Source organism: Sceloporus occidentalis, unplaced genomic scaffold (genome assembly GCF_023333645.1).
Source record: "Sceloporus occidentalis isolate IW3139 unplaced genomic scaffold, rSceOcc1.0.p SCAF_4, whole genome shotgun sequence".
In the NCBI taxonomy this organism is placed as follows: domain Eukaryota; kingdom Metazoa; phylum Chordata; class Lepidosauria; order Squamata; family Phrynosomatidae; genus Sceloporus; species Sceloporus occidentalis.
The window spans coordinates 90,496,967-90,569,055 of NW_028316984.1; the positions used below are offsets into that span (position 1 = coordinate 90,496,967).

At 40.3% G+C, this 72,089-nt stretch overlaps 1 protein-coding gene and 1 long non-coding RNA gene across 3 annotated transcripts; one reads left to right on the plus strand and one right to left on the minus strand.

Moving 5' to 3' along the window:
* Positions 1-14,124: 14,124 nt before the first annotated feature.
* On the minus strand, positions 14,125-22,411 carry LOC149314319 (uncharacterized). Of its 2 annotated transcripts, none has more exons than XR_016281115.1 (3): positions 22,032-22,411; positions 15,456-15,568; positions 14,125-14,444 (listed from the first exon to the last, which is right to left on the minus strand). It is a non-coding gene; the product is annotated as an uncharacterized LOC149314319 (long non-coding RNA). The 2 variants fall into 2 exon arrangements; XR_016281114.1 differs by having other exon boundaries at positions 15,456-15,572.
* Positions 22,412-22,725: 314 nt separating this feature from the next.
* Positions 22,726-53,612, plus strand: LOC149314320 (choline kinase alpha-like). Its single transcript, XM_089520851.1, has 12 exons — positions 22,726-23,233; positions 31,042-31,153; positions 39,042-39,095; positions 42,891-43,004; positions 43,939-44,072; positions 44,189-44,293; positions 45,875-45,933; positions 46,711-46,798; positions 48,209-48,317; positions 50,829-50,935; positions 51,366-51,447; positions 52,458-53,612. The coding sequence occupies exons 1-12, from the start codon at positions 22,878-22,880 to the stop codon at positions 52,515-52,517; spliced, it is 1,380 nt and encodes a 459-aa protein (XP_089376977.1). The 5' UTR covers positions 22,726-22,877; the 3' UTR covers positions 52,518-53,612.
* The last annotated feature ends 18,477 nt before the right edge of the window (positions 53,613-72,089 follow it).

A 72,089-nucleotide genomic window follows, 5' to 3' on the forward strand; every position in this document is an offset into this window, starting at 1 on the left:
TTTACAGTGATGCATGACAGAGCCTGCTTCTCTCACACACATTCACCTTTCTTGAAAAGGCGGGGTCTTGATGGGACTTGGTTGGGCAGTATGGGGAGACCTGGCAGTTACCACCAACCTACAAACCTATTGCTTTGCCAGACAATACTGAGTGGATCCAGTATTTGACACATAAACAGATATTTTTCCTTCCTGCAAGAAGCACAACTGCTCCAACTCTTCAAACACAGCCAAACTTTTTGTCCAAACTGGAAGCAAAACTGACATGCCATTCTGGGTCCTACTGGTACAGCAACCTGCTGTGGGGTAGGGAGGCTTCAGGGATGAAAACTGCCCCATGACACTGTCATAGTTGTCCACCCCTGCACTCAGGGTACAGTGATTATATATTTTTTCCTAGCAGGTGCATTTCCCTGGTTCATATCCCTTCCCCATATCTACTTACTCTTCTTCCACCCCTTGTCTGACTGGATTTTCCTGAGGAAAAACAAATTTGCACACAAACTGAGGATTTCTATAAATAGGGCCAGTACTATTTTATTGCATAGCCTGCCCTATTTCAGATTTGTATGGAGTACTTTGCACTCTTCCTAACTGGTGATTTAAGTCATTGTGTCCTGTTATGTAACATGGGTCTCTGTTTAGGTTCAGTGGAAACAAGTTATTGACAGAGAACTGTGAACAATAATGATCATTTCAGCTCCTGTTTCTCCACTCCATGCCAATGTGGTGAGTTATTAAAGGCTGCTCCTGTCTTTGTCTGTCTGTGGCTTCTCTTTTTGCAGGGTTTCCTCACCCTTCCCTTTGGCTGCTTGTCAAAACATTCTTTATTCTTGTTGGACAGGTCTTGAACATCTCACCCAGGGCAACTGTGTGTACTCCATGTGGGCCTTCTCTCCTATAGAGCCCTGTGGGTTCCTTTCTGCCTTCTCATTTGGATTTATTTATTGTGATCAGCAAAATAGGATCTGAGCCTGCACCTGGAGGGATGCCTCAGGAATGATGTGGTGGGGCAATTGTTTGCCTGTGTTGCTAGGGCACATAGAGGAGGAGGTATGCCGCACTGCCATTTGACTTGGTGTTATGCTATGAAATGGAGAGGTATGCTGGGGGCATTTCTTTGTTATCGTGTATTCACTGGCTGCATCTCTGTGTGGCATATGGGCATCATTGCCTTTTTTTTCATTTCCTGACTCATACACTTAAGTGGTGTTTCTGCTGATACTGTGGACACAATGTGGCACTTTTGCACCATTTAAAGAATTTCCAGGTGATGTGTTTTCTCTTCCACTCTTGGGCTGTGCACATATAGACTACAGCAACTGTTCTGCTGGTGTGCCTGAGGCATTTTCATCATCTTTCATGTAGAAATATAGTATAGGATTAGTCTCCACAAGGGAAGAGAAAATCTGCAAGGCAGTGCATATCCACTCTTTAACCTCTTAAACAGCACTTCTGTCTCTGGCTTAAACTAAACAAATATTTGCCTAAAGCTTAATGGTGATTTATACAAGAGTCATGATCTTGCAACAACTCCTATGTTACTCATTTGGATTCTCAGATAACAGGTTAATAAACAACTGGCCAGATATGTAAGTTCATCAGGTTCAAAATATTCTCAGAGTACAATGGTGAGAATGTCTTGGTCCACGTACACTTGATCGTTATAGCATTATCTTTATAATTCTTCACATTTGATGTCATTGCTTCACATGATGATATTAGGTATCATTAGATTTACTTCATGCTGGGAGGAGCTAAGTGTGGTTATCCCCACGCAGAGTTTAGTAAGACAATGTAATAATAATGATGATGATAATTTTATTTCTTTCCTGCCTCTCCTCAAGGCTTGTTAAATCACGTTAAAATACAAAACACAATTAAAAACACATAAAGCCAACAGTTAAAATAAAATACTATAAAGCCATTAAAATCCACTCATAAGTGTACATTCTTTAGAATATACAAATTAAAAAGTCATAATTTAAAATTGACTGGGTAGGCCTGTTTGAAGAGATACGACTTTAATGCTGTTTTAAATATATAGTCAGCATCTTCAGCAGTTGTATCTTATTCTGGCAAGTCCTTGCACAGTCTAGGGGCAGCAGACCTCTAGAAAACCATTGCTAGTCTAATCCTGGATGGTTGGAGCAAACATTTCCCAGAGGGCCTGAGTGTACAGGGCTGATTATACCAAAAGAGGCAATCTGGACCCAAAAGGTAATAGGGCATTAAAGGGTAATAACCAGCACTTTGTACCTTGCCCAGAAACTAATTGGCAGCCAGTGGACTGATTTTCAGATAGGTGTAATGTGATCATTCTTGGAGGTACCCATAATCCGTCTGGCTGACATATTCTGAATCAGCTGGAATTTCAGGAGTTTCCGTGTAAAGCACATTGAAGAAGTCCAGCCTTGAAGTTAGTTGGTGTGTCATCCAAACCTGATAACAGGCACTCATGGCTGTTGCATCTGTCTGAGCTGACATTTGGAAAGACAGGTCCCAGAGTATTCCCAAACTACGAACACAGTCTTTTAGGGGGAGTGTGAACCCATCCAGAACTGGTTGACCCTTGATTATCAGCCCCTTTATCTTGTCTGGATTCAGTTTCAATTTGTTTTTCTTCTTCCAACGTATTACCTTTTCCAAGCATTCATTCAGAGGAGACACACTGTCTGAAGTTGTAACATGCCATCCCATGCCTCCTGATGATCTCTCCCAGCAGTTTCATGTGAATGTTGAAGCACTGGGGATAGAACGGCTCCTCACAGTATGCTTTATAACAGCTCCTTTTTTAAAGGAGCAGTTATCCCCAAGCACCACCATCTGAAAGCTGCCTGAGAGGTAGGACCAGAACCACTGCAACACGGTGCCTTTGATTGCAGAAAGATACCATGGACAATGGTATTCAATACCGCTGATTGGTCCAAGAGCACCAACAAGGATACACGCCCCCTGTCAGTGTTAAGAAAAAGATCATCTGCTAAGGCAACCATGAAAGTCTCAACTCTGTAGCCTGCTCTGCAGCCAGTTTGAAATGGGTTGGGGAAGTGTGTGTCATCCAACCTCAACCTCCTCAACCTTGAGGAGATCAAAAATGATGTGTGCTTTGTTTTTAACTGACCTGGCCTTACATAAGAGCAAGGTGAGTTTTTGTGGATGGACTGGCTTATTCTCCAAATTCCCTGGGCTAGCAGGGTGACTGAAAGGGGAGATAGATGTTAAACCTCTCTCTCGATCCTTCCTCCAAAGAGCACATAGCCCTGCCATCACCTTGTGTCCTGTACAGCTCATATTGCTATCCCAATTTCCATTTTCAAAATCAGGGAAAAACACTCTAAAACAACCCTTAAAACAAGGCTATCATTCAGTGGAAATGGTATCCAATCAATGGGACTGTTTAGCTGGCTAGTCTGGCAGAACCCTACTCACACTAGGGCCTGTTACAGACAGCCAAAATAAAGCTGCTTCGAGTCACTTTGGAGGTATGGTGTTTCGATGATGCATGCGTCCTAAGAGTCCGGAAGCTGCACCAAAGCTGCACTCCAGTCCTTAGGGCTGGAGCGTGGCTTTGGTACGACTTCTGGACTCTTAGGACGCATGCATCATTGAAACACCATACCTCCACTGTGACTCGAAGCAGCTTTATTTTGGCTGTCTGTAACAGGCCAAGGTGATGCTTTATAGCCAGCTAGATAGTTATGGGCTGCCCAGTCACTGCTTCCCAGTCTTTCACCTGGCACTCTCACTCCCAGCTGGCTCATAAGTTCCATAAAAATTTTTCTATCAACATAAACTGATAATAGTTTTTAAAAACATTTTTAAAACAATTGTTTTGGCCCTCAATATCCACTGATTCCTTATCCATGGTTTCAACTATCCACAGCTTTAAAATATTCCAAAATTATGTAAAATCCCAAAAACAAACCTTGATTTTGCTATCTTTGATAAGGAACACCATTTTGCTATGCCATTGTCTATAATGGGATTTAAGCATCCACGGATTTTACAATCCATGGTGGGGTGGTCCTGGAACCAAATCTAAGGCCCACTTTATGTTTATAAACAAACAGACCACGCAAAGAGGTTAAGACCCATTGCAGCTAACCAGCATGTGTTTCCCCATTAGCTTTAAATAATGCTTCTTCCCATACACTATCAAACACTATTCTCTGTAGTGAATATGTCCTTGCCCCATCAAATGTGAACCAGACATTAGAAAGAAAATTGGAAACCAAATGTACCTTTTTAAGGGCTGTGGCTTATTAAAATATCACACCAGTCTTGTTTCTCTTGTCTTGTCTTCCTGGATCATGCTGAACACATACACTCTGCTGTGTGTCAAAATGCAAGCTGCCTTGAACTGAACTAATAAATTGCAAATTAGAGCAAATAAACCCAGAGAGATGCAGCCTTTTCATGAAAGGAGACATCAAAAGCACAAGGTCCCAGCAGTGAGATTGGATAATAATTTTAATACAAGTTTGCTGTTGTCATTTTTAAATGTTTGCTAGGCAAGATAACCAAAGATGCAGTATCATTGTATCCATTTTAATTTAGGTGTTATGATGATGTTATGATTTTTATGTTTAATTATTTAAAGTCCAGTTTCTACTGCTCTATTCAACCTAAGACTGACAGGATTGGTCATAAAGCCTAAAGCATTTTCTCAGTGCTAAAAACATAATGTCTCTTCCACCATGGAAAAACTATGAAGTGTCATAATGATGTCACCAATGATAGTTAGCCACATCTAGTACAAGAATGTTGTATGTCTGGTGTGCATTACATATTGTTCTATTCCCTTTCTCACATCTGTAATTGACTCCCTGTCGCCAAAGGCTGGACAGCACATAGTGAAATGATGACATGTCTAAAGCAGATACAGGCGAAGTGAGTTCCAAAGAACCCCACAGAGAACTTTTAAAAGTCCAAAATAGTCTTCTTTAGGGAGAAAAAGACCCTAAAACAGACCAGTGGGAACATGAAATAGTTTTTAAATGTCTGACCAAAGACTTTCGAGGGCACGACTAGCTACTTTTTTCACCAACATTTTCAGAGGAAAGAGCTTTCAGGGTGTGGTCTGCTTAGGCCTGGGGAGGGCAAACTGGTCCCTGGATACCTCAAACTCGCTCACTCAAGTGAGAAACAGGCAATTCCCCAAGATATCTTGATAAAGAGCCCAGACTTAGGAAGCTTATTTAGAGAGCCTGAGGAGATGTCCAGAAAACCTTATCCCCTAGGGTTTGATCATCCTTCTGAGAATTTGGGGAAAGCAGGTTAGGACGAAGCTACATCCTAATATTGCCAAGCATAACAAAGGATACAGCTTTGGCCTTTGCAACACTGTACTGTTTGCCTTCCATCTACATCAAGTATTTATTTATTCCTTTTTTTTTTAAAGCCTTATCTTCCTTCACAGAACTTGAGCATACATCCCACACCCGCTCTGTGAGGTGGTTCAGAAGAACAATGCTTATTTCAAAGTGACTCAATGAGTTTCATGGCTGAATCTGGATTTGAATTTTGATGTCACTGTTTCTAGTCAGAGCAAGATCCCATCACCTCTGTAGGCAATTGGTTCCATTGTCAAACTGTTCTCACTGTCACGTTCATTGTAATGCGCAATTGAAATCTACCTTCCTGTAACTTAAAACCATTAGACTTTGTCCTACCCTCTGAGTCGTCAGAGAAAAAGTCTGCATCCTATACTCTTTGTGACAGTTCTTGAGGTATCTACAGAGTGCAGTCATGTCATCCCTCAGTCTTCTCTTCACAAGCTGAACTTGCCCAGCTCCTCCAACCTCTCCTATGTTTTGTTCTCTATACCTCTTATCATCCTCAGTGCCTCTCTCTGAACTTGCTCCAACTCATCTGTGTCTATGTGCCTTTAAGTCACCTGCTGACTTACGTCAACCCCATTAATTTCATAGGGCTTCCTTAGGCAAGGAATACTCAGAGGTGGTTTTGTCAATCCCTTTCTCTGAAGTATAGTCTTCCTAAAATTAGGTGCCCAGAACTGAACATAGTGTTCCAGATGAGGCTTGACCAAAGCAGAATATAGGGGGACTATTAAATTCCATTGACTTGGAAACTTAATCCAGGCCAAAATAGCACTTGCCTTCTTTGCTGAACCATCACACTGCTGTCTCATGTTCAATTTATGATCAATAATAATCCCAAAATCCTTTTCACATATAGTACTGCTGAACCAAGTATCCCTTATCCTATACCTGTGCATTTGGGTTCTGTGACTAAATATTTGGCAATTTTTTAAACAGAGGCTGGATGGCCATTTGTCAAGAGTGGTTTGGTTGTATATTCCTGCATGGCAGAGGGTTGGACTGAATGGCCCTTATGGTCTCTTCCATCTCTAGGATTCTATCAAATGTAAAATTTTGCATTTGTCTCTGTTGAATTTTATTTTATTAATTTCAGCCCAGTTTTCTAGTTTATCAAAGTCCTTTTGAATTCTGTTCCTATCTTTCAGTGTGTTAGCAACCCCTCCCAGTTTCATATCATTAGAAAATTTGATAAGGATTCCCTCCACCACACCATCTAAATTGATAAAAATACTGAAGAGCATCAGCCCCAGGAGAGAACCCTGCAGCACTCCACTTGAAGCCTAAGTCCAATTTGAAGCACAGCCACTGATGACAACTCTTTAAGCATGGTTTTCCAATCAATTATGGATCCCTCTGATGATGTTTCCATCTATTCCATATATAGTCAGTTTGCTAATCAAAATATCATTGGAGACCTTATCAAAAGCTTTGCTGAAATCCAGATAAATGACATCCACAGCATTCCCACCATCTACTAAATTAGTGATCTGTTTTTTAAAAAAAGATATAAGGTTGGTTTGGAAGGATTTATTCTTGACTAATGTGAAAACCATTAGCACAATTGAGTGATAATAACGGGTTATTCACAAGATAATATCATTTTGAGCATGACATTGTGTGAAAACCATTAGCACAACTGCAGGATTATCACGGGTTAATCACCATTTATACTTCCAATTGTCCCCCGTGTGATAAACTCCATAGCATCTTTGACTACTTCTTGTTCCATGGTTAAATTAAGGAGTAATTTATTTAATTTAGCTACTTTATGATCAGTTTTTTTCAAATATGATAGTTTCTAATTCTTGTTTTTTAACCTCAATCCCTTCAAATCTCTGATCCATTTTGAATCTTTCTTTTATTTGATGGTAAAGAAACCACTGGCATTCTATCCCTTGTGTATTTAGTTCATCTCTTGTTTTTATTACATACTTTTCTCTAAAGGAAAATAAGCATTGAGCAGTTCTGCGTTTTCATTTCAATCTGTTAGCATTTAACCATCCTTGTTCAGCAGTGGTCCCACCTTTTTGCTCATCTTTCTCTTGCTTCAAACATATCTGAAAGCTCCCTGTTTGTTGCTCTTAGCTCGCATAGCCAGTCTCACCTCATTTTGAGCTTTAGCTTTCTTAGACCATTCCTATAAGCTTGGATACATATCTGTATTTTCTCTTGGTGATTCATCCTTTCTTCTATTCTTTATACATGCTCTTTTTTTCCTCTTCACTCCCTACTTGAGTTTTCTGTGCAGCCATATTGGCTTTTTCAAATGTTTTCCATTTTTCTTCTTCCATGGAATTTTTTTTGTAATACTTGTAAATACATTGGACACTCATCCCTCCACATTTGCTAGGGTTAGGGGCACAGAACCCCTGTGAATGAGGGGAAACCGCAAATAACAAAAACACTGTTTTTAGCTGAGAGAACACCTCTCTAGGAATCTCTAGGTCCTCCAGCACAACTCTGTGGTCGACATCTGCCAGACATCAACCATAGAATTGCGCTGGAGGAGCTGCAAATGCCTAGTGGAGTGCTCTCTCTAGGAATTTCTAGGTCCTTCAGTGCAGCCTTTGGTTAAAGTTGACCATAGAGTTGTGCTGGAGGACCTAGATATTCCTAGACAGAACATATTAATAAAATCCATGAATAATCAAATCCGAAAAAGTCAAAGCTGCAAATGTGGAGGGATGAGTGTATCTAATTGGCTTAATTGTTTCCATATCTCTCACAAGGAAATAATGTGTATGCAGTCAAGGTAAGTGCAATGGCCTGCCTTGCTCTGAGAGGTTTGGCTAGAGGGGATATTTGGGGCTGCACAGCCTCTATGGGACTTCCTGTAACTACTGGGATGGTTTTTCAAAAATCAGAAATGTGAGCAAGCAGGGTGCTTTGTAAAAAAAAGTTTAGTGTTAGACTAGTGTTCCTATGAAAGATGTCGACGTGTCCTGTGTCTTTCCTTATGTACACTTTCTAGGGCAATTTTATCCCAAACTGCCGTGACCACCTTAAGCATTTTGAAATTCAGTGACCTCCACATTTAGCAACTTGTTTTCAGGATAAACACACTCCCCATCGAAGATGTTACCTAATGTTTATCTTCAGTTGGTTTGGTTTTTTCCCCCCCTGTCTGTTATTAGAAACAAATGAAATGGACCAGTTAATACAGAAGCTGTTCCAAATATTTACCTGTAATAATTCTTATGACTGTAGTTGCACAACAAGCTTAGTCCTCAGAAAACTAAACAAATATAAATAGTTGTGAGTCAAAATTCTTGCATCCACCCTTTTATTACACAAGCTATACAAGCATGCTTGTCAGTACAGTAATAGTACAAAATCTCTTCCTCTAGCAAATAATACAATCATTTACTCCTATCATTGTATAGATTGCCATACTATTACATAATGAGAAGTGTGGGAAACAGTTCTGCCAGTATTAAATGTCTCCTAATACTTGTGCCAGGAATGTTTGATGTGGTTTGCACCTATTAAATCTACAGAGAGATCTGTTGTATGGATTGGAGTAGCATTTTGACCCAAAGGACTGGATTAAGCACTTGGCACACAAGAAGAATTTCAGCTCAAAGGCTCTCTTACCCAGCACCATAGCTTTGCTGAGACTCTACATTTCTACACCTTGCTAGAAGCAAATTTAAAATGACAGTTCCACATGAAACAATGAGATGCAGTGCAAGATTTATGCACAAGATAGGAACACTACAGCTTGGAGTCTTGATTTCTGAGAGTTCTCCATATACAGAATGTCACATTGAGATGATTATTATGGACCTATATTTATATATGAGACTGGTACAGAGAAACCTCTTAAAGTTCTTGACCTGTTCTAATCTGGTTTTGATGAAACTGGCAGCAATTTAATATTGATTCTATCTGGAACGTGAGTGAAGTCAACTCCAGAAAAATGTGGAGAGAAAGCAACTAGGCAGCTTCTACAACAGTTCAGAAAACAGTTCCCACACATTCTCTTGATTTTTCACTCTAGTCTTCCTCTCTGAGTTTATTACTGGCTGCCTTTAACATGATCACCCAGTTATCTGTTGCGTGCAGAGGATATGCAACCTATGATTGTCAAACCACAGGCTGACTGACCACTTCTGCCCCAAGAAATGCAGAGATGTTATGGAAGAGTAAAAATGTAAGAAAAATCCCATTTGCATCAGACCAAAGTCCTATCTAGTCCAGAAATCTACTTCTCAAAATGGCTAACAAAATGCCTATGGGAAGCGCACAAATACATTTTGGGAGCAGTAGCCCTCTGCTATTTCCCTTGGAGGCCCAGATGGTCTCTTCTAGGCACCATGTTAAAATATAGGTTTTTGTTGAAGCCCTCAGGGCCTAATCTATATACACACACACACACACAAATTTATACATGGTTTTTATTTAGCCTTTTCGAATGTTTTAACTTGGTGATTTAATATGTTTATAACTTATTTAAATTATTTTATTGTTTTATTTAGAATTGTTTATTTTGTTTTAATTGCATGCTGCCCTGAGATCTCATGAGAGAAGTCAGGATAGAAATATGTAAATAAATGAATGAATAAATAAATAAAATGCACTAGTAGGCAAGAAATTTACATCTCTTAAAGCCAGGGTAGACAACCTGAGGCCCTCCGGATGTTGCAAACTGTGCAGGTTGGGTTTGTGGGTGTTGCAGTCCCACAACTTCTGGAAAGCCACAAGTTTCCTACTCTTGTCCTACTGTTAGTTCCTTTGGTATAAGCATTTGTATCCAAGACTGCTTGCTGGCCCTCACCAGCCCCGGGATCCTATCTAAATAGTTGTCTGCTGTCCCTTTGTCAATCAGCATTCCTGCAGGAAGAATGCACCATAAAAATGATTTGCTTTGTCTTTTTGCCTTAAAGAACTGCTTGTTGCATTCAAAAATAGGAGCAGTGCACCTTGGCACATATAAGGATTTTGTGATTTCCGTAAGTTGGCAAGAATAACTTGGTAACTACCATGTATTTAGAAAGTGTTCTTTTTTGTGTGCAGTTTTATTATTATCCTGAAAGCTTGAATAAATATCTAGAATTAGAAGCCTGGTCTGAGACCCAATGTGACATAGTAGTCTGAGTGTTGGACTGTGACTATGGAGACCATGGTTTGATTCACAGTTCGGCCACGCAAACCCACTGGGTCAACGTAGGCAAGTCTCACACTCTCAGCCTGAGGGGAAGGCAATGGCAAACCTCCTTTGAAAAAAAATTTGCCAAAAAAATAGCCCATGATAAGGTGGCTGTAAGTCAGAAATGACTTGAAAGCACACAACAATCAAAAACAAAACTGATTTACACAATCAGTCTTATATTCAGTGTGCTGTGTGCTTACATCTACAGCTGCTTGGCTACTTATAAGAATCTTGAATGGGAGGATTGTCCTTCAACTCCAAAATAAACAACAATTAAGAAAACCCCCACCGCAGGTCAAAATTTATGTATGCTCAAAACTATGGTAAATTAGTACAGGTAGCAGCAGTTGTTGATTAAGAAGCAAATATTTTTCAGCCTATTCTACATCAGAAGGGTAAAACATTCCCCTCCCTCCAGTTTCTAAATGCATCTGCCCTGGTCACAGAGGGATTAGAAGAGCAGACAGGCACACCTTCGGCCATGTCTGGACCTAGCTATTACTGTTGCTGAGAGGGATTCTCCCTACAGCTATCAGTTTGAATATCACAAAGGCTCTTTTTCTTGCAATTCTTAGTTGAGCAACCAGTGGGTATCAAGATGAAGACAGCTATATGTCCATTTGGGGCCCATGACATCACAGAAAGGCAAGCGAAAGGATCAGTTGCTGGACTGGACAGCATCTTAGGAAAGAAGACATTTTAGACAAAGAAAACTGGCACTAGACACGTAGCAGCTGGGAGGAGACAAGAAGCAGCATCAGCAGAAGATACAGCTGTCCTCAACTGGCAACTAGTACCAGCTATTCTAGCAGGTTGCTTGAACCATTTGCATCTAGACACTGCATTATGATCCTGAATTTAATTCCCTCCCCCATACGCATACATCATTCCCATTTATCTTGTGTGTCATATTATAATTTTGGTCTGTAAGCCTGAGGGCAAGGACTGTCATGCTATTTATCTTGTAAACCACTCTATGAACATTTCTGGCTAAAGAGCTGGGCACAAATGCTTTAAATAGATAAACAATAAATAATGAGGAAGGTCAGGGTGCAAGTCCCCTCATCAGAGACTCACACCACTGTGCTGGACTTTTTATAAATGGATGTTTTTCTTATTAGTGTGGCATTTTAAATTATTTTGATTGGTCTTCTTATATAATTCAGTCTAATATAATTAATATAATTTGTATTTAATATGTATAAGTGATTATGTTTTTTATCAGAATCTTATTACTTATGTTGGGAGCTGCCTTGCATCCCAACCCTGGCAGAAAAATGGGATATAGTGATTAATTTTAATTAGTTTTATTAAATTATTAACTAATTATAATAAAATGGTTACTTCCAATTTAAATTCAGTTGCAACTGAAATTGTTCTGGTGTGGTTCCAGTTCAGATAAATAAAGTTTTGATAAGCTGGTTAGCAAATAGAACTACTAGGCTCCATTTCAGTTTCTATAGAAAACTTTATGTATAAGAGTCATTAAAGTCATAGCAGAGTTGAGCAATCTAGCAACTATGAAACGATACAGGTAAACGGCAAGAATGAGTACTATGAATCATGTAGGAAATATAAAAAATAAGTATTTCAATAAATTCAGTATGTTTAATTTATCTGCATGATTTAATTCTATTCTCAGAGACATATAAATAGACGACAGAGAAACCCAAGCAGTTTTAAAGAAAAAGAATTAATGATAAGAATGTGAGTTAACTTATTTTCTTTCCTTCCTCTGACACCTTGTTGAACTTTACACTGAACTACAGTGATTTTTGTCTTAAAACAAACCCAGCCCAACCAAAAAGGGTGGAGCACTGAAGCCTAAACAAAGTCAAAATATATAAATCTTCCCAGATTAGTTTTATTTTATGTGTTCATTCCAATCACCTCAGGTTTTGTTCCAGGTTTGGTTTGACCCCCAGAGAAAGGGAACATATTTCCTTATATTATTCACCTTATTAGCTTTAATCCTCTTGTCAGGTCCTGCTTTGGGAGTCAACTTTATTCAAAGTAAGTATTGCTGTGCCAAGAAGCAGGGCAAAAGAATTTCAAGGGTGGATTGAGTAAGGTTGTGTTTTTGCCCAAGCAACTATAAGGGGAGATATACTCTATTCTTTTTGCTTGGACCTCTGGTCCACCATGCAGGTTGTTGTTGTGCCTTCAAGTCATTTCCAACTTCTGGCAACCTTAAGACAACCCTATCATGGGATTTTCTTGGCAACATTTGTTCAAAGAGAGGTTTGCCTTTGCCTTCCTTTGAAGCTGAATGATTGTGACTTACCCAAAGTCATCTAGTGGGTTTCCATGGCTGAGCAGGTGTTCAAATCCTGTTTTCCAGAGTGGTAGTCCAAAGTTCAAACCACTACACCATACTGGCTCTCCATGCAACACAAAGGGCTAAATCCAACGATCATCCCAGTTAGAATAGATGTTTGAAACCGCAAATGATGAGTACCAAGTCTCATTCATTTCACTGACATTAGTTAAGACTATCACTGGAATTGGTCCCAAAGTGGAAAGAGTCTCATGTAAGAGCCATTGGTCTCATCTAGAGAGGGATATCATTTTAAGCAATGTATGTTGCACTATATAACATTGCTTCTTAACACTTGGTGTCACTTTCCTCTCCAAATGATCTCCTGACCTATTAAAATACCTCAACAAAAGGCAACACATTTTGCATGGGTTTATTTGGGGGCATTTTTTAATGGCCTCTCAACCCACCAGGGCCTCAAGGTGATGTATGTGTCATACACTAAATATACAAATAAAAACATTCAAAAACAAACTTAAAGTTCCTCAAAAATAGTTTAAAATCACAATTAGAACCAGCTAGAGCAAATACTCCTACCATTAAGAATGAAAATCCAAGCAAGATAGCACAGTCTTAGCTACCCTCCAGACGTTGTGATATTAGAAGTGGGAGTGTCTTTTTTTTCTTTCATGTTTTTCTGCTTTACCTTCCTCATATCTGCCTTCTGTTTCCCCCCATATTGCTTCTTTACTTTTTTTATTTTTTTAAAAAAAAACCTCTCCATAAATAGAGTAATTAATCTAAAAAGGAGGCACCACTGCTTTTTTTTCCTTCAGAGGTAAATTGCTATCCAAACCCCACCACACTCTTCATTTTCAGTAGTATAGGGTGGCAAACCCAGTCCTAGTTCAGTTCAGATCAGTTGCTTGCTCAGCAAGTGCAGCCAGCCCAATAGCTGACACGGGGATTCATGGCCACTTGACAGCACCATCTTGCCTACTTGACCTTGTCAAAACAGTGACCAAGGGAGATTAGACAGCAACTGGTGGGAGGGGAAGGAAGGCTGTGGCTCTTGGAGTTCCCCCTGCTGTAGCCATCAGAGCACAGGGGGTGCAAAACAAAAAAATGGAGACGTCTTATCTTGCTACTTCTTGTTACTGCTCTTGTGTGCTTTCAAGTCATTTCTGACATATGGCGATCCTAAGGCAAATCTATCATGGAGTTTTCTTGGCAGAATGCGTTCAGAGGAGGTCTCCAGGAAAACTAATGTTGCATTTACAGTTAGTTGTCCAGAGAGCTAAAAAAATACAAACATTGTAATAATAATAATAATAATAATAATAACAATAAAGTTTATTTATATTTCCTGCCTCTCCCACAGATCAAGGTGGGATTACATCATTAAAACGATGCGTAGTACAAAATACAATCAATAAAACACTAATACTGAACTCACCAACATTCCTATTAGTTCTCTAAAATAGCAATTCAACAATTAGCCAATAATCATAGTCAAGAGTGGGGCGATTGTCATAACCTGGAGTCCGGTGGATAAGCCCGCTGGAAGACAGCCGTCTTGAGTGTCTTCTTAAATGCCTCTAAGGTAGTGATAAGATGGATCTCTTACGACAGGCCATTCCATAATTTTGGTACCGCGGCAGTGAATGCCCTATGGGAGGTTGTCATTAACCTGAGTAAGGAGACACGGGTGAGAAAGAATGTTTTAGAAATGTAAAGCAGAAATCCATCTGGAAATAAGGGCAAAATGGAGATGGGGCAAAGGGATTGGAACTGCATACTCTGAACATCATAACCCACATCATGAGCAAAAATGCCCACCAATTAATCTAAATGTTTTACTTTTATGAACCACACTGGTTGGTCAGCTTCAGAAACTACCTATTTTTTTAAGTCACTGTTTTGGAAGGAGCAAAAAACAATAGGAAAAACAAGGGGAATAAGCACTCTTCCTCAAAAATCCTGTGATTAGCCCAATGTCATTTGGATCTTAGGGCCTTTTCACACTTCACCATTATAGAACTTTGATTCCACTTTAACTGCCACGGTTCTACCCTGTGGTATCCTAGAACTAGTGTTTCAGGGAATTCTCAGCTAGAGAGCTCAAGTGTCTTCCCCAAACTACAGAACCCAGGATACCGTAGGATTTATCAAAGGCAGTTAAAATGGTATCAAAGTACTGTAGTTGTGCAGTATGAACAGGTTCACAGAAAAAAAGCAATAGAAAACAGAGCACAGACGCCCGCCCCCCCCCCCTCCCGGAGAGAGACATTAGGTTCATCTGGCTAAGTCCACCATGTCAGTGCAATATTGTGAACTGTAGTGTAGCTAATCAAATTATGTGAGATGGTGCAGAAATTCTGAACAGTAAAGAGAGTATTCTCCTGTCATTTGAGGATGAGTTATGGTAGGGCAACTCTGTGGCATGTGACATTAAGAGCTGAGATTGGAAAAGGGATCATGCCCACTCAGGAATTTAGGGAATCATGTAATCTTCCAAATTAACTTTTCCAAGCTCTGATTATGAGGTTCTGTACAGACTAATTAAGATTAATAGAGCTTCTATCGGGGTTAAACTGAAGACCCTTCTTACAATTGATGGGATGCAGTGTATCAGCACAAAAACATGCATAGCAAGTACCAGTATCACAAAGCAATTTAAGTTTCATTAAGCCCGGCTTACCTATTGAGAAGATGAAGCAAACTAAGAGTTGTCCGCTTGCAATTGCCAAGGAATAAAATGCCTGCTGAGTCTGACATTTCTCTTTCTCGTGTTGTGTTCAAGGTTCAAGAATTCTGGCTTTGGCAGAGAATAAAGAAAAAGCATTGTGAAGAAGTCATATCAAATCAACCAGACATTTTACTTACAAAACATAATGCCCCATTAACTTTTGGCTAGGATCTGGAGACCTGCAATGTTCAATTCACAAAGTGTCTCTATAAAATATATTACATCTTTTACAGTTTTGAAAACTCCCCTCCCCAAATTGTTTCAATTTATCACTGTAGCACAGATCCAACAAAAAGTATTTCCAGATGGGCAATTGTGTTAGTCTATTGCAGTAAAAAGAGTACAGAATCTTGCGACATACTACAAAGCTAACACATATATTATAGCATAAGCATATAAGTCCATTTTATCAGATGCATTCAGTCTTATCCTGATCCACGGTATATGTTGTAGGTTTAAAATCCTATTAGCATACATTTGTTGAAGTACATCAATATTATCTCTGTCTCCACTTGTTCCTCTTTTCAGGTGAGATCCGCCATAGTTAGAAATGTGGGACATTCTTGCATTTTCTAAAGTTGTTGTTCTTGTGTGTCAAGTTGCACCTGATTTATGGCCAACCTATCGGTGGGGTTTGTTGGCAAGATTTATTCAGAGATGGTTTGCCATTGCCTTTCTCTTAGGCTGAGCGTCTGACTTGCCCAGGGTCATCCAGTTAGTTTCCATGGCTAAGCAGGGATTTGAACCCTGGTCTCCCAGTCCTACGAGATTATCACACAGCAGTAAGAAATGGGAGAAAATTGATATGCTCTCGCCATGCTTGCACAGTTGCAGGAAGATTTTCACATGATGTCGTGCACCTACCATACTTGTCCTGTTGTTGAAGCATTGTGCTAGTGCAACTCCTCATTAACGACAAAAAAATGTTAATGGCTTGCCAAAAGCGCTTCATTAGTGCTATCGCAGGATAGCAATCACATTTCAATAGCACCATTGAAAATTTGTCATTAAACCTTCCAGAAATAAATTGAATCCCCCAGTCCCCCAGTGTGCCATTCGCAGAATCACTTCCTGTGTCCCACTTGTGAGTAACAGGAGAGTTCCTTAGCGGCAAGATATTACCCTTTTTTTCCTCTCTGATCACAACCCCTTCTTTCAACATCCGGAATGTAAAAGCGCTGTTTTAATGTTTGTGGATCATTAATGCTCCATTATTGTGACACCATGTGAAAGTGTTGCAATTTTGCCATTGTATCATTCTTACTAAATAACATTAGAATAGCGCTATTAAAGCGTTAATAGCCTTCGTGTGATAATCTCTCTAGTCCAACACTCAATTCCCTCCAAACCTCCCTTCCCAACAGCAATGTCCTCAGGCAAAAATTACATGGAACTGATCTTGGTGCCAGGATCTACATCTACTTTCTTCCCAGAAATGTCCAGTGACTTTATGACGGCTGGCATTTCCTCACTGCCACTAATTACTTGTGAAGTGGATGAAACACCAGCCATTCAGATATTGTACCCCACAACTTATTTCTGTGCATCTACAACACATAGATATTTTGGTTTGATACTTGAATTGTCATGGCTTCCATCCTATGGGATCCTGGGATTTGTAGCTTGAGGAGGGGTAACAGTCTGCTAAAGAGGTCTAATCAATTCTCCCAAAGTCCAGCACTAAAATATATAGGGCAGAGCCATGGCAGTTAAAGTGGTATCAAACTACATTACCTGTTTAGTGTAGACAGAGACAGTATCTTATGAGACTGATGTGAGTGGAAGCACCACATCATCATGCCATCTAATTTTGAGCACAGAATGACCAACTAAACATGATGGACATGTGTATGTGTGAGAAAGAAAGAGAGATAGAAAAAACATTAGGGTGCTGCAGCAGGCAACAGAGTCAAGGAGAGTAGAGAAGGGAAATTGAGCAGGAGCATAAAATCAAAACCAGATGAAACATGAAAGTTAGAGAAAAGCCAAACTAGTCAAGATGTCATGGGGAACCAAGAGCAGAACTTCCTCTGTGCGTGTGTGCGTGTGTGTGTTTACAGGGACTATTAGAAGGCACTGAGTTTTCAAAGTATCAGCAAAGGACATACTTCTAGCATAAGACAGGAAATCCACAAGGGTAACAGGAACATATCTGCTTTCATGTAAAGTAAGTAATTTCTTACATAATCAAAGGTAGGGACAGCCTGGCTCCTGAAAGCACAACTCTCTGGGATTGGTGCCATCAGAGCCTTTTATCTCATGACTCTGCTATGCCAGGAACAGGTAGCCCTTTGCCCCTGTGCTATTATCAAAAAATCAACACTACAGAGAGTAGCCATACTGTATTTTTGGCAGAGAAGGACATCATTCAATAAGATTCTTTCCTTCCACTGGAAGGAGAGAGTTTGAAAGCCTAACCCATTTGAGAGAGTTTGAAAGTCCATACTGGGTTAACTAAATGCAGAGTATGGGTTTTTTTTCAATTCCATAAATTATGGGAAGTAGGCTCCTGAGGTGGGGTGAGGGGACTGGGAGAATCCTGCAAGAAATGTGTATATAAATTGTAAGAATCTGGAAACAATCTAAAGCCATACTGGCCAGAGATGCAGTAATAGCAGTATGGTGTGCAGGAGTTTACTTTTTTCTAGGGACCTTTTTGTGTACCTTTAATTAGTCCCAGAGCTTCAGAGCAACATTTTTGCAATTATTGGTTACAATTATAGTTCCAAGGCCTCCCCAATTAGTCACTGTTATTGTTGAATTTTTAAATGCAAGTTTATTTTCCCATCTCTCAAAAATAACTATAATTGATATTTTGGTTCCTTAAAAATATGAATTCTGCAAAGTGCTGGCCTGTGATATAAGATACACATCCCTGCTTACTATCCACTTTGTCATCTAGATACCCTACAGGTGTCAGATCCCATCTGGTCTTGAAAGAGGATCAGCCCTGGTTAGTACATGGATGGAAGACTGGCAACAAATACCAAGTGCTGTAGGCTTTATTTCAGAGGAAAGAAAAGGCTATGCCTCAGTCATCTTGGCCAATGGTCTGGGATTCTGGGAGCCAAAGTCCAAAACACCTTGAAGATCAGAGTTTGGCAATAACTGATGTATTGCATCCTAAGACACGGGTTTATATCTATGAAGGCTCATGCAACAATTAAAAAAAACTAGTTAGTCTTAAAGATGGCAATGACAAACCACCTCTAAAGAAACTCCCAAGAAAGCCTCATGACCGTAGGGTCACCATAGGTCTGAAACAACTTTGAAGGCACACAACAACAAAGTCTTAAACGTACTGCCACATTTCTTTTTTCTCCTTCCTTCCTTCCTTCCTTCTCATCATACTGCAAAAGACATGGCTACTTATTGAAAAGGTACAGCTATATCATAAAAGGACAGGTTTTCCCTTGTTAAACTACTATCCTAATGCAGTTTTATATCTTTGTTATTGGGAATAACTAGTTGTTTATAACTAGTTATTTCCAAACTCTAGTTTGTTATAATAAAAACATTGCTGTCTTATAGTTTTCTCTTTCCTTCACTCTTCCTGGTCACTGACTGAGCAGTTGGACATATATAAACAGGTAGAAGGGACACAGAAGATCAGAGCCAACTGATTTTGTTTTACCATTCTTGCAAGCCATCTTGGATCCCATGTCAGGAGAAAGGTGGGATATAAAATAAATATTAAAAAGACATAAATAAGTAAATAAGTATTCACTATTCCGGTTATATCCTGCTTTTCTCCCATGAATTGGATTCAAGGCAGTTTACAATAAAACAGGACAAATATAAAAAGTTAATAAAAGCATAACATATTCAAAATACAATTGAAAAATACGCTATTAAACCCTTTGCTTCAATGCCTTTTCTGCAATAGGCTGGGTAAACTGCCAAAGTCTTGTTTAAATAAAAAGGTATTTGCTTCCTAGGGAAAGGCAAGGGGGGTGGGTGGCTGGATGGGTGAGAACCTGTTCTGGCCTCCTAAGCAGGGAGTTCCAGAGCCTGGCCATTGAAAAGCCCTTTAGCAAACAGCTTTGGGAAGTAAAATTTGGTCAGTTCTTTCCCTTTTGTTTAGAATGGCCAGACAAGTCCAATTACCTCCTTTTCATCCTCTCCCAGTTCAACAGGCTCTCCCTTACTAGCCACAGAGTGCAAATTTTTAAAATATATTTATCCATTTAACAGAGAACTTCATTCTCTCTCTCTCTCTCTCTCTCTCTCTCTCTCTCTCTATATATATATATATATATATATATATATATATATATATACACACATTCAAACAATCCATTCAAAAAGAAAGAAATAATTATAAAACAGAGAGAGGCAGGAAAAAAAGGGGGGCAACACTACATAAAACATAATATAGCTCTGCCTCCCCAATCCTAACCTTAACGAAAACATGAATAAAAAGGACATACAGTCATCCCTCCATATTTGCGGCTTTGATATTTGCGGCTCTGATTATTCACGGATTTCATTAATATGTTATCTCTTGGACTGTCTAGGTCCTCCAGTGCAACTCTGTGGTCAACTTTAACTAAAAATTGCACTGAAAGACCATTTGTAGCTACTCCAGTGCCATTCTATGGTCAGTGTATGTTGCACAAGGTCCTCCTAAAAGAAAGAATTACAGCACAAAGATAACCAGACCTCTTTTGCAAGCACAACTCACAGATTTTATTCCAGATTGATTTAAAAACAAAGAAAAAAAGAAAGGGATGGAAGGAAGGAGAAAGAAAGAAAGAAAGAAAGAAAGGCTGCAGGATTTAAAAGACTACTGCTATGGTCATTTTAAGCCATTTGCTCCATATAAAAATAATATCTGGAGGGATCCAATGACTGCAAAATGTGACTACCTCCCTTAGGCCAGGGTGACCAAATGTCCTCCCCACAAACGAGGACAAGGCATTGCAAAAGGAAGGGCATTCGAGCAAAATGTTGGATATGACAAAACAAAAGCTACAACCACTCATATAAATGTAAATCCATGCTTCTTAATCATGCTCATAACGGAGGGCATTTTGAAATTCCCCTTGGATAGAAGGTTGAAACAGAGGACAAGGAGGGCATCTGGTCCCCCTGGCTTTGGGACTAAACCTGAGTCCTTTATGAAGAAAGCTATTACTAAGCAACCTGGAAAATGACACACAGGAATCATGACATTGTGACCTCACCACCCTCCCACCAAATTGTCTGCATTTAAGAAAAACAAGAGCGAGATCAAAACTGGAGATAATTTCATGTTCCTCAGGGTTGAACCAAGAGGGATGAAATCAACAGTAACAAACAAAAGGAGAAGGGAAAGAGATGTTTTCAGTGGCCCATCTCTCCCCACCCATTCCTGGCTTTACTACAAGCAGTGATGTGACAATAAGTTAATGTAATGTATTCCTTCCGCATCTCTTGAGTCAGCAGAAGGACCTTTTTCTTTTTCCCCCCTCAAAGGATTTGGGTCTGTAATTTTCCATACATCTCAACTGGAAGTCTGCAGAAAATGTCTTCTCTCCTGCCTTTTCTAGCAAATAGCAGGCTGCAAACTCTCCTCCCAGGCTTCATATAGAGTCCATCCACAATGCAGAAATATTCCCATTTGACACCACCTTGACTGCCATGGCTCTGGGCTATGGCATTCTGGGATTTGTTACAGGTGCCGCAACAAACCACAAATCCCAGAATTCCATAGCACTGAGCGATGGCAGTCAAGGTGGTGTCAAACAGGAATATTTCTGCACTATGGATGCAGCCCAGGCCTTCCTTTTTGCACCCTCAATAAAGGATGACCAGCTATGTCCTCACCACAGGAAAGGAGGGCAAGGCACTGCAAAATGGAGGACATGACCATATGAAAGCTGAAAACATTGAAATGTCAATGCGTGCTTGTCATGCTCAAAATGGAGGACATTTTTGTAGTTCCTCCAGGCTGAAATGTAGGATGTGTCCTGGAGAAAGAGGACGTCTGGTCACCTGCCTGGCCTGGATGGCTTTAGCTTTCACACAACAGCAATGGCTTTGTCGTTGTTGTGTACCTCCAAGTCATTTTTGACTGTATGGAGAACCTGTTACAGGCAAGCTAAACCTGTCTTAGCAGTCGCTTCAGAGGAGGTTTGCGATGGTCATCCTCTGAGGCTGAGAGAGTGTGACTTGCCTAAAGTGGAGTTTTTACGCTCGAGGATTTGAGCCCTGGTTTCCCATAGTCCAACGCTCAAACCACCACCTCAGCAATCCCTTTACAATGTATTTATTTTCAACGACCTCACCCTACTTGTATTCATTTAGTGTTTTATTCCTCTTTCCCCCTCATGTTCTGAAATTTTGGACGAGGGAACGATATCACCCCCCTCCCGACTGGGACTCCAGGGGAGAAAGAAAAACCAGGCTGTCCAGTCGCCCTCCTTCTCCAGGACCCGTCCTCCATTTCCACGTTATGCCCAGGAGGAATTCCAAAACGTCCTCCATTTTGAGCAAGACTCAAGAAACATTTATGTGTGTGTTTTAATAATAATTTTGTGTAAGGACCTCCGTTGTTGTTTTTTTAATCGAAGGTAGGGTGAGGTCCTTTTGAGGCGCCTCGTCCTCCTTTGCGGTGCTGAGGATGTCGGGCATCAAGGAGGCGGCTAGCCGAGGAAGAGCAAGAAAAGAAAATGGAGGCTGCGGTGGGAACAAGGGAGCGAGGCGTGAGGGGGAAAAGACACATAGACAGCCGCCTCCGAAAGGTGTTGTTGTGGGGACACATATGTACACACTGAGGAGGGCACCATTGGAAGACGGGGCGCAGAGGGCGCGGGGAAGGGGGCGGGGCCCACGGACGCCCCCAACGGATTTAGAGACTGAATGAGAAGGAGACCATTCCAAACTGCCTTTTTGCCTCAGCCAGCATCACTGCCGAGCAACGGGGGGAGGGGAGGGCAATCAGCCAATCGCCTCTCAGCACCGCTTCTTCCCTCTGGACCAATCAGAAAGAAGGAGCGGCCGGCGGCGGCGGCGGCGGCGATCACCTTAGCGGTGCCTGGGCCCTTGCGCAGCCAATCAAGAGAGGAGAAGGGAAGCGGGAGAAGAGGGGATGGCGTGAGGGGAGAGAGGGAGAGAATCCTAGTCCGCTTGAAGCGTGCGCATGCGCAGTCGTAGCAGCGGCGGCGGTGCAGAGTGGAGGGAGAGAAAGAGGAGGGGCGCTGCCCGCGTGCCGAGAGGATATAAGAGCCCCGGAGTCCGGCGCGCGCGCCGCAGACTTTGCTCGAGCGTCCCAAGCGCCTGGGGGCTTTTCTCTTCCCTTCTGCGCCTGCGCACTCCCTCGTTCTCGTGCCACAGCCGTTGCTGCTGCCGCTACTATCGCTGCCGCTCCTCCTTCTTCTTCCTCCGCTCGCTATGAAGACCAAGTTCGTCAACGGCGGCGAGGCCGACCCTTCCCCTCTGGGGCTTCTGTTGGGCTGCGCCCCGGGCCCGGTCTTGCCCGCCCTCCCTCAGTCGCCCTCGCCGCCTTCTCTGCAGCCCCCGCCGCCCGCCGAGGCCGAAGCCAAGGAGCCGGTGGTGGCCCTGCGGGGACAGCTGGCCCTGCCCCCGCCTCCTCCCCCGTCGTCGCCGCCGACCCCTCCGCCTTCCCCGCCGGCAGAGGAGCAGCCCGACCCCCGCACCCGCCGCAAGGCCTACCTCTGGTGCAAGGAGTTCCTGCGGGGGGCCTGGAGGGGGGTCAGGGAGGAGCAGCTCCGCATCGCCCCCATCAGGTCAGCAGCAGCACCCCTGAGCATGGGCAGAGCGCCGCCGCGGAGGGAGGCGGGGCGGGGCGGGGCGGGAGAGAGAACCCGGTTTGGTGCCGCTTTAGCTTTTTGTCTGGCTCTTTGCTATGGAATTCTGGGAGTTGGAGTTTGCTGTGGGCCAGAGAACCTTAATAGAACATCTCTCTAGGAATCCCTAGGCCCTCCACCTGCCAGCCATTGACCATAGCATTGCCAGGAAGGAGCTACGAAGGCCTAGCCGACTGGTCTCTCTGGGAATCTCCAGGGCAGCGATGCCCCAACTCTGGCCTTCCTCCAGGTGCTTTGGACTCCAGATCCCAGAATCCCGGGCCATTAGCCAAGATGGCTGAGGCTTCTGGGAGCTGATGTCCAAAACACCTGGAAGGCCAGAGTTTGGACATGGCTGCTTTAGGAGGTCCTTCAGTGCGACTTATGGTTAAAGTTGACCATAGAGTTGCACTGGAGGACCTAGATATTCCTAGAGAGGACATCTCAATAAAATCCGTGAATAATCAAAGCTGCAAATGTGGAGGGATGAGCGTATTGGTGCTTTTTCGCTTTTGTTTGGTCGTGTCCTCCAGTCTTTCTTGAACATGCTCCTTTTTGCGGTGCCTTGGAGGTATCTGTGAGGCGTCTTTTGCGTGTGGAAGGCACCTCAGTGGCCGGTTTCATAAAACTCCTCCCTTACATTTCTCAGACATCATCATGCCAAACCGTTCTTCACGCCTAACCATCCCTTGATCTTGTAAGTTTTCAGTCCTACTAGAGTTGGATCCTCCTGTGGAGTGGAGGGCCCTGGGAGAGATGCAGCTGCGGCATAACGAGATTTAGACATCCCACCAACCGGTAGCACACATTGGCAAGCCGTTTCAAAAGGGTAGTTTCACATCCAGACATAAGTCCAAAACACACTGCAGAAATAATCCAGTTTGGGACCACTTTAACTGCCCTGACTCAGTGCTAGGGAATCCTGGGGTTTGTAGTTTGTCATGGCACCAGAGCTCTCTGACAGAGAAGGCTAAATGTCTCACAAAACTACAGTACCCAGAATCCTCTAGCATTGAACCGGGACAGTTAAAGCCGTCTCAAACTGCATTATTTCTGCAGTGTGTTTTGGACCATAGTTTCCGTAGCACTGGATCAAGTCATTGTCCTCATTCTTCTGTCCCTCACTAATGCGGGAAACCCTGAGGTCTCCAGTCCATCTACTTTTTGAACCATTAGAGTCTCTGTGTTTGAAGCATCGTTTTTACTTGAAGTGAAAGTAGGTTCAGTTGCTACTTTAGACATAGCTTTATACTCATAAAACTGTTTTTGATCTCCAACCTATGAGCAGTTTGGACCAACAGTACCTAATGCCTGCTACCTTTAGCTTCCCACATATGAGAAGAGCACATATGGTACAGTGCACAGTTTGCCACAGAGATGGATCTGTGAGATGATTCCTTTATAAGAAACTGTGTGTCATGTATTAGAGGCTAATTGCAGTGGGTCCTTGGTATCTGCTGGGGTTTGGTCCAAAGCCCCCCCCCCCCCCCACAATACCCAAATTTGTGATGCTCAAGTCCCATTGTAGAAGTGGCATAGTAAAATGGGGAGAAAAATCAAGGTTTGTTTCTTGGAATTTATATATATTTTCAAATCATGGATGGTTGAAACCAAGGGTAAGGAACCTGTGACTACAGAAGTGCCAACTGTATGCTCCTGATTTATTAGTCTAGAATCAAGGGGGTTGATACTTAACATGCTTGCTTAATTGAACTTTTTGGTTATCTGATCAATATTAAACAAGCTTAGGAAATATATAAGTGTAGATAAGGTTTGAGGTGATCCTTTTTTAAATGCTTGGCTCAAAACTAACATAGCTTGGCATGTTGCTTCTGTCTTGAGATTTTTTTTTGAATGGACTGCTCAGTAATATGAGTCATTTCTTGGCAACAAGTTCCTGTAGTATCAGGTGCCTTGCTCTGACTCATAAGGCCCTTAATGAGTAGATAACTGAAGTGCGTGTGGTATTGGTAAATCAGGAGTGGAAAGTTTTGGCTCTCTTCTGAACATCTTGGCCTTAAATTGTATATTTTTTCCACAGAATTGTCACTTAAGTTAATTAAATTTAATCCCAGAAGTAAGTTTAACTAGAATGTTACAAGTCACTGCATCACCGAGAAGTAATGGCTAAACATTTTTTTAGTTGGATAGCAACCTAGGGGTTTTTTCTGTTTAAAAACTAGCTAAGATCCAAAACACACTGCAGAAATAATCCAGTTTGACACCAATTTAACTGCCTTGGCTCAGTGCTAGGGAATTCTGGGAACTGTAGTTTTGTGAGACATTTAGCCTACTCTGTCTGAGAGCTCTGGTGTAAACTACAGTTTCTGGATTCCCTAGCACTGAGCCAGGGCAGTTAAAGTGGTCTCAAACTGGATTATTTCTGCAGTGTGTTTTGTACCTAAATTGAGCATTGGGTTTTCCCTCACAATTCATATGGACACCTAAGTGATTGGATTAGTTATATTTTTAGGGTATTTGGGAGAACTGTGCTAATGTAAAACAGATTATTGTGATGTAAATACCACTGAACATATTTTTCTGTAGGCATGATTTGGATTGCAGCCTTCATATCAGTATTAACGTTTGTTTAAAATAGGTGTGTTCTTTGAAACAGCTCTTTTCTAACTGCTGCTGAATGCTAATTCTCAGTAGCATTGCATCTGTATTTGTGGAGCTGCTGAACTAAATCCAGTTGTTAGTTCTTCCCCATTATTTTGTATAATGAAACAAATTAATAAGTATTAATAAGAAGTTTATATCTTTCTACCGTGTATGAAATAGGAATGGAACATGACATATTGTTTTGTGATACCAGACTGAAAACAGATGTGCGTCATATATGCAGCTGTAACTTGTAATGAAGTGATGCCACAAAAATTGGTCAGTTTGCATACTTTAGTCCAGTTAAATACTGGCAGGTGTCACTATAATATCTTAATGTTATTATGATGCAAGTTACTGAATTCCATCTGCTTATCCTATGTTAGGTGGTATTATGAAATTTTTTGTTTTGTTTTGTTTGTTTTTTATTTATATACCGCTATTCCAAAGATCATAGCGGTGAACAGCAAGCTAATTAGCAAGTAAGCTAATTTGCCCCCAACAGTCTGGGTACTCATTTTAGCGACCTCGGAAGGATGCAAGCCTGAGTCGAGCTTGGGCCCTTTTGCTGGTCTTGAACTCGCAACCTTGTGGTTTTGAGTGAATGGCTGCAGTACAGGCATTTAGTCACTGCGCCACCAGGGCTTTACTCACCAGCAGTAGATAACTTAAGTCAGGATCAAGAAAGCCAGAGCCCTCGAGAAGTTTTTGACCATAATTTTTAATCAGTCATAACAATTGGCCATAGAAATTGTAGACCTTAATTCTTTGAGCAGTGCTTCTTAATCTATTTGATATAGGAAACTGACATGTTTATGTTTCCCTCTAATATGCCATGGATTGGTATTCTATTTGCCCCCATTGGCTACAGTTGATTCTTTATTTACTGGAAATTTTCCTGGAACTGGCAGCCCATGGTTTGGAGACTGGCACCAATGGAAGGACCATCATTTTGAGTAGCACTGGTCTGGAGGACATTTCCTACCTCTGTCTGAAACTATGAATATTGGGCCGTTGAAAGAAGAAGCATGTCTAGGTCTTAATTAATTTTATTTGAGTCTCATCATGGAGCAGAAAAAATGCTTAACTTCCTCTGGACGGGTAGTTCAAGATCAGTGGATTTACAGCTGAGGTTCAGCCATGACTAGGGGCAAATTTAGTTTTCTTCCACAATGCTTTACAATTTTGAATGTGTTAGGCATTTCTTTTTTTTGCTACTGCAAGAACAGACTTGTACTTGAAGGCTGGGTAGTATGAGGGGTATGTTTTTCTCCCCACTACTTTCCCTTGAGAGCCAGCATGGTGCAGTGGTTTGAGAATTGGACTATGATTATGGAGGCTAGGGTTTGAATCCTTCAGCAGTGGAAATCCACTGGACAAGTCACACTCAGCCACAGAGGAAGGCAAAAGTAAACCTTTTCTGAACAAATCTTGCCAAGCAAACCTCATCATAGTGTTGCCAAGTCTGAAATGGCTTGAAGGCATACATCAACAATAAATTTCCTCTTACAAATTTGACTAAGTTAGGGTAAACTCATATCTTAAACCCTGCAGAGAAAGAAGTTGGTGGAAGATTGGTGATGGAAAGGTGCAGCACATTTGCATTCTGCTTCTCAAAGGTATATAGTGTCCCGCATAAGCTGTCTTTCCTGTATAGAAGGAGATAGCAGGGGTTTCTTACACATGTTTGCATTAAGCATGCAGTTTTAACTTTGGCAAGCTGACATGGTAGAGATTCTTCTTGCAGTGTCTTTGTAAACTTGATGCTCTGTCCATGTCCCTCGTTTTATCAAACCTTGACTTTTCTGTCTCTGGGGGAAGGAATGCAAAAGGAATAGAAAGAGCTGTCAGTTTTACTGTTATTTGTTGTAATGACTGGGCCCTCCAGTCATTTGGGGACTTCCCCTGAACCACAAAGGGTTAATCTGGGGGGAAGTACATGCTAATGAGAGCTGACATCACATGCTAATGAGCAGCTACATATACTTTGAGTTGTTTTTAAAGAGGGATGTGTTGTTTCTGTTGTATGAATCACGTGTATAAGATGACACAAATTGCATATTTTTGTATCCTGAGCCATTATTTTTGTCAACAGTACAAGTAACTGGCAAGTCCTTTGTTATTATTGCTTATTCACTTTGCCCAAATGGAGAAGGAGCAAAAACACTCCAGATGCATGTTCTGTGGACCACAACCCTGTTTGATATACACAGACCCCCTCTTCCAATTTGACATATACTGAAGTGAGATCAGTAAGAAGTACAGCTTAGAAAGTTCGATGTAGATTGAATTGCATGGGAATAATAAATGAACTTGATTTGCTCTTGCACATGAGAACTGTAGCTGGGATTTCCCCTTTTGGGCCTTACTGGAAACAATGATATCTAAGAGACACTAGTGTGCTGGGGATTTTAAGTCAGTGTGCTTTGACTGCCTCAAAAAGAAAACCCCACCCAAACCTCCTCCTAACTGCCACAGCTGTCCTGTTCGGTGCATAAAGATTGCTGAAACTGAGTGACAGAAGAGATGTACAGTCGGCCCTTCTTATACATGGATTTTTTTATACATAGATTTAAGCATCCACGGTTTGAAAAGGTTCAAAAAAGTATAAATTTCAAATATCAAACCTTGATTTTCCATTTTTTATAAGGGACACCATTTTGCTATGTCATTATATTTAATGGAACTTGAGCATCCATGGATTTTGTGGTCCACGGGGATCTTAGAACGAAGCCCCAGCATATAACAATTGCAGTAGGAGGATGTGTGGTGCCTAGTTTGGTGGGCAGTTTCTTGAGGCACAGTCTTCCATCTCTAGAAATGTGGAGTCTAGAGCAGAACTCTGGCCTGAACAGGGCAGGATCAGCATTTAGATGGCTCTTTGCCAGCCCAGCAACTGGAGGCAGTGCACTTTATGCTTTTTTAAAAATCAGACACAAGAGCAGAATACGAAGGGTGCTGAAAAATTCTTGGCCCAGTTAAGAAAGGAATGAGGCAAAACATACTGCATAAATAAACCAATTTGAGACCACTTTAACTGCTCTGGCTCAATTCTAGGGAATTCTGGGAACTGAAGTTTTGTGAGACATTTAGCTTTCTCTGTCAGAGACCTGATGCCACAACAAGCTACAGTTCCCAGAATCCATAGCACTAAGCCAGGGCACTTCATTATTTTGCAGTGTGTTTTGGCCCAATGACATAGAGCCATGAAGCTTATGTGCTGTTCCACATATGCAGCCTCAAGTTCGGCACACTTGGCACATCATTTCTCAAGTTCTTTTAACCCTTCCAAAAAACACTCTGATATATGACCACTGAAATACTGCTCTGCTGATGTCACCTTTTAATCATCCAAAAATTGCCTGCCTTTTAAACTCTTTTTAAGATTTGGAAACAGGAAATAGATGGAGCACAATCTATGCACTTAAACCCTAAACCCCAAATTCTTCGAAACATCCATCTTGCCATCCCTGTCAGCAGTGCATTGTGCTGCAAAAAGAGGATACCTTTTCACAGCTTTCCTCATTGTTTTTCCTTCAATGCCTCCTTTAACTGGACAGTACATTAGAGTAGTATTCTACATTAACTGAAGATAGTCATCAAAATACTTTCTTGATCCCCAAAATCTTGACCATGACCTTTCCTGATGACCTTGCAGACTTGTATTTCTTCACTTGTGGAGAACCTGAGTGCCACCACTGTAAGGGTTGTTGTTTGGTCTCTGGATCATAGTAATGCAACCATGTTTCATCAGCACCGATAAGTCTTTCCAAAAAATTATCACTACATTACTCAAAATGCTCAAAATCAACAAGGAGGTACCCACTTGATTTAGTTTGTGATCAGCATTCAAACATTTTTGCACCCTTTGGGCTGACAGCTTCTGCATAACGAACTGCTCATGAATTATAAATCCAATGCATTCCTGGGATATCTTTAGTGTCTCAGCAATTGTTTTAGCTGAGATTCATTTGCCAGTTTACGAAAAACATGTTATTTCAGGAGTTGACAATGTTGAAGGCCTACCAGACCTTGCTGCATCTTTGGTCTCTTCATGCTGAAAGTTGGCATACTACTTATTTACAATTGAGTATGATGTGCACTTGTAACTCAATGTTTATATCATAACTATCATGGATTTCCTTTGGAGTTTTCATCTGTAGGAATAGGAACTTCATAACGACCCAGAGTTCAGCCTTGAAACTTTTTATTGATAGGGTTCTATTAGTGATCTGAAAAAAATTAAGAAATTAAAGCTACAATCCTGTAAATTGGCAATTTACAATACAAAAGACCTCTTTCAAATTACAGTGACAAAAGTACGCTCAGATTTATACCCCCTCTGTATAAGCAGTGCATTAAAAGTGCAGTCCTTCAAAACCAATGTGAAGTCATTTCTTACGTACGACAGCACTAAAGCAAGCCTATCATGGAGTTTTCTTGGCAAGATTTATTCAGAGAGGGTTTTGCCTTTGCTTTCCTCTGGGGCTGTGAGAGTGATTTGCTCAAGGTCACCCAGTGGGTTTCCATGGCTGAGCAAGGATTTGAATCATGGTCTCCAGAGCGCGTAGTCCAACTCTCAAGCCACTACATTATGCTGACTCTCCTGGTGTCATGTCCTGCCTTAATATTTAAGGGGAAAATCTAGTTATAGACAAAATACAGAATGCTTAAGATAATTCAAGGGCATAAATGCAGACAACCGATTCATTAAGCTTCAATTTAACATACCTCATGATGTTAGACCTATGTGTTGTGTGCCAAGTTACTTGCAAAAAAATGGCAAGTATACTTAATATATGTTATGCACTGTACATATTAGGATCTTGTCTGACATCTATTTTTGAAACAGTGGGTTTAATTGCATCACAGTTGCATTATATTGGTAAAATGTGTTACGGATTCTAAATGGTAGTAAAGTAATATTTAAATATAGTTTTTAGAGTTTACTGTTACATTTAAGTTCAAAAACTTGTATTGAAAATTGAATTGCTAATAAAGCTGGATAATTAGAAAAGTTAGGTTGTAGAATAGCTCTCACAAGTTCAATTGACTCATTCATAGTTCTGGAATATGAACAGCTACATTCCCTTGAGAAGAGAGTGTTTTCATATTATGATTAAATTTTATGCTTATTGTCCCAGGGGAGGCCTCAGCAACATGCTGTTCCAGTGCTCATTACCTGATACCATAGAGACTGTTGCAGATGAACCACGCACAGTTCTTCTTCGTTTATATGGTGCAATTCTACAAATGGTGAGTATTTTTAGTGGGTTGGGCAAATACTTAAACATCTTGAATTAGAATAGTTTTGAAAGGCTATAATAAGGTATTGTCTTCATACTTTCTTATACATTTGAAGGCTCTTCTCTCTAGAACTGTTCTTTTTTATTGCTTAGAAGTTGTGCTGCTTTCTATAGGTAAGATATAGTATGATGTATGCTATCACGTTTTGCCAATATATGCAAGAGTTACCTATAGGTTAAATATTCAAAAGAATAATTACTTACTGTCTTCTCTGTTTTACAGACTTGGGTTGAACATTGGTAGTAAATTTACAGTTTATGGTCTGGAACTGAATTGGATCATTAATGTTGAGCATACAAGTAGCTTATAAATTTTCAGAACTCCTTTCCTACAAAATTTGTGCCTTGCCATTACTACTGCTAATTTAACAAAACAGGTAGTAAAAGTGTTGACAGTTTCATATATTTTGGTATGGAAGGATGAAAATAAAAATAGTAAATGGGAAGCAGGTCACTGTGGCTATATTACCCATTTACGCCATTCCTTTTCCTCCTTTAGCCATATTGCTATTTTCAGTTTATCCCCCCCAAAAAAATAGCAGAATAAAAACACATGCTCAGAATCATGAAAAATGTCCACCAGCACCTAGAATCAATTAAAACATTGAAAATCTTACAATATAAAAATAGCTTTGCATGACGCTAAAAAGATCACTATGTGCATGTCAGGCAAACCTCTCAAGTCCATGTTAGTTCAGTTGGAAGGGCATGAAGAAAAGCTTCAAAGGTGAACAGAGGTTTATAGGTACCCTGATGTCGGGGCAAACATTCCTTTAGGTACTTTGGTGAATGACTGTATAAGACTATAACAGTAGGAGTTAAGACTTTGCATTATATTTATTATATTTAAACATAGAGTGGAAGTGATTAAAGTTATGTATTTTCAACTTATTCTTAGTGGTAGATCCCATTTAATCATTTCGAATCAGGCACTTTTTGAGCAGTCTCAGCAATAACCAGCAATACAGTGGGCTATAATACCCAGTCTTGGAGCTACTGGAGCATGGCCGGTTGTAGCCCGGTTGTCTTTGGCAGCATCACCTGCAACATCTGAAAGCTGATGAAAGATGCTCCATGCCATAGAGGCCATTTGAGGCATCAAATGACAAAAGTAGATCTTGAAGCACCTCCAAATTGTAAAGGTGATCTGTCGGTATTCTTTGGATTCCACACACACAGACATTGCACTTGCAATAATAAACCAAATTATGGCTCTTTAAAAAAGGAAAAAGTATACTCAATTACAAAATTTACATTATAAGTGTATAATTCTGCATTCATTTACTTAACAGTAAATCCCATTGAATTCACTGAGACTTGTCTCCAAATAAATATACAGTGTAATATGGCTGTAAATAGATTCTTAGGAAATGTTCTTTAGTTCTAGCATTGATAGTATGAGATAATACATTAATAGTATGACTATACTATTGGGTGCCATTACACTTGTATTAAAAGTCTTTGCTGTGCATGTTGTAGACACTGACACTATCTGGAGTTGCCAGTTATGCAACTAATAGACAAATCCAGTTCTTATTCCTATGAATTTACCCAATAATTTTGCATTTATCTTAAACTTCTTGTCTGCTTTCTACACATGTACTGAGTCACATGTTTGCAGCTGTTTAGAAAGACAGCTGTACAATCCATCTAATTTGTGTGATAATTCAGTTTGACGATGGCATTGGCGGTAACACTCATGAGCTTGTAGTAGTATATAGAACTCTGTTTTGCTAGAAAGGGTTTTTCCCTTATGCCATGTCAAAGGTGAGAAGATGCATTCCTCATCCATATGAAACAGCAAGTACTGATATGACAGATGAGGGTTAGAAAAATACATTAAACATCTAGATGTTTAATGCATACAAGTCACTTTCCTATGGTGATCCTTCATTGTAACTTCCCCACCCATGACTATTCCACATTTTATTTAGGTTCCAAGGGATCTCTGACTGTTTGTACTCAGTCTCTTATAACTAATGGACTTTCATATAGGTATTTTGGAACACACAGAAAGTATTTTTGGGACAACAGTTTGTGGTTGCACGTGTGAATCTTGGGTTCTGTGCTACAGGGTGTGAAATAATGGATTTGGAAACCTGTGATCAAGTTACTGCTTAAATGTAGCTTTCTATTGTCTATTTTAGCAGCATATTACAGTGAAACAATGGCCTGAAATATTGATACTAGGACTAGCAGCTAAACTTGGTCAAAGTGGCAATGACTATTTAATTAGTCCATTGGTAATCCACATCATTGATTTTACTATCTATTGACATACTAGTAAGTAAACTTTAAAAGCAGTCTATAAAGTAAAGATAGAAATCAGTGCATTGCAATTATTTGCTACCTTTTGTCTGGAAAAATTAAAGTGATGTTTTCAGGATTTTGGGATTAATTCCTGTGGAATTTCTACCACACTCATTGTAATCATGTACTTTAAATATCCAGGCCTGGAAAATCATAAATCAGGATATGGGCACATCCTATTTCCATAAATATCCCATTTTCTTTATCTTTTTATGAAAAAAACACAGAAGATGTAGATTTTTCTTTAAGGTCTAGTTCGGCCAGTCATTTGAGTATTAACATCCTAACCATTTTTTCTCTTCATATTTAAGATCTTTTAAGATATCTAACTTCCTTTATTTCCATAGTGGCAGTGAAATGACTGCTCTTGGTGCAGTTCACTAAGGGTTAAGTAAGTAGAGGCAGTCCCAAGGTAAAACTTTCAGATTATATTCAGGGTCTCAGTATAAACATTTGTCTCTTCCAGATCAATCTTTAATACATAAGCAAGCTGATCTTACTGTATTTTTATGTTTTCAGATCTTATTCATTTCTTGTATACATAGGAATAATATTGAATAATATTGAAGGGCTTCTAGTGCTATTAATGTTTTTAAAGCTTATAGAAATGCTAATTATAAATGCAGGTGCACATTTTTTACTCTTATGGCTGATCCTTAATTACCATTTGAATGGTAATTTAAATTGAAGGAGGGACATATTTTAGTTGTTTAAGCAAAACACTTTAGTTAGAACTTAAGTTCTTTTATGTGGCAAGTATATGAAGAAGCTACTTTTGTCATTATCTCATACAGATGTACTCTCAGGAACAAAGTTTCATCTTTTCAACTTCTTTGTTCAACATTTTAAACTGATGATTGGAAAATACCTACAAGTCCTACGTATGTCAACTGAAATGACTTTAAAAAACAAAACACAGTACACTAAACATGACTCCAGTTTGCTTGTCCTAAATTTCTGGAAGACACAAATGTCAGTACAGATTGTTAAATATGAATTGTTTAAGTTGGCTAAAACTACTATGAAGAAAGGGCATGGGGACTAATTCATAATGGCTTTTATTTTAAGCCGCTGTCTTATGAAGATGTGTTGTGAACTGAGTCGGGCTGATCTGCATTAAAAAATGTGTCAAAGAAATTGTCACTAGACTGCTCATATAAAAGAATGTTTTATTATACAGTTGAGCTACTTTTTTTAAAAAAAAAGGACATACATACATATACATATACACACACACACACACACACACACATACTTTTGAAGAACAGAGGTTCTAATTAAATATTACTGAGCTTGAAAAGGAAATGTGCATGCTACCTTTCACTGTCCTCTCCCTGACTTTGAAAAACTGAAATGAAAGGACATGTATCTCTAGTAGCAGTTCAATCCTGTTTTGCATAGAAAATCACTAGAATTGCTGTTGTCCCCTCTGCTTAGCCTGAAAAGATCTGTTTTTAAAAATGATTTCCACTCAGTGAAGAAACTGTTATTGGTCTCAAAATCCCAAAGGCATCTAAGCAATTTGAATTTGGGATTGAAATAAAGCTTCTGCTTTTGTACAGCTAAACCAAAATTTAGATATAGGAACACAGGAATGATGCATTCACTGTATTAAAGTAATACTTAATTGTAACAGAAGACCTCAGTTGCCCAAATAATAGAGATCTAGGAATAACAGCTCATGCCCTATTTCTGATGCTGAAGTGTAAACATTGTTATTACTAACAGCTAAAGCAAAATATTGCATTAAAATAGGAAGCATTTATGACTACTTTTATACCTATAGTATCTGTCATTCCATTTGTGTAGAGAACAAAATTAGGAGTATTGACAGCAGTTCTGTGGTGTTGATGGTAACTGAAAAAAATTTATGGAATCCTGTAATTGTAATACTCCATTACTGATGTGATTTTTTATTTTAAAGACTTGTAGCAAGGAATAACTGCAAATGCCTTTTATTGGCAGATAGCCTGATAGCAGAAATCCTGTTAAGGGGACATTTGTTTTGTTGGGTGGCATTAAGGGTCATCTGAGGGGTAATGTACCATTTTAGTTGTATGTGCATGTGTTCTCTGCTGCAGGCTTGTCCATGCGATCGTGCCTAGAGCACTCTGGTTTCCAGGTGACAGACACGATTCACGGTATAGTATGAGATCTCTGAAGTTGGAGCATTCTCTACGGGTTTAATTTCTTTGTGGTTCAGAGTGTGACACTATGATGAAAATAATTGCCTTGTAAATTTTAAAAATATCTACACTCTTAAATGGGAGCTATCAGTGCCAAAATGGTGCATTAAACACACTTCTTCCTATTGCTCCTTTTAAAGAATGGTAATTTGATCAGAAGTAAAAGGGATTAGGGATGTTCTTGGTTTTTGTATGCCCAGTAATACGTCTTATTGTTCCTTACTTGATGTGATATTCAAAATTACCAGTCTCTAGTTCTGTATAAGGTAGTCCCTACATTACAACATCTGTAAACGTATTTTAGGAATAGAACATAGAAGTGGATTTCAAAAAATTGCCAGAGACAACATTAATCTATTTGTAAAAGTTAGATATGAATCTGCCATGTCATAATTTGGGGGGGGGGGGGGGGGGAGTAGGCTCTACAGAGTAAGCATACCAAGTTTGATTTTTCTGATCCGTTAGAGATTGCCTCTCAGTTTATTACCGAAGACTGTACTTGGCTGTTAATGTACCAGTATGGGAAGTACAGTATTGGAGGCCTAGAGTTTCAGTCTTCATATGAGGTTAGACATCTCGTCTTATCCACACACACACACACACACACACACACGGTTTGTTGCTACATGACAACTCAGTGAAAAATAACCAGCTTTATATTTTGAGTATGCTGTCTGCTCATTCATATTGTCACTGAATTATTTTTTGCCTAATGTTTGCTGTTCATTGATGGAAAATTAAACATAATGGCCCAGCATGAAGTTGTTACAGTTAATATTACTAAATAGTTTTGGCTGCTGAATTACTCTTCCAGTTAATTTTCATTTTTAAAGTCTTACTGTGCTACCAAATACATTTTGTCCCATAATAGCAACAGAACTATTTCTCACATCTTAACTGTTTTTCCTGTGTTACAGCAATTTGTTTTCATATTTTCTACCATAAAAATACAGTCTATTTATTTTTCATTGTCTGTTGTTTCACCAGATGGCTATGGCCTGTTGTGAGCAATCAGAGACAATGTGGTAACACTTCCACATATGTAGAGGCCACCTTTCTTCTGTTTGTCAGCTTACATTTAGTAAAAAGTCTGAAGGCTTGATTTTACAAAATTACAGACCTATTAAATAAATACTTCCTCACTTCTGGCCCCTCCTTTATGGTATCAAACAGTTACAACAGCATTTTCCTACAACACAGTTCCCTATTATCTTTGTTCTTGGTAAAAAACTATACAGTGTCTTTCCTGTAATCTCCTTGGAAGTTGGCCATACTCTGCACAATAAGAGTCCTGTTTTAAAAAGTCAGCAAGTGGATTTCTAGCTACTTAAGCTGGTATCCAAAATGTGGGCGTATTGGTGTTTCCTTCAGGAATCTTTGAAACAAACTTTCAGCAATATCTCTTATTAGCATTAACATACCTGTGTGCTTGATGATTTGCCTACACTTTTTTGGTTATGCAAAAAAGGCTGTGCTGCACCTGCTTTTCAGAGCATGAAAGTAAATTCAGGTAACCTAAAGAGTACTTTGGTAAAATTGAATCTTAAAAACAATTATTTAGACGCAGTCGCGCCTCATTCACACAATGTCCCTTTTGAGACAAAGAGAGAAAGAAGGAATCACATACACTTCTCCTTTTATGGTAGTGTTTGGATATTGTTTCTCTTACATTTTCTCTTTAAAAGAGAATCCAGTTGATGCAGTTAAATTTTTTTAGGCACTTAATTGAAACTTAGGGGCAGCCTGCAACCGTCTCTGTCTTCGTCAGATTGGGGCTGCAGTAACCGCACACTGTGGCCCCGATTTGGCCTTTCCACAGCGCAAAAAAGAGCTGCAAAAAGTGGTTCCTTTTTGCTCCCTGGAAAGGGCGCTGTGACATTGTGTGGTGTGGTGTCACACCAGCCTGGGGGCTGAGTCGGGGCATGCGTCATGTGGACACCACGCCCGACTCCGTCCTCAGGCCAGCCAAAGATGCCAATCTGCACAGCCCCTTAGTACAAAAATACTGGCCAGTCTTCTAGTACTTGTGTGTTCCTAATAAGTTAAAAGTAGTTTCTGTTAAGGTCCAGGGTAAAACCTCTCTAATCCAGTTTGCTTCTGATAGATTATACCATCATATGGGAGCATCAAACAGAAAATACTTCTGGATGATGTGCAACTTTGAATGCTGTTCAAGGAGTAGTCAGTGAGAGAAAACAGCGGCAGTGATAAATATCTTTTTTGTGTGTACCATTACAATTTAATATGCACTTGTAAATTTGTCTTGTGAATATTAAAGAAAATAAGCTCTTGTTGGAAGGAATTTAGTTTTAAAATAGTATTTACATATTCTTGCTAATTTTAATGGAAAGAATTACTACTACAATGTGGAAAATGGTTTATTTCAAGATGAAGCAAGTAAGTTGTGAGAAAGTCTGTAACTTGGCTAATATTTAAACAATCAGTGCTGGTTATTTGTTCAGTTGGTCTTTGGTAATGAAATGTTAAAGCAAACAGAATTGTCAGTTCCATTATCTTCATTAATATTAGTAATTTTAGGCTTGGTTTCAAGCAGGGTGTTGTTAGAGAAGCACAGCATTAGTAGCCTTAGTATATTGCTACTGAATGGAACTGGCAGACTTGTTTGTTTCATAGCTTTGAAATCCTAAATGGACTACAGAGCTTGCATCCCTGCTGCATTTTATAGGTGCAGTTAATAGTAAAAGTATGTGCCATTGAGCTCAGCAGTTGCAGCACGTTTTGGAACCTTTGAAAATGCTTTGTGATAGGGTATTAAAAAGCGCACTGCAGTCCACTAAATATAGAATAAATTTGTTTTGCTTATGTTGCTTTGAGAAGTGATATAAGATGTATCAATAAAATATCTTAAAGGAAGAAGTTCTCTTTTTTTTAAGGTTTGATAAAAAATTATGGTTAAACCAGTTTTATACATTAGCTTGTTTTCAAAGTGCTATATTTCTGCAGAAAAACTTGTTTATAGTAAAACCTCAGTTGTATCTCCCTAATCTGGATGCTTCTGTCTACAATTAACATTTAGTTTTGCCTGCTGTAGTCATGCAGGTACCCACATCTCGTGCTAGAGATGTTCTTGGTTCTCTTACTATAGGCAGGAATATGATACATTGGAATTCAATGGCACATCCTTTTTTGAAACATCTGGAGTGATGTCTTTTCTGGAATGAGAAAGGAGTTGTGTTAAGATGTCTGGTACTTTCAGATCAATGCCCAGTCAATAGTTCTAAATATAGTTGGCTTTCCTAACTCTCCTTATTGTGGTGGCTGCAAGATGCTGATGTTGTTCTTCATCTTCTCATTGTAAATGTTGACTTTTCTCCTTCATAGAGGTCCTGTAACAAAGGAGGATCTGGACAGGCCCAAAAGGAAAATGATTTACAAGTAAGTATTATTTTTTAAAAACTTTCCTTATTGTACACATCATATATGATACCAGGACTCACAGTACTAGGAAAATGCTTGCAGTAATATTATAATAACAAGCATAATTCAGTAGTTTGGTTCTGTCTAGTTCCCTTCTGAGAAGGTTTTTCTTGGCTAATATGTTACTATTAAGATGAGTGAGTTTTCCCAAGCCTGTTTCTTGTTAACTCCAAAATTACCAGAGCTTTTTCTCCAGCTCATAAGGAGAAACAGAAAACTATACACCCATTTTCACCATTTTCTCAAAGCACACATACCTTTTCTTCAGGATTGCAGAAGGGCATTGCTTTTAGGTGTATGAGTCCTTGAAGTTGTGGTTGATGTTAACTGCTGTAGTGGGTTTCATGCCTGAGTTTGTTGCCGGGTTTGATCCCTTTATTTCTTTGTTATGTGGACTGTAGATGAGTAGCTGTTGCACATTATGCAGCTATGAGCAAGGACAGTTATATTACTAAAGGGCTGTGAGAGAGAGAGAGTTGCCCAGGTTATAGTATACTTGCCCAAACTATAATTAGTTAGGCTCATTGAACTCATTATGGCTTGAATCATGATTAATTGAATTTTCATTGTTATAGCTCATTATGTTTTGAATCTTTGTCAAAAGTGAACCAGATGTGGTTCTTTTGTAGGGCTTGGTTGTAGAGGCATTGTGGTGTGTTCTGGATGGAAGATAGAAAGCTGTAGGTATGGGTAGGGAGGGGCATAAGGTGACTCCTGATCCGTCATGTAGTGGTATAGTTATATTGAAAAGTCACCCTGTTTTGTAGAGTAATCTAAATACAGATTGAAGTCCTAATAGAATTTATCAGGTACTTGATTTGGCTGTCATAAGTGTATCTCACGTAGCAGAGATGCCTTTGGAAATAGGAGGAGCTGAGGAAACACTGTTGATGTAACAGTGTGACAAATAGTCCAGAGAGAAAGATTTCATGGAGTAGGGGCTGCAACAGAAAAATGTAGTCATGCACAGCAAATAGACTGAAGAAAAGCAGTGACATAACAGACGATCTTCTGAACAGATTTTTCATAATCTATGCATTCTCATAATCCATGCATTCTCATAATCCAAACAAAAACATGATTAGAGTTCAGGATATTAGCATGGCCATAAATACTCAGATGGTTCTATGATACCCCAGCTTATTGAAAGTACTTGTGTATTTCCTTCTCCACACTTCTTTGGATTTTTATCTTCTGTAGTTCTTGTCCAAGGGGAGGTCAGCTTCTTTTACACCCCATAAAATTGGTTACAATGACAACCAACAGTGTAAGGCCTGTGAAGGGCATTACAGTTTATCTTATATACTTCAGGGGCAGTTTCTGTCTGTGCTCATACAAGAGTTTAATTGTAAGAATAGTTGGCAATATCTTTATACAAAACAGTTGAAGTGACTTGACTTCAGTAGTAGTAGATTTTGTATTAGATCTAATATATATACTCAACGTATGAGTCTAAAAACTTTAGACCAAAAATTAACCCAAAACCCCTGAGTCAGCTTGTCTACAGGTCAATGTATGTACTATACTTAACTTACTTTAAAAGGGGTCATCCTCTGGTGAAAGGAAAGAGTGTATGTAATCTGTCCTGGAAACACTGATCCTTTTCTGCTCTCTCATCCATCCAGCCTTCAGCATGAACACAAGCACTTATACCTGCTGCAATTTTGTAATTTCTTTGGCATTGTTTTCCTCTGCTTCATCTTTTAGATCCTTTGTTACATGCTACTAGGTTTTACCCTTGACTTATCCAAGGGTCATATCAAAATCCATAACATTGTCTCCAAAATCTGCCCTGAGGTCGACTTAGTCAAATATATATGGTAATTCTAGCATACTATTATTTACTTCAGTTCCATGCTATAAACACATATAGTACATCAACTGTTTTTCTATGTAACTGCTATCACCATGATTTACAGAAAGCTGGAACAGGTTTTTTTGCAAACGTAAATCCATTTGAAATCAGAAGCTGCCAACTAACTGCCTCATTCAAGAGAAAGAAAGAGACTGCAAAGGACTTTAGCCCAGAAAGTCTATCATAAACCAGAGAGCTCTGGGTAATAAAAGTTGATCTTGAAAAGGTTTTAGATTCTATCACTCAGTCATTGGTCAATAAAAATGCTTGTAGTTGTCCAAGTAAAACTGAAGGAATAATCTTGAAATCTCAATTTGAATTAGGCTGATAATATTGAAGTTAAAGATTAACACAGTTCATCTTAGATTGCCTAAAGCATGTTCTCCAACCCATTTTGAAAGGTGTTTGAGTCATTAATTAGTCATTATAAAAGCACTGATGGAGTAATAATAACAATAATAATAATATTTATTTATATTCCGCTTAATCTCAGGGAATCCAAGCAGATTACAGCAGTAAAATATGGTACAATTAAAAGAGATAGATTAAAAATTCCATAATCTCCCACCCTCCCCCCTCACATAAAAACATAATCAAGTCATTAATATACAATACACTAAAATGAGATAAAAATTTAAAATGGAGTCTGGTAGGGTACATAAAGCTAGCAGGTGTGTTCTAGTCTGGAAAGGCCTGCTGGAAGAGATCCGTCTTAATAGCCTTCTTTAAGGTATCCAAGGTGGTGATCTGACGGATCTCGTCCAGCAGGTCGTTCCAGAGTCTGGGAATGGCTGATGAAAAGGATCTCTGGGTTACTGCAGTAAGTCTAGTCTTCTTAGGTTGTAGCAGATTCTTCCCAGTGGAATATGAAGAGTGCGGGGTGGTTGCTGCTGCCAAATGACAGGTGAGGAAGGGTATAGCCTCACGGAGGTGGATTTTTAGTAGACCTGACTTCCCTTATTTTAGTTCCTTCACTTTCTTTGCTACAGCATGCTGTCAATGATACTGCATGCATATGCATAAGAGGGGTGTAATTTGAGTTTCTCTATAAGTTCTGATATGTACAGTTGCATTCTAAAAGGCCATTTGTCTCGTATTCAGAACATCAGCTTGCAGTAAGTACAAAGTGCCTGTTGTTTAACAAGTAGTCAGAGGTTCAAATGTGAAGACTGAATAGCTTAGAAAGAAAGTTTTATTATGTTTTCCTAAAACTAAAGTGGTAAACTGTAGTGAACATCAATAACACACTCCCAAGGAAATTAGTGTATTTATATCAAAATACAGTATATATTCATGTTTAAGTCAGAAAATTTATACTGCAAAATTGACCCAAAAACCTGGGTCGACTTATACACAAGTCAATACGGTAATAAGATGGCACGGAGAGCAAGTGTCCACTCCCCAAGCCTTTTTCCAGCCTGATTGCCTCCAGAGAGGGTAGCCGGGCTGGGAAGACACAGGAAGAGTGAAAGCTCCCTCTCCAAGCCTCTTCCCTGCTCATTTGTCTCCGGAGGGGACAGCCAGGCTGGGAAGACACAGGATTAAGAAGTAGGACATCCTTTACATGCATGGTTACATGTCGAGTTTTATGCTCGACTTATCCACGGGTCATATAAAAATCCAGAATTTTGGCCCTAGAACCTACACAAGATTGACCTATTCACAAGTATATATGGTAATTGCCAGTGGACCTAAATAATGTCGTTATTGAAGCTTCACCTCCAATAAAGATATTCAGCAAGCCTTCAATGAAACAGTACACTACAGGATCCTAATAGTTTAATATCATAAGACTGTGTATCTTACTGGACTGACTTGTATTTCTTTGTAAGATTTTTTTTTTTGACATGTGTTAGATATTATATTTGTCCCGGTCTCATTTTCCTTGTTCTCTTTAGGGGGCAGAAGCTGTTGTTCTGGAGAGTGTTATGTTTGCCATTCTTGCAGAGAGAGCGCTTGGACCAAAACTCTATGGAATCTTTCCCCAAGGCCGTCTGGAGGAATTCATTCCTGTGAGTGCCAATTATTAGCTGCCATTAGTATGGTGGTGGTAGTTGTAACCACTGTCTGTGTGGATTGCTAAAAAATACAGATGTGCAAATAAACTATTTGCCAGTGTATAATGTAGAGCCACATAGTGGTTTGAGTGTTGGACTGTGACTCTGGAGAAGAGAGTTCCTGCTCAGCCAAGAAACACAATGGATGACCTTGGGCAAGTCACACACTCTCAGTCTCAGAGGATGGCAATAGGAAACCTCCTCTGAACATATCTTCCCAAGAAAACACCATGATAGAGTCACCTTAGGGTCACCATAAGTCAGAAATAGTTTGAAGGCAAACAATAACAACAAGCAATAGTGTATAGTAATTTCATTTTATAGTTAGGTTTGATTATATGGAAATAATTTCTCGGGTTTTAATATTTTTATAGCACATCAGCTAATTCAGATGTGAGCTGCGTGAAGCCCCAGCACTTAAATCTCCCCAGGACATTTTCCAAACTCCCATGCCCCCAAAGGTTTCTTTTAAAAATTCAGGGAGTTATTTTGCAAGCCTTCAACGAAATTGCTTTGAATAGCTAATGTGACTGTATTTCTCCATCCCCCCCCCCAAAAAAAAATGCCTGAATTGTCTGAAAATTAAACTAGTAGTAGTGTCGCTAACTGTTTCATTTTGGAGGAGCAGTGCAATCTGGTGGGTGGAGGTAAAAATGTTCTCCATCCCAAGCACGGTTCCCTAGTTGGAGTTAATGGAATGAACTGTGGTGTACTCTGCCCTGTAGGGAAAGATCTGGTAAACTATAGCACTGAAACGAGCTCAGGAAAGTGCTTCACTCACTGGATTCCAAATATTTATTGCTGTCACTACAGTCTGACTGTTTTGGTGGTTTGAAATTTATGTGAAATGTATTCTTATAATTAACTTCCACTGTGTTGTGTGTTTCAGAGTAGAAAACTAGATACTGAAGAACTGAGCCTGCCTGATATATCAGCAGAAATAGCTGAGAAAATGGCAAGATTTCATGGTATGAAAATGCCATTTAATAAAGAACCCAAGTGGCTCTTTGGAACCATGGAGAAGTAAGTAAACTGCATTTTTTTTCTTTTCAGAATACTTTTAGGATGGTTGTAGGAGTCATATGTAGGTAGGCACTCTGACCTAGGAGTATTAATTGCACAAAAATTTCATTATGCAGGTACTTAAATCAAGTGATGAGAATTAAGTTTACCAGGGAATCCCGTGTTAGAAAACTGAACAAGATTCTCAGTTACAACCTGACTCAAGAACTGAAAACACTACGGTAATGTTTCAGCTTTTAACAGTTTACATTTCATTTACAACTCTGTTATGTGATGGAAAATAGGCCTTTTCAAGTGTAACTGTTAGTGAAAATCATATATGGATTTTCTTCATATGCATTTTAATATTGAATCTCATTAACAGTTGTATCTCTGTAAATGTATCTGGATATCTAAAGAAATACTTGAATTGCAGCTGATTAGCAACTACTGTATTTACTTGACTATAAGGCGACCTCATGGATAAGTCAAGGGCAGGTTTGGGGGCCAAAATTATGGATTTTGTCATGACGCATGGATAAGTCGAGGGTATAACTTGAAGGCTCCTTCAGTTTGTGTATGTGTGCGTACAGCAAGAAAGACTCTAATTGAAGCTGTTTGTTTCAACGTTGGCTTCAGCTTTCCAATGTCGGTGGGAGAGGGTCTGTGTTTCTTTTAAAGAAATTAATAACTCAGGACTCTTTCTGCTTGGCGCAAGAGAAAAAGAGACTATCTTCCACCACATGGGGAAATATGAAAGCGCTGCTATCATATTATCGTACTAGCCCATAAATAAGTCAACCTGGGATTTTGGGGTCAATTTTTGGGCATAATTTTTTAGACTTATAGATGAGTATATATGGTAACTTCTAATTGTTTAGTTGGGAAGTTAATGTAGTAGATCACATGCTGAGATTCAGCAGGGCTCCTTGTCCCTTGAGGCTGTAGGTTTCACTGAGATTAGTCAGGATATTTCAGCAACCTAGGCTAGCTTTGCAGTGTGTTTTAGGTATAGAGCTGGGATGGGCACCTCTGTAGCTTTGGGGATCAGTTTTCTGCACCAGGACACTTCAAGGGCCATACAGACCACCGAAATTGCCACTAAATAAACTTGGATGTGGGCAGAAATCACTCCTGTTTCCAGGAAAAAAAGTGGTATGTAATGATGTTAAACAGCTTTGCAACCTATATAAATGGTGAATTACTTCTGGGGGCTTACAGGAGAGGGTGATCACAGGTTTTTGGCCAGAAATGGGAGAGATTTGGAAGGGTTGTGGGCCACAAAGCCTCAGGGAGTTGCATGTTTGGCTACTTCCGCTGTGAAGTCTGTTCCTCATTTGAAATCATTGAGACACACCTGGTTTTAATTCATTGAGGTACATGTCCACACTGTAGTGGTTACTGAACTCTCAGCCCAGTTGTCTGTAAAGAAACAAGTATTTGGATACACTGAAACAGTACATTTTCTCTTCCTTAAAAATACTTCTAGCATCAGATTCTGAAAGTTTTCTAAAAAATAAATAAATTAAAAGTAGTAAAGGCTTCTTTTCCATCAAAACCCTTCAGTGCATCCACAGTATGCTTATACAATAAAAAGCAGAGGGAGGGAGGGAGGAATTATATCTGAGGCCCCTTGATTTGAGCCAGTTGCTGTTTTATAAGTGGTGTTCCTAGAAGGAAAGGAGACAACTAGTACTTTGGTGATGTACTTAGAACTGAATCCTGTTGGTAGTCCCGGGTTGAGCAGACTCGCTGAATAGATATTATTTGCTTTTCCCTTTCAGTGAAACTCTGTTTCATTTTTGGTTCCATTTCTTTTCCAGGTCGTTATTGGAAGCTACTGCATCTCCAGTTGTGTTTTGCCATAATGACTGCCAAGAAGGTACGATAACACTGTTTCCTTTTTGCAATTGTCATGATCTTTTTAAAAATAAAGGGCCCATATAGACAGGCCAAAATAAAGCTGCTTCGGGTCACTTTGGTATGCTGTTTAAATGATGCATGCATCCTAAGAGTCGGGAAGCCATGCCAAAGCCACAATCCAGCCCTTAAGACTGGAGCATGGCTTTGGTGTGGCTTCCGGACACATGCATCATTTAAACAGCATACCTCCAAAGTGATCCAAAGCAGCTTTATTTTGGCCTGTCTGTATGGGGCCAAAGTTAAGAATGAAAGATAGTGTCTTACAAAGTATAACCATTTGTTTGCTGTAAACTTCAATTTACAATTGAAGGAGCTTCTGGTTTAGACTGTAGACTGCAGTTCTTAGTTTGTGGTAGGCTTCCTGAAGGAGAATGGTGTGAATCTTAATGCTGCACTGCAAAGAGATACAGAATTAGTGCAGTAAACCATGTCACAGCTCCATTCATATTGTATAACACATTGTATAAGGAGGAAAATAATTTAGCTTTTGTCAAAATCATTTTTGTAACTCTGCCCAGTCCTTAGTCAAAGGTATCACATCATTGATTATATCCTCTGGAGTACTTGTAAACAAACCCTGCATGCATGCCCCCCATCTGTTGTCATGGTGGATATTCTTTTGATAATGGAATATTTTTGAGCCCAAAGTAATATTTTGGAGTCATAATATTTGTGTGTAGTTACATAAATGTTTCAGATTAATTAATTTCCTCACTTTCTCTCCTACCCACAACAGGAAATATTTTGCTTCTTGAAGGCAGAGAAGATTCAGAGAAGCAAAAGCTAATGCTTATTGACTTTGAATACAGCAGCTACAATTACAGGTAAATAAATGCTCAACCTTTCTGCCGGCCTTAAATGAGGGGAAATGCAAAGTTAGTAAATGTTTAATTTGTCTGAATTGCATTTGCTTATTTAACATTTGTTTTTGTCTGCTTTGAGCCATTAGTGTTTGCCCGAGTCTGGTAAAACAGTAGGCCAACTAAGTATCATTGGTGTATAATCTTTGAAGTCAGACAACTTTATTAAATTTGGAAAGAAGAGTAAAGTTAAAAGTGTTCTCACATCATTTCACTTGCAGTCTGTTAAGAAACAGAATAAAAATAATTCTTCACAAGCTAGCCTGTTTGTGTCTCATTCATAAAATGTGGAAAGAAATCTGACTTACAGCATGTCTATTTTCATCTAACCTGTTATCTCAGTACTACTAAATTAGTTCACTTGTAGTATTTGTGCAGTGGAAATAGCATACATTGAAATCTGCTGTAGAATTGTTGCACAAGGGAATAGGTGGTGTTGGATGGCACTCTACATGTCTTTAATGTTTCTATAGACATGAAAACTGGCAGAACTCTATATAAGTTTCCTGGTAGTAAGGGACTCCGTAGATGGCTTATCTGGCTAGAAATGGACCCAGTCTGTGTTCTGCTGGGTAGCCATTAGGAGTCAAGTAAATAAAGCTGCTGCTCATGTGCCACAGTTTAAAAAGATACATAGAATGGATACTAATCTTTCAAAGCTGTGAGCATCTGTTAAACCAAATACCAGTGGACTATGCAAACACTTGGGAAATGTAGAGTCAAAACTAACCTGGGCCAGAGAGACAGATAAGCCAAGCTGAACTTTCAAACTATAGAGATGTTTTAATATTTGGAATTTAAAGCCAGTTAACTGCTCGTTCCTGATCGTTATCCACAACAAATTTCAATTTCAGGTGCTCATTATCCCTTCCCAACTTGGTAACTCCAGATGTTTGCTGTATTACTCTGGTCAGCTTTAGATAGCATGATTAATAGTCAAGTATGGTGGAAGGTCTAGCCTAACATCTGTAGTGCATTAGGTTGAGAAAGGATGGGCTATTCCATTTCTTTACCACTTACAAACATAGTGCAATTTGCCAGTTGCAAAAGCCTTCACTGCATCTAAAAAAGAGGTTAGATAAAAAGCCTCTGGTGAAGGACTTTGGTAAGTTCTGATGGCAAAGCTTGTCTTTTATATATGTAAGGTCCCAAGTTAAGCTCAGTTATTTAGCATAATAATGAGTTTTCTTTATATTTTTAAAAAATATTTTCTTTGCAAGGTTCGGTTGAGGTCTCTTCCAACTCTATGATCTTATGATTGATTCTGTGTGGCTAGCCTAACGTTTAAAACATATTGCCAGTCCTGTAGTATTTACATTTTTATTGTTATAATAACCTTTAAAATGTTCTTTACATTTATTATTCTTATTCCAGAGGGTTTGATATTGGAAATCACTTCTGTGAATGGATGTATGACTATGTGTATGAAAAATACCCATTTTTCAAAGCAAACTCCTTGAAGTATCCCTCAAGAAAGCAACAGGTAGGCTTGATTTTTGTCTTTAAACTTGAAATTCAAACTTATTTCTCAATTTTATTCCTTGGAATACTTATTTTATTCCAGAGTTTTCTGTATCTTCAGCTTAAACTTCATAGCTTAATTAAGTTCACTTTCTTATACAGCAGTGGTTCCCAACCTTTCTAATGCCGCAACTCTTTAATATAGTTCCTCGTGTTGTGGCAACCCCCAACCATACAGTTACTTTCATTGCTACATTCAAATATGTGTTTTCTGATGGTCCTAGGTGACCCCTGTGAAAGGGTCGTTCGACCCCCAAAGGAGTCCCAACTCACAGGTTGAGAACCACTGTTATACAGAGTATGATCACTGTACATTTTTCTGTCCCAATACCAATGTACTGCAGAGAAGCACTGAAAGTTGGAGTCTCTGGGATACTTTGTAAATCTTGCTTCATGCTTCAAGAATTTCCAGCGCAACCTCGTAAAATTGCATAGGGTATATTTTGTTTACCTCAATACTTGTGTTCAAATTGTGAATGTATAATAATGCACCTAAGCACTTGGCAGGATAGAAGGCAGTGAGAAAAGAGAAAGACCTCATTACAGGTGGATAGATTCAATCAAGGAAGCCATGGCCCTGGGTTTCCAAGACCAGGGCAGGACTGTTGATGACAGAGTTCCTTGGAGGTCTCTCATTCATAGGATCACAATAACTCAAAGTTGATTTGATGGCAATTAACAACAACAAACACTAAATAATATTATTTATATCAGGGATTGAATTACAGTACATCAGAGACCCTGAAAGATTTTGTCAAGGCAAAACTCAGGGTGCAAAGCTTTGCTAAGGTCAACATTACACTGAAAATGAATATTGCAGATTTTAAAACTATACTAAAGCTTTAAATAAATGAAACTACAGGTATACTTCATTTAATTAAGTAGATGTGTTTGTGGGCCTTACTGAAAATTTGGTACCAGAGGTAGAAAGAATTAGGTTACTGTAGTTTCCTATACAGCGCACCTGTGCCATATCCGGCTTTAATCTTAAGTGACAGGTTAAGCCACCAGAAACACAATGGCACGTGCATCACACCGAACGCAGGAACGCTCCCCCATTGAAATAAATGGGGTTTGAGCGTACACATTTTCTCCGTATGCAGGGGGTCCGGAAGAAAAGTACAGCAACACATTTCAGAAAGCTTTTCATTCAAAATTAAAAATATACAGGTGGAAAATGAAATCACAAGGCCAGGTAAGCTTTGTGTAAGAAAACAAAAACATTGATGGTTCCTTCCAAAATACTTCTGGGATTTTTTCTTTCTTTTACCAACTACCACTTTTCTTCTGATTTCCATTTTGCTCTATAGATCATATTTTTTAAAACATTGTGGTGGCAGCTGGTGAAGCAGCCTTATCGGGTTTTCTCTTTTCTCTCTGTATTGCTGCTTGTGTATTCTCAATAGGAGATTCTAGAGACAGCTGCTGTTTACCTCATCTGTTGTAGGCAGACACACAGAGCAACAATATCATTGGTTGGAGCAAAAGCCTATTCTTTCCTAGCTCAAACCTTGTTATGTTGTTCACTGCATACACACTACACCAAAAGCCTATGTTTCTCTAGCCCTGTTCACCATTCTCCCATGCCCATGCTACTGAGAAACTCCCAGCAAGGCAGCACAAGAAGGAATAAAGGGGTGGGGGGGGGGTGTTGAACTTTGTAAAAAGGAGCTTCTTTATTAGAGGCTTTGGCGGGATACAGACTGCCAATTTGGGGTGGGCTGCATCTGCCCCTTTGCGCCAATTATTGGGGCCAGGGCAGCCACAGCGGCAGCCCAAACTCCCCAATACGGCGCTATTTGGGACCAGGGAGAAGTGGCAAAATGCTACTCCTCCCTGGTCCCGAAAAGGGGTGTCCTTGGGGCTTCATGCCTAGGGTTGCCATAATTGTCCACTATTAGCAGGGACAAAATGTAAGACAAATTCGAGACCAAACTGTAGGACATCTGCAGGACAAAACTCAGGCCAAAATGTAGGACATTTAAGGTCCTCCATTTTTCTTAAATGTCCTACACTTTGGGCTGAGTTTTGTCCTGTAGTTGCCCTACAGTTTGGTCTAGAATTTGTTCCACATTTTGTTGCTGGTAATAGTGGACAATTATGGCAATCCTCGGGAGCCGCAGCTGCCCTTTCCCCCTGGCACCGTTCCCGCGACAATCTAGTTGAAAGGGTGCCACAAGTGCCTTGCGGCGGCACCAGGACATGACGGCCGTGCCGTTTGGATGCGACACGGCCGTCCCGTCAAAATGGTGGCGCCCATGTAGACAGGGCGCCACCATTTTGACATCCTGGCAACGTACTAGGGTTAGGGAGCGTCTAAAAAGGACGCTCCTGGTCAACCCTAGTACGTCGCAAGGACATACTAAAAGGCCCATCTGTATAGGGTCTTTGTTAACTGAGGTGTACCTATACTTATTTGATATCAACATGAAAGCTAAATTGCAGTTCTGACCATTTATTATCTGTCTCTTAGCTCCATTTCATTTCCAGTTACCTAGCTGCATCTCAAAATGGGTTTGAAAACCTGAGCAGTGAAGACAAGTCCAAAATAGAAGAAGAAATGCTAATTGAAGTAAATAGGTAATCTTGGACTTTATTTTGAAAATACCATAGGTAATTATAGGATATAAATGCTGTAATAAGTTTTTAAAAAAACATGTTGCTGAATTTTGATTTTTGGTTAAGGTTTATGATGGAACATAAAATCTTAAGATCTGACTTAAGCTGTATACTCCCTGAGTGCTTTGTTCTGAAGCAAAAATTATCATTTTTAAAGCGGCAGTATAATAGCAGGATTTAAAAAAAAAAACACTGCTCTTTTGCCATAGTAACAACAGCAAAAACAACATTTTTGAATGGGGCAGTAGCTGAAGTATATATGCTGTGGAAAGAGGGTACATGTTATCTACTCCTGTCCTAGGGCATTCTAGTCAAAAGAGGCAAAAGTGAATTTCAATTTGATATTGAAACAAGTCGCTTCTTTATAATTTCATTTTTTTGTTGTTGACAGGTTTGCCCTTGCATCACATTTCTTCTGGGGTCTGTGGTCCATTATACAAGCCAAGTTATCATCAATTGAGTTTGGATACATGGTATGCTTTTGAAAATTCTATTTTTAAATATTTGTTTGTATGCTCAACAGTAATTACTGAATTTCTGTATGAGGAACTCCCATGACCTGATTTATATTCAGATGTTTTTCTTATTCAACATTTAGTTTATCAAGTCAGCCACAACTCATATGTTACCAGGCCCTGAATGCAGGGCTTGGGAACTATTTTTGGCCCAGTTTCAAGTTTGGGAAGGATCACAGGCCCTACATTTTAGCAGCAGGACTAAGGGGGTATTAGGGGTACAGATAGAGTGAGTGGGCAGAGTTAAAACGGTGGTGGGACTAGACATAATATCTATATATGGCCAACTACGCACCAAGCATAAAAAGCACAGTGCAGTTTCTAGGCATTTTTACTTGGGAACACTTCAGAGGGCAATAGTTCTAACACCCCCCCCCAATTTGTTTTAACATAGCTGAGTTATATGCCAGTCTTTTGTGAATATTTGAATACCCTCTTATTTTTTTCATTACTTACTAGAGATAGCACAAGAAGCCAGCTACTGAGCTAGGGAACCCTCAAATTACTCATGTGACCCGAGGGTCAGATATTCTCCATTCTTTCCTAAGTGGATGTTGATTTTAACACCTAAGAGAGATCTGCTGTTTATCACCATTTGTGTTGAACTTGAGTTAATATTCTCATCTTTCTCCTCCTCATTATTACTTTTTGCCTTCTTTCCAAAAACAAGCTTATACAAATGGCAAAGATTTGAGCAGGAATATTAATTTTATTATTCCTCATATCCCTGTTGTAGTTGCTGTTGGGTAAGATTTAACATGCAACACAGTTGAAGTTGAGGAAGACTTAGATTTTTAACATTGATTTGTCCTTTTAGTTTAAAAAAAGACTTTGAGGAAGAAGAGATATGGTTTGATAGCCTTTTTTAATATTTGTCTGTGTGGAATATGTTAGTAATGTTAAATGTGTACTTAGAGCAGAATGCAAAGTAGCTCAGTACACTGAACTGTAGTATTTTTCTCACTTAGGACTATGCACTTGCACGATTTGATGCCTACTTCGACCAGAAGAAGAAACTCAAAGTGTGAAGGCTGAAGACTGGACAATCAGTTTCTGTACTGTATAAGGAAGGCAGCTGGGCAGAAATTCCACTGTGCTTAGGCTACTGTAGTTGTAATGAAGGTTTTGCAAATTCCAACTACTCGGATGCAATGCTGAAGACTGCACAAATTGACTTAAGTTTACTTTTTTTACAGTTTCATAAGTCTTTGGAATGAGAATTGACAGCTGGAGTATAATATAACAGTGCAATATCAATTTTTTTAATCTAGAAGGTATTATGAGGGAAGCTTTGAGTTTCAATGTGAACCATCCCATATTTCAAGAGCAAGCAGTGTTAACTATGGGTATCTGTTCTTAACTAAGCTATTTTACTGAGTTCTCTTAGTGCATCATAACATGCTGCCAGTTAATGAGGAATCCTTGTTCTTGTAAGGGAAAATTGTGATACTGTGAATCTGCTAAAATCTGTTAGAGTGGTAGTTGTTTTCATGAGGCATGTCAAGCTGTTCCTCCAGAGAATAACTGGTAAGTTAACACTAATATATAGGCCACAAACAAAAACAGTGTTCATGCTGTCTGGCATCTCTCTCCAAACAGACTAAGGTTGCTTTCATATTCTAATACCTCATTAGAGCAAGGTAATACAGATAGATCTCAAACTGGAATACATAAGATTTCCCATTCCTTATTAACTCCACATCTTTCACAAAGGATGCACACTGACTGCCCAGGAACAGTCCTGGAGTACTGCAGTGTTCTTTTCCAGGAAGTTCTCTGGACTGGCAGCACTGGGATGAGTGCCTTGAATTCCTATAGCTGTCCCTCTTGGTGGAAGGAAGAAGGGGACAAAGGAAATGGGGAACAAGTGAAGAATGTTTGACCAATTGTGGCATGCTGGTGCCTTGAAAGGGGCACACTGCTCCTTATTAAAAGCCTGTTGCTTTTCCCACCAAATAAGTGGATGTTTCTTGTGCAGAAAATACATTGAAGTATGTATATGTGAACTCTACAATAAGTGTATGTTACCTTGAGAGCTTTTAGAAAACATATCTGTAACCATCCTTATTTGACTTGTGCTTTCTGCTTAACATGTAATGTACAAATAAACTTTTTTTTAAGTATTTACACTTTTACTATACTTGCTTGTGATTATTTGGCCAAGTTATTTTTTTAAATTTTCCCAGGTACTGTGAAAGAAAGATACTCTAAATATTCATATTGCCATGTTTCTCAAGAGTCTTTCCTATAGAGTTTTAGCAGTATCCAGTTCGCGTTGTTTAATTTTATTAGTTCCTCTAGAAATCAGTTCTGAGCCACTGAATTTCATACATAAAAACACAAAGATACAAAAATCATAGTGTATAATTTATAACTGACTTTATAGTATTCTTTAACACAGCTTTATTTCACAGATATCAAAAGCTTTAAATCTTTTGGGGGACAAACTACTGAACATAAAAGAGTTGATGTTTTTATTTACTGGTGGTACTATTCTTTTCCACCTATCTCTTGCATCTTTTCCATGGTCTCTGTGACTCACACAAATGGGTTAGCTGCACCTGTGCAGTGTGTCATTCAGAAGCTTCTGGAATGGTTATGTAAGCATTTCAGTGGTAGCCCAGCCCACTCCCACATGTCAGTTGGACATGTATCCCACTACCGCCTCACTTCATTTTTGCTGCTGCTGCAGTAGCAGCGGTGCTGACTTAAGTGCCTTCTGAGCCATGTATTACTGTCTATTTCTGACTTGGATTGTTTCAGAGATGCTACACTGTGTTTTGGTTTGTCTCTTGATTGGACTGTTACCAGATTTGACTAGACCTGTACCAACCAACCATCTTCATGAAGCTGCTGCTCCTCCTTGCAAGGCCTTGGCTGGTTTATGGCCTCTTTCATGCACTTTCAAGAATATATTGCACCGCAGGGTGGTTCTGTCAGGGATTTGAAGGGTTAAAACACAGCACAGCACACAGAGAAATGCTTGATGTGTGTGTGTTTGACCATGAGCATTCAGCAGAAGGACAAGGATGATTAGCACAGCTGATGCTCATTGGCTCAAGGACACTTTAGTGTCTAGCTGAACATAGCCATGGATGATGAAACCACCTGGCTGGATTGCACAGGGAACACTTGTCATGGTTACACACAGGAACTCACTGGGTTTGGGAGACCACATGGTCTGGAGTCTATATAAAACCAGGGGTTGCAAGTGATAGCTTGTGGGTTTGTAGTAGGAGTTGGTTTGGTATGGTTTGGAGTTTTAGAGATCTGTATTTGTATTATAGCACTGTGAATAAAGAGCAGTTCGGGAGACTTTGCTTCTCTGGTGGTTTATCAGTAGAAGTCTTGCATCGTTTTGCTGAGTGTCCCCGGAGGTTCCTGCATTGCTTCAGTTCCTGGAAGACATCCAGTTGCTGTTATTTCAACTGCTTTTGTAGCCACGCTTCTGCTTCTAAAATTGCTAGCTCTGCTACAATGGTCTGATTTAACCCCAGGACTCGTTTGAGTTGCTGATAGTGGTTGTTGGACCCCAGCAGTTGCGCTGACAGGTTCAAGTAGTGTCCAACAATACACCAGTTGTCTACTATCTGAACAAGTAGGGGGCATAAGATTGGATGCCCTGCTATGTCTCATGGCTCCCTTTTGGAATTGGTGTATCCCACAATAAATCTGGGTAGCAGCAGTTCATCTTCCTGGTAAAGGAGAACATCTGGGCAGATGCAACAAGTCGAACAGCAGTATCCTACCACAAGAGGCAGCTACATTTGGGGGTTCTCCAAAATGTATTTAAGAAATGTATACTATAATGTTTTCCCCCAAGCATACCAACTGTAAACCTCTTCTCATTGCCTCTGATCTCCTCCAGAGCCCAGGGTTCTTTAGGTGATTCATTCCTTTTCAGTTCTAGCGGCCCACTGGTGTACATTATTATTTTAGTTTATTTCTATAGCGCTGTAAATGTACACAGCACTTTACATACAAATAAATTAAAAATATAAAACCTGCCAATGGCGTACAATCTACAAAATACATATAAACAATAGGTAGTAATATAAAATAGAATTAGTTAAAAAAGCAGGCAACAGTTAAAACATCAACATCCACTATAATAAAATATCAGATAAATATTCACAGTACCTGGGAACGCTTCCCTGAACATTAAAAGTCATCAATGAAGTGATGAGCCATGTTTTGTGGGGGAAGAAAGTTCCAGAAGTGAGGGGCAGGACGTGAAAAGGGACGAATCCAGGACAGAGCGGTGGAGAGCCTTGGTTCGCCTCTGCTTCATCTCTTCCAAAAAGAATACCTAAAGTTGCCATTCCATCCAGCTCTTCTCACCATCCAAAGGGGCAAAGTGAGGCACCCCAATTTGCAGGCTGTCGCACAGTGTGGAAGATTTTCCTATGATGCTGCCATTGGGTTTCTGATGTGCTGCAGATTGAGGTACTAAGGCCTCGTTCATACTGAGCTATTTGTGCTGGATGGAACTGGGTAGATCTGGATCTCCTCCCCCCGAATCTCTCCAGAAGCAAGTGCCCACTATTTACTCCAGGGTAATTTAACCCTGAATGCCATACAGCTTCAGGGAGAGTTCTCATTTGCCAAACCGGTTTTAAAAAAGGCTCCTTTGTTGTCAATCAAATTCTCTTCCGCTTTCATCAAGGTGACGTTTCTTACAGTGACTGGGCAACCAGATGGGTGATTTCCCCCTTCCCCCCATCCTTTAAAAAAAAAAAAACAGGTGCCAGTATGCACATATTTTGTCAAATTTAAAAACCTCCTGTGTGTATGTATGTATGTTGTGGGTATTTGGGTCACTGCAGGTTATGAATCTTCCCTTGGCCCCGTTTTCAACCCCAAAATGCAAGCTAATGCCATCTCTGCATCATGCATCCTCCCTCCTTGCCACCCCAGAATGCTTCATACACGTGTAATAATAATAATAATAATAATAATAATAATAAATTCCTCATCTCGGAATGCCAGAAAAGGATGCCATGCATCATTTGCTTTCCCTCAGCTACCCCTGAATTTCTTATAGACAGTAGCAAAAGCATTCTGTATCAATTTGCCAAATTGGAAAGGGAAACATCTGTAACATTCGCTTTGTAGCATTTGCAAAGAAAAAAAGCCTTCTGCAAAATGCCGTGCTGCTGGAAGCAAGGAAATGAAAGGGAAAGTGAACAGGCAGGCAGCCACATTCCATCTATATATCTATCTGCCTGTAGCAAAAAACATGCGCATAGTCTGTCAAAAATAATTTTAAAAAACTAAAGAGAGAGAAAGCTGCCTGGTGCGAGAGCAGAGGCTTGCTCTGTCCTGTGCCCTCCCTCTGACCTACCCTGAACTTGACCCTTCGTCCTGCTCCTTCCTTCTTCTCCTGCTCTGTTACTGATTGCCCTCCATGGCCCCCTTCTTCCCCCCAGCTCCTTCATCTTCCTCCTCCTCCTGCTGCTCCTCCGTCACTGATTCTCTTGGTACCCTTTGGCTCCTTCCTTCTCTTCCTGCTCCTGCTCCATTACCCCGATTGCCTTCCATGGCCCCCTTCTTACCCCCCGGCTCCTTCATCCTCTTCCTCCATCACTCTTGGCACCCTTTCTCTAGTTCCGCCCTCTGCCCTCTCTCTGACCTAAATCCCTCCCCTGAACTTGACCCAATCATGATCAGGGGCAAGTTCATATTCGCCAAACCCGTTTTTTAAAAAAAAGATACAGCTTTTACTCTGCTTCCAAATGACCTGCGCTAAGGGGCATTTGCCCCAAAACGGTTGTGGAAGCCTTGGATTCACTTGTGGGAGATTTGGTGCGAATATGAACTTCACGTGGGTAAAAGGTAGTCCTAAGAAATGAATGGCCCCTAAGAAATGGTATCTGCAGCATTTTTCCAGTTGCAGGGTACATGGAGACAAGTGGTTGCAGCAAAACCCTGAAGGTGCTCTACAGCTGCCTGTTCTGTGTCTGACAGTGCAGGATCTCAGTGTTAAATATGTAACAAAGTTTTCATATGTCCATTAGGATTTTTTTCCTTACTACTGTGGGTAATCTTCATATAACACTGTTGGCAAAAGCTCTGCCCTAACTGCATTCATATCTGAAGGTTAGGATTTTCAAACACCATTTGATGCAAATAGGAGAGGAAAGAAATTAGGTCTTAACACATGAAAAACTTGTTGGTGTACAGTTAAGGTGATAATTTAGAATTCCTACAAGGTTTCAAGGGGGGGGGGGAGTGAAGAACATGGATCTAAAATGATGTCATTAGAGTCTAGCTGTATGTCTGTAGTATCCCAATAAACAATTACTTACCTAAAGGGCTGAAAAGTTGTATCCCTTCATGTCTTATAACGTTTTGAGGTTCTGTCAACTTTGCAAATTGCAGTTGTTATATTCTAAAACCAGGTGCTGGCTCCAGCTAGATTCAACTGAAGTAGACCTGTTGGGTGAGTTGCTAGACTTAAATCACAGGGGCAGGCATCCTGTCATGAGTCCCATTTTGGATGGGGCACAGAAGGCAATTCTCTTGCTCTTGTGTTCTGTCTAAAAATCTCCTATTGCCCAGTAGCTATCAAGCCTGAGGAGTTGACCCTGCTGTTATCAGGGAAGTGAGAGAAGGAAGTGAGAGTGCCCTCATTTCTTTCCCCACCCAGCTGAGACCAACTGCTTCTCCTTGGTCTGAATCACTTCCTTTCCTTCCTCACTGGTAACTAATAGTGCAGGTATCTCTTCCAGGGCTTGACAGTTGCTGCATAGTGGGAAGACATGGAACTGAACATGTGGAGCTACAGGCAGATGGAGGATATTAGACACTGATTCTGGTAAAGAATTTACATAAGCACCACTGCCTTAAGACCTTAAAAACAAATGTGATTGCTATCTGCATGCAATACTATAATGTTTCCCCCCAAGCTCTGCAGTGTTTAAATAGTACCCTTATTTATTGGCAGCCAGAAAGCATTGCTTTAAGATAGGTTTGCAATAACTGATTGGTTAATAATGCTTAAGATTCCTATCCTATTAAATATGGAGTAGGTTTTGTTGAAATGCTGTAGACCAAATTTTTGAACATAGGACTGCACTATACACATGCTAAATGTTTGTTTAGATAATTTTCTCCTCCTCTTAGGTCTTAGAAAGGCTTCAAAAATGGCCAATTAGTTTACCTCAAAAAACCAATTGTGCATCCCAGTAGAAATGAGTACATCTGAAAAATTGTGGCTTTTCAGGCAAATAGAAAACAGAATTACCGTATATACTCAACTATAAGTTGACCTCATGTATAAGTTGAGGTCAGGTTTGGGGGCCAAATTTATGGATTTTGCCATGACCTGGGGATAGGTTGAGGGTAAATCTTGGAGGCTTCTTCAGTGCGTGGATGTGGCAAGAGAGACTGCCTCTGAAGCTTTTTGCTTCATCGTTCAGCCAGACATGCGGGCAGGAGATGACCTCTTAAACAAACAGCAGTATCAATTAATCACCCAGGATTCTTTTTGCTTGGCTCTTTCTTGCTAAACTCTGTACCGCATGGGGAAATCTGAAAGAGCTGCTATCACATTACCATAGTCACCCATAAATAAGTCAACCTGGGATTTTGAGGTCAATTTTTGGACATAAATTTTTAGACTTACAGACGAGTATATACAGTAAATACTCCCACCATTCTCACAAATGATTTAACAGACACAGCATTAACGGGTAGATTGTATTAAGCAGAATCTAAGTTGTTCATCCCACCAACCAGGACTGTTTACTCTAGGCTGCAGAAATAACTCTACAGGCACAATGTAGTTGAGGTACAAATATTTGATGTGGTCTGATTCATGGAAAAGAAAACAGTGCTGGGTAGTCTTTTTACCTTATTTCCCAACCTAACACAAAATCACAGGGATGGAAAGTCATACTCTGGCTCAGCCAAGACACTTCTTTCTACCATCTTATCAGTATTCTGATAGTGTGGGTCAAGTCAAGAAGTGAAAATTATTAAGAATGTTGCCTCCAATAATAATAATAATAATAATAATAATAATAATAATAATAAATTATTTATTTACAACCCACCTAATCACAAGGAATCCGGGCAGGTTACAACAGTAAAAGTACATTAAAAATACAATAAAATTCAAAATTAATCCCTTCCAAACCCCCATCCCAATTCTAAAACTACAATATTAACTACTCACAATTTAAAAACAATAAAATACAACAGGGTTAAAATTGGGGGAAATTGGGCAGACAGAGAGACATGGATTGCAATCGAGTCATATTTGTATTCATATTTGGGGAGAGGAAACTAGGTTGGGAAGGCCTGCCGGAAGAGATCCGTCTTAAGAGCCTTCTTAAAGGCTGAATAGTGCCACACTTTCCTTTAGGCAATTATACCAGGTCATGCTGTTGTAGTCACCTAACGTGGTGTGTCACATTCACTATTTTTATTCTGAAAAGGGAGGAAAGCCCTGATTTTAGATAGCAAGGTCAGTTTCAAGAAGATCCCTTGAGAAAAACAGACCAGATGGCGAAATCACATGACGGCAGTTCCGACAATATAAATAGTTACTGCAGTGGTGTAACGTACATGTGACTTTAAAAGCACCACTGAAATGATCTCAGTCCACATTTCCAAATCAAATTGTAGGCAGATGCCAGATCCAGTCTAGTACTTTGGGTTACACAATCTATAAACACCAGCAATTAGATGGCTATAGGTGGCTTTATTTAATCCTTTACTCTTTCATCTGCAATCAGCCATCTTCTGTACTGCTATATTCTCTTACCAGCAGAGCTCTCTCTATAAGAAATAATAACAGAAGTTGACTGTGTGATTTGATTCTCCAGCCTGGCAATTTGCTTTCTTCCTCCTTCCTTCCACCTCCTTGACAGCATGGAAAAGGTATTGCTTGTTTTCTCCTTGTGTACACAGTGAGACTCTTTATAGTGCAGCCAGGTACTTTTTGAGAGCAAGATGCAAAAGGAATCATTACTCCTTCCAGGCCAAAGCCACACTGAACCTACAAAAAATGAAGGATTACAATGAGAACTGGATGAAAACAGCTTGAAGGGATTCTGAGCTGATATTAAATCCAGACTGTGCACACGGCCATATGCTATGCTAAGCAGACAAGCTGGGATCCCCCTGTATGAAAGCTTTTGCTTCGCCTCCTGGCTCCTTGTTTGTCTTCCTATAAGAAATAACTGTATCGTGGTACAATTTATACTTGTATTCATTAGCTTTGCAGATTGCTCTCTTGCATGGCCTTAAAGCAAATTTTAGTAGTTCAGTCTAGACCCACATTTTTCAACTCATGGGGCACATAATCAAAGTAAGCAATTAAGGAGACCAGGAAACAATAGTAGCTGAAGAAAACAGATTATCTTGTAGAATGGACAGAAATGATACTTAACTCTCATCCAGACATTTAAAAAAAATTCATCACGTGCCTTAATTTGGGTATTTTCTGACCCCAATGAGAATTCCAGTGGGATAATGGCTAGAAACATATCTCATGTTCATAGAGTTTATATGGGTACAGAATCAAAGACATTTCACAATATCCAAATACCAAAGCTAGAAAAAATATTTTCACATGAAGTGGAATATTGTACCTTGTTTGAGGGGGAGGAAGCAACATAACCAATAAAAATCCAATAAACACATCTGTTTGGACACATTTTGTCCCAGCCATTTTTCCTGTTTTAGCAAAAATAAACATACTACATGGTAGGCAAGTGAAACTCAGGGACATTGCTTCAGATGACAATGTTATAATGTTGTAATTCTGTATGAACTGCAATAAAATGTGGCTCTTGGGAATCTAAATGTCCAGTCTGCCTGGATAAGGGTAAAGATGACACTTTAAGGTATATATACTATTTAAGAATATGTATACACTATATCCATCCTAAAATATTTCTGTCTTTGGTGCATTGCCTCTTTTTCAACAGCTTTTAAAAAGTCTATTTATTTTATTCAAGAAAAAAACAAACAGATCCATACAAATTAAAATTGCAGTCTGTTCTACCGAAACATAGTAGGTACCAACTCCTTCTGTGTGTCAAGGCACAGCACTGAAGTCTACCTGAGGTTATTTTATCTATTATTTACTAGATTTTTTTGTTTAGATAAAATGCCTCACCTTTCCTGTATGTATGTGTCTGTCAATCTACAGTGACCTCATTCATTTCATAGGATTTTCTTAGGCACAGAATACACAAAGGTGGTTTTGTCAGTTTCTTCCTCTGAAATATAGCTTACAGCAAGGCTGAACCTGCTTAGCTTTCAAGATGAGACAGGATCTGGAGCCTCTGGGGTATTTAGGCCCTCACCTTTGATAACCAGTTCCAAATCAGCCCTCAGAATGGCAATGGTTTTTGTAGACCACCAGCTTGAGACACTAAAGTGTCTCAGGGGGCAATCACACTTACTTTTTTGTATTGAGGAGATCTGGATCGCCAAGGTGATGCAACACAGGATTGTTGTTCTCACTACGGGGGCATCAGTTTTATATCCCCCAAATCTCTCAGAGGCAATTTAAACCACCTTCCCATTCATGCTAGCACCCACTGAAGAGGAAATGGTGCCACCACCATTTCCTGAACTGTTGCCAGGCAATCTGAATTGATTTGATAGCATATTCACACTACTGAAAATCCAGATCACTCTGGCACACACAGAAAGATGAGGTAAGGGAGCCGGTGTAAAATGCATCGGGTTAAGTTTTTTTTTTTCTGCAGCCACTACACACACACACATTTCACCTGGAATGTTCACGTGGGCGTAAACCAGACTGAAAGGGATCGAGAATGGAGTTGGCTCATTTCACCTGGATTATTTCCATAGTGTGAATGGCCCCTCAGAGTTGCTGCAAGAAGAAATGAACTGAAGGCCTTCTTAGTGTTCAGCAAGATTTTAAGTTATGGTAGAGCTATACTGCTCTAAAAGGCTCAAATTGTATTGAATCTAGAGCTCTACGTGAGTCAGTTTCATGAAGCATACTCCTTTGTGAGAAGAGTTCATCTCAAGGGTCAGGAATCTTAATGTCTGTTTACCTATCAAACTAGGGAAGATAAAAAGGTAGGCATGCTGAGGGGTGGGTCTCACACTGAGTTGGCACTGGAAGGGACATCTTTGCAGCAAAAAAGTTGAAGAGCTGGGATAAAATAGGGCTTCCCCTTTAAATACAGCTATGCAGTAAAGTCCACTGAATGGAAGGCAGAAAGCAGCCTGATATGAAGTCAAACCTATTTATCCATTATTGCAAATGTTGTTTAATCTGGTAGCTGATCTTCAAGAAGATATCTTCACGCTTTAAAAACACCTAAAAGAGTTGGAGATGCTGCAAACTGAACTTGGGAACTGCTTGCAAAGCAAATGTCTGATCACTGAACTACAGTCCTTCTATCATGTATGGGCTCCTTAAACAAAACTGGAACCAACAGTTTTGGTTCCATAAAAGCAATGGATTTGACCAATTTAGATCACCAGCAAATGACTGATAGGAACAAGAGGCATCAGGGATGTAGCTACTACAAATAAGAATTCTACCCACCCACCCCCCAAAAAATTGTCCTTCAGTCACCAAATTTCTAGCATACCGAACAGTGAGGTACTGCCATCATTCACTGCTAGAAGTCTTACATTTGCTGTGTTCACATTCCCTTGCTGTCTCTTTTCCTTGGGTGCCCAAACTCTTATTTCTAAATGCTCAACTGAATTACTGCAATACAAAACATTTGGGAACCGAAGGGAAATTTAACTGGGGAACCAGAATTCTTATTGGGAGAGTAATGTTTTCATTTTGTGCTTCCTGCAGCTAGCAGGCATGCTATTCCTCTGGGGTTTGGAAGCTACAGACACAGGGCATGGGTTCCTTCAGCACAGTAGGAATAATAAACGCTAATGAATCTTCATCCCTGTCTTGGTTAATCATTTCCTGGAAGGGACATCAGGGAAGCAGAGAGAATGCCTCCTCTCCTCTTCAGCCACCAGAAAAACTGAGCTGCATCTAAAGCTTCCTGCTGATGGAAAGATCCAAGCTACAGGCTTTAAATCAAAATGGTGTTAGCATGAGCCGCAGTGTGGATCTACTCCTTCCACATCTGAAGCACAGGGGGCTGGTGGAGAGGCAGTTTGCTCTCACCAATTCCTCTGCCTTTGTAGCAAAGATGAGTCAGGAGTCAGCAGGCAATCTAACCAGCCATCTGGTGAATACATACACCTTAAAGCTGGCACCCGTAGGTATGAGTGGGAATGGAACATCATGTTTCTCTTGACACAAGTGGCTGTACTCATTAGCAAGCCCAGCAAGGAAGAGGAAAAACTAATAATAGTCCTCTTCCTGAATCAAAAAGAACACAACATGATTTATTTTCAAGTCTGATGGTCAAGGAAGTTCACTGTACTCCCACAGTGGTCTGGGTTGCGTTCAAAAGCATTGCAGCATTACCACTGACTCGAGGGTGACCGGCCATGCAGGTCTCATCTGGGACCATCGAAGCCTCCCAGACAACACTTCACTGGGGCAGTCGTCACTGCTCATCTTGCTGGTATGAACAACATGTCTGTTACAGATGAGCAGGCACTGAAGCCCTCTTCCAACACATTCCCCTGGTTCTCTTCCCATGTCATCTCTACTCTTTAAGAGAGGAAGTCACCTACCTGGTGACACCAAAGTATTACAGGAACCAATTCTGAAAAAACCTTCTCTTGACCCCTCCTCTTTGTCTAGCTATCGTCCGATTTCTCTTCTTCCCTTTCTTTCTAAAGTTTTGGAATGGGTTGTTTATTCGCGCTGTCTTGAGTTTCTTGAAGCCAACCCCATTCTCGATCCCTTTCAGTCTGGTTTACGCCCACGGCATTCTACAGAGACAGCTCTCACTAAGATCTCGAATGACCTTTTACTGGCCAAGGCTAATGGCCTTTACTCTGTTCTCATCCTTCTTGATTTGTCTGCAGCCTTTGACACCGTTGATCACTGTCTCCTAGTTGACATACTCTCTGACCTTGGGTTCTCAGACTCTGTTCTCGACTGGTTTAGATCTTATTTGTCAGACAGATCTTTTGCCGTGGTTGCAGGTGATCAGACTTCTTCTCCTGTTCCCTTATCTGTTGGAGTTCCCCAGGGCTCTGTTCTGGGTCCCCTTCTGTTTTCTCTCTACACACTGTCCTTAGGTAAACTCATCAGCTCTTTTGGTTTTTCCTACCATCTGTATGCCGATGACACCCAGTTGTATCTTTCCGCCCCTGACCTTTCTCCAAGGCTTGAACAGCAAGTCTCGTCTTGCCTCACAGCTGTCTCGCAGTGGATGCGCCATCGGCATTTGAAGCTCAACATGTCCAAGACGGAGCTTCTTGTCTTTCCTCCTAAGTCCACCCTTCAACACTCCTTTTCTGTCTCTGTGGACAACATTTCTATTCAACCAGTCCAGCAAGCCCGCAGTCTTGGTTTTATCTTTGATTCTTCTCTGTCGTGTATCCCTCAGATCCAGACCACAGCCAAGGCTTGTAGATTCTTTTTGTACAATATTGCTAAAATCTGACCTTATCTTTCTGCCTCTACTGCCAAGATCCTGGTCCATGCCCTAGTGATCTCACGACTTGATTACTGCAACATCCTCCTGGCTGGGCTTCCTCTTTCTCACCTCCGTCCTTTAATTTCTGTCCAGCATTCAGCTGCACACATTATCACATCCGCCCACCGCTCTGACCATATCTTTCCTGTCTTGGCATCCCTTCACTGGCTCCCCCTCCCTTTCCGCATTCAGTATAAGCTCCTGCTGTCGACATTTAAAGCCCTCCATGGGCTGGCCCCCCCTTACTTATCAGACCTTATTTCTCCTCACCTTCCAACTAGGGCCCTCCGTCAAGGTCCACTGTCAAGGTCTGCTGTCCCAGCCCAGGATTTCCTCTGCCCCATCCCGGATTCGCCCCTTTTCACTTGCTGCCCCTCACTCCTGGAACCTTCTTCCCCCGCGAGCAAGGGCCATCACTTCTTTAACCAGCTTCAAAACGGAGTTGAAGACCATCCTGTTCAGAGAAGCCTTCCCAGGCATTGCATAATTGTTGCTTACTATTTGATGTTCTTTTGGTGCCTGTTTTATTGAATCATTTCCTATATTGCTATGTATTTTATATGTATTATCCTACTAGAAAGGCCCCTTCCCCACCACCACTCCCTTTGTGTCGTGTCTTTTTAGATTGTAAGCCTGAGGGCAGGGAACCGTCCAATTAAAAAGATTGTATGTACAGCGCTGTATAAATTTACAGCGCTTTATAAATAAAGGTTAATAATAATAATAATAATAATAATAATAACAACAACAACTCAAAGAAGAGTCGGGGGCAGTGGGTTTTCATGGGAAAGGACCATAGGAAATTAGTTCTCAAACAGAAATGGTTTAACACAGCAAGGTTTAGACTCAGTAGCAGACTGAAGCCACATGTACAGACATTATATTATTTGTTGCCAATAGAAGGGTATGCCTTCATTGAGTACCACAAAGTCTATTTTCCTCAATACTTTGTGAAGAGAACATTGGCTCCCTTGGGCATCTAATGTGATGGACCTTGAACTGAATTTAGACACATATTAAGGGTGCAACTAAATAAAATATGTGAGATCCATGATCATAGCAATAGCAATAGCAAGTACATTTCTATACCGCTTATCAGTGCACTTAAGCACTCCCATTTATGGTTTAAAATGTGTAAGCTCATTGCCCCAACAGGCTGGGTACTCATTTTAGTGACCTTGAAGGATGCAAGCCTGAGTTGAGCTTGAGCCTTTGGCTGGTACTGAACTTGCAACCTTGTGGTTTGTGAATAAGTGGTTGCAGTACAGGCATTTAACCACTGCGTCAGCAGGGCTTAGTTGATCATGACAGCTGTGAGGGCATTTTGTTCTATTTTTAACCATCCAGGACAGGAAAGAAGTGCATTAAGGTTATGACATTGGGAAAGATGTGGCTTAAACCTTTTCAGAACAGTTTAACAACACAGCACCACTGCTTCCAGGCGAGTGCTTTTGACATCTACTTAACATCTTACCTTAAAATGATTTATAATGTAGAATCATAGACTCATAGAAGCATAGAGTTGGAAGAAACCACAAAGGCTATCCAGTCCAACCCCCTGCCATGCAGGAAATCACAATCAAAGCATCCCCAACAGATGGCCATCCAGCCTCTGTTTAAAGACCTCCAAAGAAGGAGACTCCACACTCTCCAAGGGAGTGTGTTCCACTGTCGAACAGCCCTTACTGTCAAGAAGTTCCTCCTAATTTTGAGGTGGAATCTCTTTTCCTGTAGTTTGCATCCATTGTTCTGTGTTCTAATCTCTGGAGCAGAAGAAAACAAGCTTGCTCCATCTTCACTGTGACACTCCTTCAAATATTTCAACAGGACTATCATATCACCTCTTAACTGTCTCTTCTCCAGGCTAAACATACCCAGCTCAGTCTTTTCTCATAAGACACTGTTTCCAGGCCCTTCACCATTTTGGTTGCCATCTTCTGGACATGCTCCAATTTGTCAACATCCTTTTTGAATTGTGGTGCCAGAACTGGACACAGTATTCCAGATGAGGTCTGAACAGAGCAGAATAGAGTGGCACTATTACTTCCCTTGATCTAGACACTATACTTCTGTTGATGCAGCCTAAAATCACATTGGCCTTTTTAGCTGCCGCATCACATTGTTGACTCATGTTCAACTTTTGGCCTACTAGGACTCCTAGGTCCCTTTCACACGTAGTCTCCTTAGTCCAGGTGTCCCTATCCTATATCTATGCATTTCATTTTTCCGCCTTAAGTGCAGTACCTTACATTTCTCCATGTTGAAATTCATTTTGTTAGCTTTGGCCCAGCTTTCTAATTTATTCAGGTCTTCTTGAATTTTAATCCTGTCCTATGGAGTATTAGCTACTCCTCCTAATTTAGTGTCATCTGCAGATTTGATAAGTATGCCTCAATGCCTGCTCTAAAGAAACATTAAAAACAGTTTGGTTATTCGTGGTGCCAAGATCTGGAGGGATCTGAGTTTTACACTTCATATGGCTCTTTTGGATACTGAGTATACCACATAAGGAAGTGTTGGGCACGTTTAACAAACCTGGGGACCACTTTCAGTTCCTCTAAATTCACCATCCACCCACACAGCTGAAATGTGACAGCGCAACAGCAACTAGATGAGGGTTTCTTTCTCTACTTCTGGTTTCCAAAAATAGCATTTTTGAGTTAAAATAAGACATGCAGGGCCCATGCACATTGTTTTAAGTGAGAATTACACTCCCCAGTAGTGCAGTTCCCCCTTTAAAATAAGGCTCTCCACCTAAACCATTTAGTTTTTTAAGCATCTTCACTGATGAAATTCACCAGTGGGGCTCTGGATACCATTTAAAATAGCAGGAGGGTACAGGCCTTCCATGATATATAAGAAACCAACTCATCTAGTAAGGCTACCTTCATAGTATAATTATCATTATTATATAGTCCCAATTCTATGCTACATTTTCCCAGAATTCCATGTTCACTATCCAGGCATCAGATTTAATGCAACTTTCTCATCAATTTATATTGAGTACAGTTGGCCCCCCACATATGCAGCTTTGACTTTTGTGGATTTAATTATTCATGGATTTAATTAACATGTTCTCTCTAGGAATGTCTAGGTCCTGGAACTTGACTATAGAGTTGCACTTGAGGACCTAAGGATTCCTCGAGTGCTATTGTCTCAGGTAGAAAAAACAGTGTTCTTTAATTTGCATTTCCCCCCACTTTCACAGGGGTCTTGCATCCCTAACCCCAGCAAATGTGAAGGGCCCATTGTAATTTGGAAGCATACGTTTCTATCAACTTCAGCTACTATTCATTTTTTCACCAGTTTAACTTCACTCTGTCAGGACTGATGGAGCTACATCAGCAGACTAAATCGATTTAGCACTCAAATGAAAAGTGAAAAGTGATAGCGGGGAGCCTGCTGACCAGCATCCATTTGGGCTTTGCAGCCCACATTTTAAAAAGCAAGAAAAAAAAAGCTGGCTTCACAAGCAGCTTTGGAGCATCAGATTCAAACCCTGATGCATCCAGATTATACATTTACCTTTTACAGTAAGCATGACCTTATTGTCTACTACCACTGAATACCAGAGCATGGAAAAGTATCTTCACAATAGAGATCACAGAATTCCCCAGTCAGCCACACAATGCGTGTGTCACCTGAGGGATTCTGGAAGTCATAGCTTCACAGTAACTTTTTCCAAATTTTGCCAACTGTTTCCAGGTTTATGAACCTGCTTTTCTAGCTCTGCAGTGTTCTTTTCCACTGAAATGGTTTCTATTTTAGCACTTTCTTTCTTGAATCATCCCAGTCAATCTAAACATTTACAACAGTACCTACAGACAAATATTGCCTCACCTCATTGTTATCTCAGAGTACACAGAGCCTTGTTTTGTGTGTTTTGTCCTTCATTGATGGCTGGAACCTACAGCATTCCTTCAATAGTAGATCACAAGGCATCTGCCATTTGAACTCTTTGAACCAGACTCAGAGCCAAGAGTGGGTCCAGAATGTGCTGAACAGCAAGTATGTAGTCAGAGGTTTCCAGGAATGTGTGTGTGTGTGAGAGAGAGAGGGGGGTGATGGGGGGGAGATCTGGAGTAAACTTTCCTAAAAACTGTCAAGAACAAGATCAGAAATAAACCTAAGCCTACATGCCAAAAGTAAAGAAAAGAAAGAAAGGAAGGAAGGAAGGAAGGAAGGAAGGAAGGAATATAGTCGTGATTTGCAATGAAATAATCAGTACAATTACATTACTTATATGGATAACAATACACACAATTAAGGTCTCCCCAATGTAACCAGCTCCACAAGTACAGGGAAAAAAACCATACCTCAGTGACATATATATGTCATCTATATTTCTTAGAAGATTCACAGAACATCACTTAAATGTCTTACACAATGTTTGGTTATTGCTGGGTTTAGCAGCAGGACATGCTGATGTAGCATCTTTCTGATCACAGTAGAATGATTTAACCAGAAGCCTCCTTTGTGGTTCTACAATGTGTGTATGTGTGTGGTGTGCCTTCAAGTCATTTCTGACTTATGGAGACCCTAGGGGTTTTCTTGGCAAGATTTATTTAGAGGAGGTTTGCTATTGCCTTCCCCTGAGGATGACTTGCCCAAGGTCACCCAGTGGATTTTATGGCCAAGCTGGGAATTGAACCCTGGCCTCCAGAATAGTACTCAACACTCAAACTACTACACCACACTGGCTCTCTCTAGATAAGGGCAGAATCCAAAGGGCGGGCATAGCATTTGAGCTATTACAGTCAGCTCTCCATATGCAAGGATTTTTTTTTATCCATAGATTCAACCACCCATAGATGGAAAATGTTTCAAAAAATATAAATTCCAAAAGGCAAACTTTGATTTTGCCATTTTATATAAGGGACACCATTTTACTATGCCATTGTATTTAACAGGACTTGAGAATCTACAGATTTTGGTATCCACAGGGAGTCCTGAGACCAAACCCCAGTGGATACCAAGGCCCACTATACACTATACAAATGGGTTTCTAACATTTTAAAAAAATCCACTGGAATCAGATATAGGTAGCTCCACCAAGAACAGCAGCTATTTGGAAGCAGAAAAATGACAACTAAAACTTCTCCAATGCCCTCTCACTAATTACAATGGGTCTCAACTGATGGTGATTCCACTGATACCACTAAGGGTACTGGTTCCGGATTGTTCCAGGCCCTGAGGTTTTCTGACCTAAAACATGAAATACAAGAATGATCCCTGAGGATGTCATTAAGCATTATGTATTAAGTACCATCCACAGCTATTTAAATAATTCAAACACCCGCACTGACCATATTTTCCCATTTAGAAATTAAAAGAAAAATCTTAGCTAAAGGGGCTGTTTCCCAGTCAAGGGAAAATCTGGGAATTTTTCATCATCTATTTAAGGAGATGGGAGAAGTAACATTGAATGTAGTTTCTTCTAGGCAGTAGGCAGAGCAGAGGGTGAACCCTGGCATTACAAGGGCTGGGACTAGGGTTGCTATAACCCGGCTGCAACCGGGATTATCCCGGTTTTGGCGGCCCCGGCCCCTCCCATCCTGGGTGCCGCCAAAAACCGGGACAACCCTAGTTGCAGCCGGGTTGCGGTGCTTGACCGCGCTGCCCTCTTCCTCCTCCACTGCGCAGAGAAGGAAGAGGAAGGCCGCGTGGCCTGGGGCGGAGGAGACGAAGGGAGAAGCCCCCCACCACCCTCCCTGCCTCCCCACGCGGCCCCGCGCTGCCCTCCCCGCCTCCCCACGTGGCCCTCCCTGCCTCCCCGCGCTGCCCTGCGCCGCCCACCTCCTTCTCCTCTGCCTCCTCCACCCCGCCCCCAGGCCGCATGGAGGAGGGGGAGGAGAAGAAGGAAGAGGAGGAGGAGGAGGAGGAGGAGGAAGAGGAGGAGGGGGGAGCAGAAGGAGGAGGTGGTGAGTGGCCAGAGGCCTCAAGCGTTTTTAAATTTTTATTTTGCGTGCTTTAATTGCTAACAAGTCTCCCTTGCTTTGACAATGATAGTGTGATGATGATGATGATGATGATGATGATGATGATGATGATGATGATATGAGTCAGCTTGAGAGGCATGCAGGCACTGTTTCTGAAGCTGAGAGAGTGTCACCTTCCAAAGTGTGTTTTGGGTGCTTTTAATGCTAACAAGTCTCCCTTGCTTTGACAATGATAGGATGATGATGATGATGATGATGATGATGATGATGATGATGATGATGATATGAGTCAGCTTGAGAGGCATGCAGGCACTGTTTCAGAAGCCGAGAGAGTGTCACCTTCAAAAGTGCCTTTTCTGTGTGTTTTTTGTTCTTTAATGGTGATATTGATATCAGCAAGCCTCAGAGGCATGGCCAATGTATGCTGCTGTGATTTTTACAAAATCATGCGCAGTGAAGAAAAACCAAAGTCCCTTGACCAAGTACACACTTCTGAGAAGTAGAGTTGGTGCAAGACACCTGAAACCGAGGGCAAATCCACTTCTTGTTAAGCCACTTTGACATGTTCAATATGCATAGCCATGTGAACCCATGTTAAGTGTGAAACTCAAAGGGTTTGGTTATGCAATAAGCCTCTGAAATGTACAAGAGGCAATGTTAAGTAAAGCCATGTTCAATGCTGAAAAGTGCTGTTGTGTGTGTTTTGGAATGGAGGGGAGTGGTTTGGCCAGAAAGGGAAGTCCATTTCTGCCATCTGTCTAGGAGTAATGCCAAAATGTCCTCCATTTTGATCATGTCTAAGAAACATGCATTTATATTAACATTTTAAAAAAATCATCAATTTTTTTCTCATGTCCTCCATTTTTTATAAAAATGTGTCCTACATTTGAAAATGTCATCCTACATTTGTCCTACATTTGTCCCGGTTTAGAGGTCCTGACTTATGGCAACCCTAGCTGGGACAGAAGGAGGAGTGGATACATAGACATCCAGGAGTGTCTTTGCAAGCTGCATCAACAAATCAATGAAGCTTTGAAGATTGAAGGAAGCTGCTACTCTACTATCTTAGCAAGAAATTTGTATACTACAGCCCTTT

Coding starts and splice junctions, on each gene's coding strand:
- LOC149314320 (XM_089520851.1), top strand. CDS start 22,878: ATGAAGACCAAGTTCGTCAACGGCGGCGAGGCCGACCCTTCCCCTCTG. Junction 48,318..50,828: donor ATCCCTCAAGAAAGCAACAG/GTAGGCTTGATT, acceptor TCTGTCTCTTAG/CTCCATTTCATTTCCAGTTA. Junction 51,448..52,457: donor CAATTGAGTTTGGATACATG/GTATGCTTTTGA, acceptor TTTCTCACTTAG/GACTATGCACTTGCACGATT.